Raw genomic sequence first — 72,089 nt, forward strand, 5'->3', positions numbered from 1 at the left:
TCCACGTCAAAAAAAAAAAAAATCTTTAAAAAAAAAAAAAAAAAAAGAAGAAGGAAGGCCAGGCTGTCTGACTCCCAGACAGGCTCTTGTATAGCCCTGCCTGCCTGTCCTAATGCAAGATTCAGGAAGCACACAGGGCTCTGAGAAACTGCATGGATAAAACAAGATCCCCAATTTATTCCCATAATTCAGTTCCAGTGGCCTCATTCATGGGTGAGCACAGTGGAGGCCATGCCAGTGGGTTTCTCTGACTTTTCATTTCCGAGTTGCTGCCATTGATATGCTGTTATGAAAAGGCTCCTTAATTTTCTAGGGTGTTGTTTTTTCTATTTTCTCTAGCTTACAATCATCAGGGAAAGGACACTTAGAGTCTCCCAAATTAGATCTGATATCTCTCTACTCCACAGAGCTTACGTGAAGCTTAAATGAGCTTACGTGCGTGAGGTATCGTTTCAATGTTGACATCACACAAATGGTAAAATAATATGATGTTGGTTACAGAGAGTGCATAGCATGTCAGCACTTCTTACGTTCCCCAAAGTGAATCAATAAGATAGTAATAATGATAGCTAACAGTCTCTGATAGCTAACCAGGTACACTGTGGACTCGGCTAAGTGCTTGACATGGATTCTTTCGAATATTTTCCAAACAACGCTGTGAGATCAGTAGGATAAAAATCTCCATGTCAGAAATGGAGAAACTGGGCTCTGAGTGCTTAAGAAATTGACACGATCATCTGGACGGGAACCCTGGAGGTCTGACTCAGGATGGTTTTTTAGGTTCTACCCATCTATTAGTCCTACACCTGGTGTGTTTTGCCTAATAAACAGAAACTAGAATTTGTAAATCAGATTTTCAGGATGGCATTTTCTAATGTGATAGTCCACGTTTCCAGCTTCATTCTAAGAGGATCAGTTTTTTTAGAGTAGTTCACATATACCTTTGCGCTAAGTCCTGGTGGATTTTTCTTCCTTTCTTCTTGTGAGCAGACATCCCTCAACCCAGCCCAGTCTGTTAAAGGCACAGACACATGACTGACAATAGTTATTAATACCTCCTGACAGGCCGAAAGTCGTCAGACACGTGTTGTCCTAGAGTGGAACGTATGTCTGAAATGTATCACTCTAAATGAGGAAGAAAGGTAACCGTTTGCAGAAATCTAGCTGCTATTGACTCAGGTTCTGGACAGATTAAATGCAATTAATACCATGTTCTTTAGACAACCATAGTCTTTGTATCAGAAATCTGCAGGTATGTGGGCAAAGTCATATTTTATGTGTAAATGTATACTCTGTTTTTGATATTTAAGGGTAATATAATTATTTCTTCATGTTTTAAACAGTCATCCGTACTGCATGTTTAAAAACTACAGAATAATATATATGAGGGTGAGTCAAAAATTATCCACACTCTGGCTATAGAATTTATTTTCATTAACTTTTAGAAAAGACAAATACATCATTTTTTGACATAATCTCCTTGCTTCTCAATACACTTTGTCCATCTGTCAGCAAGCTTTCGTATCCCCTCTTTAAAAAATGTTTTAGGCTGAACTGCGAGCCATGAATGAACTGCTGTCTTCACTTCTTCATCAGAAGTGAATCTTGGTCCTCATAGGGCTGCTTTCAGGGAACCAAACAGGTGAAATTCTGATGGAGTAAGATCAGGGCTATAGGGTCTAATGCCTCAAAATGAAGTTTTTGCAGAGTGTTGACAGTGTGGGCAAAAGTGTGCGGACGTGCACACCCTCAGACCACAAAAAAAGGAATCACTGCACACTGCTGTTCTTTCGTGCAAATCACAAGTGGGGCATCCAGTTTTGCTTGCACCACAGTTACAAATGAGCTGATGTAACATGTTCACACCTGCACAGCAGTGACTGGAGAGACAGTAGCCTTGAACGGAAAGTGCTGATAAGGCAGTGCGGCCAACAGAAGTTTTAATATAACCAGAGTGCGGATAATTTTTGACTCACCCTCATATTTAACAAATCTCTAGGGTCAGAAGATGTATTTCGTACCCATTCAAAGCTTTATAACTAAGATCTTGGGACCTGTGTCTAGAGATACAATGAAAGCCAATTGTTGTATTCCGAGCTTCTGAAGCAGGTGTTCTCTGGGCAAACTCATCAGAAGAGTACAGCTTTTGTGTCTTCTGAAGTCTATCTCAGATTATACTTCATGTTCAATAGTCGCTACACAAACCAAGAAGATCTACATGATGGTTTTAATCTCAACCTCGTAATAATCGGCCTTCCGGAAGTTTCCTGAGAGAAGGTCCTGGCAGGGGGCCCGTATACATGAGCATGTAGTGGAGGAGAGGGCTTGGTGGAACATGGCTGGCACAGGTGTTCAAACAGCGTGTACTGTTATACACTCAGGACTGGTGATGTCCGACGTCTACACATCTTCCACCAAGATTTCCAAGCCACCTCACAACTCCAATTGTCATGATGTCTTGGTGTTTAAAATGACACCCAACTAAATTTCTCATCTTAGCAGGTCTTAGCGGTGAATTACATTCTCTATGAATCTACATTTTAGTCTCGAATCAGAAAGTACTGGACTTTTGGAGGGAGGGGCATTTATGTTTAATAACGAGGCGAACGAGTTACCTGTGTAACTGCGGGGGCCCCGGGTGTCATCCTGTTCCATTCTGCTGACCCACCAGTGATCTTGGGCGCTTTCATGCTCAGATAGCCGTCCTACCTGAAACCAGGGATCGCCGCACAAGTGCAAGGAGGTGGGCTGAGGACAAGGAGCTTGTGGCCATTAAGGACCAGTTATAAACATCAGGTGTTATGCTGCGTGGCACATGACCTAGATTAGTCCCCAGCAATTTGGGTACAGTCTGCTACATTTTCGACTGAGAGAAACACGTTAATATACAAAGGGAACAGTTAACAGAAAGCAGCAAAGCTGAGGGGCAAGCTTCTATCAGCGAGATTGTCCATGTCCTCCTGCTTCTCTGCCTTTATTCTTCTGCTCGTGTTTCTATTACCCCATCCCTGCTAAGTGTGTAGATACTGCTTGGGAATCTCTTGCTGCCCAGTGTCCGACTCTGCTTCCTGACCCTCCATTCGTTGGTCAAGCCTCTGTCATGACTGGCTTCCTGGGCCTGGGGTGCCCACCAAACTTCCTCCAGATTTCCTTGAATTCTTGGGATGTTATGTCTGGCCTCCCACGTGGAGGCTTGGCCCACCTAGTTTGAGATCAAATGGTATTCTCCTAAGAAAGTGTGCATGTGTGTGTGTGTGTGTGTGTGCGTGCGTGTGTGTGTCTGAAAGAGAAAGAGGAGGAAGAGTAAACATCACACAGGAACAAACTCTTTATAGGTGAACTTTTCTTTGAACCTGAACGTGGCCTCAATCATCCTCCTGAGCATCCACGTGAACCCTGGGCTCTAATATACACCCTCCGTGGCACACGTATCTGATGGCCTCCTGCCCAGGTCTTGTGGTTGCTCTCATGAGCCTGATTCGGCCAACATCGCCTTTGGGGCTGGGCAAGGCTGAACCTGCAGGTAGAAGGTAAGTCTTGCTGGCAGTGGAGGAGCTGAGTTTGGCAGAGCCTGGCCTAACACTCAGGCCTCCAAACATGTCCCAGACCTGGACGCTCCCAGCCTTCCTTCTTCAACTGCTGCTCAAACCTCAGCAGGACAGGGTAACTAAAAGCTCATCAGTTTTCTGATAAACCCTTCACTTTTGCTCCAATTATTGGCAGTGTTTATCAAAGGCTATGTCTGGGTCAAGTTAGAGTTTAAAAAGAATCTCATATCGCTATTTCCACACCGATGCGTACAGGAGCATCTTGAACTGCTACAGGCGTTCTCCAGTCATTAGTGCTAACAGATGCTGTGCAATAATTCTTGAAACTATTGCTTGAGGAGTGCTCCTTTGAATGATCTCATTCCTAATGATGAAGGCCATAAATTCTGAGGAATGTGAGACAATCAAATTCCTGACCTGTCTGTGACTATGGGAACTAACTGCTGCGTTCAGGTAGGGCCTGAAGTTCAAAGAAAATCAGCCCTGCAGCTTTTGGTTTTTTATTTGCATGACTTAAAGCTGAACCACCCCCCTGTGCTTAGTGAGGTTCAAAATAAGGTCTAAACAATCATTTCCATCTCAGGCTTCCTGCTTTCCCAGTGACACCTTGTTCATTCCAGTTTGGGTCAATACCAGAAGCAGAATTGTCATAAAGCCTGAGGGAAAGTTTCTGGTTCTTGGGGCCCAGAGAAGGACACAGGGATGGGAGGGGATTCCAGAAGGGATCATGATACAAGTCAGTTTTCCAGAAAGATAAAGAGACTGATGAACAAAGGAGACCGAAGGAAAAAGAAACACAAACAGATAAAAACCCTGATTTATGCAATCTCTCCAGCCATCTATGCTCATGCACGAAGTTCCTATCTCCCTGGAGCTGCGGGTATCTCATACAAACACTGAATGTCAAGTCCACGCTCCTGCTTTCACCTGTTTGTCCTCTTCTAATCTCCAAATCAATTCCTCATTGCTTTACATTCAGGAACCATGGAAAAATATATTCTCTCCCTGTGGTTCAAAAATCCTTAAGACTTAACCTAAGTCGTTTATGTATAATAGTAAATTTTATAACAAATTATTCAGAAAAGCAACCTTCTGTGTCAACACAAAGGGAAGGAAAATAAGTTAATTTCCTTAAGTAATAAATAAAAGCTGCCTCGGGACATCCATTGACCTTCCCTTTTTTCTCAGGCCTTGTTAGAGCCTGATAACACTGGCAAATTACCCAAGGCCCTACGTGAAATGAACAGATCTTTAGCTCTATTTTTGCTAAAATCTGCTATAGTTTTTGGGCATTATATTTTGAAACCCTAGGGTCAGATACTGATAGTTTATAATGCAACTATCCACAGTTTTGCTGGCGTGCTCCAAAGGTTTCCATTTTCACCAGAACAAAAATCATTCTGAATGATGGGGAGAAACTTATGTTTAAATCCAACTCAGTAGAATCATTTCACACGATTCTGTTATCGAAAGCAATGCTAAAAAGCCTGTGATTCCATACAACAGAAGTTGATTTAGCACATATTATGAGAGGTCATTGATTACAGTAGCCAATTCTGCAGGAATAGGAAAATGCTGAAGATGTAGTGTGGACCTCAGAGACCAGAGCTCATCAAAGAACACGGTGAAGAAGGGGTTAATTATAGATCAAGGCAGGCTTGACCAGGTGCCAGGAGAAAGGTTTCAAGTTCAGAGGAGGAAGCATCTTTGTGTCTCACTGACTGCAAACCACAGACTTTCAAACGTTTTCAATGTGTAGCATGTTTACTAAGGATGTGCTGGGGCCAGGCTCCTTCCTGGATATTGTCTCATTTACATCTCTACGCAATTCCTTTCCATGTCTATCCTCATCTTACAGATGAGAAAACTGAGGCTCAGAGAGTTTTCTTGATTTTCTGAAAGGTGGCCAGCGTAGCAACCAGCTGGTCCACACCTCGGCCACCAGCAGTTAAAGGTGAGTATGTGACGAGATGGCCTGGGTGATAAGTTCTTGAGAAGTTACATATTTATCCTCTGGTTTTCATTATAACTTTGTTTATGATATTTTTTGGATAGTGTCTGGTTGTTCCAAATAGCTTATCAAAGAGATAGTCAGTGATTGGTTATAGGAAGTCCACCTCATTTATCTGCGTCAGTTTAGATCACCTGAATGTCTAATCATCCCATTTATTTCACGGTTTCTCTTTGCTGATTTTCATTTTTGTTTAATACAGAATTTTGAGAATTGAGGTAATTTTCCAATAACAATACAGACCAAAGAAATAGTATTATAGTATTTAGGTAATTTAAATGTTATTCAAATATCTACTATTTGAAATGTTATGAAACTATCTGGACAACTTAAATTTTATTAAAAATATCTAGATAATCAAGAAAACATTTCTTTATGGGACTAAAGTATATTTTACTTAACAAGGGAAGTGAATGTTATCTGTGCACTGTTTCCTCAAACAGTCTGGAAAGTCTAGGGTATCAGAGTCAGAAGATCACGTACTAGTCTGAGCTCTGGTCCTATCTGAGGGTGATGCCAAAAACTCGGCATCTATGCACGGGTGCTGAGTCGAATCTCAGAGACAGAGTCTTGGGTGAAGTAGAAAAGAATAGCTTTATTGTTTTGCCAGGCAAAGGGGGCCACAGAGGGCTAATGCCCTCAACACTGTGTGTCCCAACCTGGGAGGATTTGGTGAGAAGTTTCTATAGCAATGGTCCAAGGGCAGGGATGCTGTTCAAATTAGGATGTGTGCAGTGCCTGCCCCAAGGCTGCACTATTGTTTCCTGACTGTTCCTCCCTTGTCTCCGCATCCCCTCCCTTCCCTGATTCGCTGTTCAAATCTGCCCTTTGGGACTCAGAGAATGTCACAGAGTCTGGAGTCTTTCCCCTACAAGAAACGGGGGACAGAAAGGCTTCTGTGCCCAGAAGCCCCACAGCGTCCCGCGCAGTTTCAACCGCACACACTTTGGTAATCCTGGTGGAAGCACATGTGAGATGCACTCTGAGGGTTGTGATGAAGGGCAGGTGAGAAGATGTGTAATAAAGGGCTTGAGGATAGCTGAGCTCTTTCTAAATGTGAATGTCCCTAATCCACCTCGCTGAACAGCCATCTCTCATGTGCTTTCATTCTGTCCCCTCCTCCATCACGACGGATGCCCGTCTTGCTTCCTGACCGTGCTGATGGCCCTGGACGTCTAACGAACCAGGTACTTGAGTCTGCCAGCCCTTTTGTGCACATTGCATTCAGCATCTGGATTTCTGGTAATGTGTCAATCTTAATGAAGTTGTCTTGTTGTTGGCTAAACACCTTTGGACACCGAAGGGCATCATGACAGAGCTGGGGTGTCTGATAACGACAGAATGTGGCACAGGCTGGATGGGCTGTAGCTTGAGTCGAGTTTGACGTGACATGATGAGATTTCTTGACATATAATCTGCTCCTTTTAGAAAAGAGCCTTTTGGCATTGACTCACAAGAATTATAGTCTACGAGACAACATTGATTTGTATGGCATGACTCACGTTGGATGAAAACAAGTTTGTATTCAAGAATCATGCATTCCCGGTTAATTAATCGCCCTTGCAAATGTTGGGGTGGATTATTGGTTAGTCACACACATTTTTTTGTTCCCAAGATGAAGACAGGTGTGCTACTCTGGTTCACTCTATAATTTTTCATGCCTGAATCGGCCTTGTCTGCTTCTGCCGTTTTCACACCCTCTTCATTAAGCTCTGTCTAAATACTTAACTGTCCAAGTGTGTTATTATAAAGCAAGACTATCCACAAATATTTCAAAACTCATTTAGTTAGCATCTCTGCATTTCATGGCTTGAAAAGGACCCAATCCAATTCCCTTTAGTTCACAAACATGGAAGGAGAGACACTGAGAGACTAAAAAAGCTGCACAAGGTCAAAGCTTGTGGTGTCTGATGAGATTGGCCGCTTAGTGAGGGAAGCTTGGGGCACTGGGGACCAAAAGAAAATAACAGATTTATGTTAAATGCAAACTTATAAGGAGAAAAGTTTCAATTCTTGAGGAAAGCTGTTTTTGTGATATTTTGTTGAATAATTAATATATGCATAAATGGAAACCTTACCAAATATTATTCAAATTCATGTTCAAAATGATTTAAAAACTGAACTCAAAATTTTAGAATTCATTCAAAAATTCCCTTCTATTTTTCTTTAAAAATAATAGTATGTTAAAATTACTTAAAGGGTTTAAGGCCACCTTTAGTAATAAAATAATTTATCATTATGCCATTTTGAACAGGGAATTCTGCTCTACACACATTATAAAATAGACAACCGAAGCAAAAGGAGAAATAAATTATAGCATTTATCAAGAAAAAATAGCAAATCTGGATCTTGTAATGTATAATATATACTCAGATGTTTATCCCTACAGAAAGCTATTTTTGGTACCAATGATTCTGAGCTGTAGATTTGGTAGCTTAGAAAAGGCATCACCAGAATAATTTTTTAAATGAAATTCAGTTTAATTCTATTTTACACCCCAAAAGAGTACATAGCACATGGTCCTCTGAGTTCACAGAGGGAACAGCTGTCAGTGGCATCTCCTCCAAACCAGCAGAGCCCAGAGGGACTCTCAGGTCCAAACAGTCCAGGAGTTTTTTCTTATTCTATAAAAAAGTTGTTTTTAACATACATTTTGAAAATACCTGATTGAGGCCAAAAACATCGATCAAAATGCCAAGTGATCAGCTCTCAAGCAATCCACGTTAATTTTCTTTAGTGTAAATTTTATTTTAATTATTTTAATTTATTATTTATTTATTTTAAATTTATTTATTTATTTATTTTTGCCTGCGTTGGGTCTTTGTGTCTGCATGCAGGCTTTCTCTAGTTGCTTCGAGCGGGGGCTACTCTTTGTTGTGGTACACGGACTTCTCATTGCAGTGGTTTCTCTCATTGCAGAGCATGGGTTTTAGGCTCACAGCCTTCAATAATTGTGGCACGTGGGTTCAGTAGTTGTGGCACTTGGGCTCTAGAGGGCAAGCTTAGTAGTTGTGGCACACGGGCTTACTTGCTCCTCAGCATGTGGGATCTTCCCGGAGCAGGGCTTGAACCCCCGTGTCCCCCGCATTGGTAGGTGGATTCTTAACCACTGCACTGCCAGGCAAGTCCCAATCCACATTAATTTTATATTACATAGATAAAGTGGACAACAGGTACAAGCTACAACTCAGAGGGCAGGCTGCTACAGGTTGAATTGTGTCCCCCAAAGGGATATGTTGATGTCCCAGCCCCCAGGACCTGTGAATATGGTCTTCGCAGATACAATCAAGTTACGATTAGGGTGGACCCTAAACCAATATGATTGGTGTCCTTATAAGAAGAGAAGAGACGCAGACACACAGCAAAAAACCTTGTGATGACAGAGGCGGGGATTGGAGTGATGGAGTTCAAGCCAAGGGACACTGTGGACTGAGGGCCCCACAGAAGTTAGGAGGAGGAAGAGGGAGGTTCTACCCAGAGTCTCAGAGGAGGCATGGTGCTTCTGACACCTTGATTTCCAATATCTATCCCCCAGAATTGTAGGAGAATATATTTCTGTTGTTTTAAGCCACCCAATTTGTGGTAGTTTCTTACAGCAGCCCTAGGAAACCAATACAGATTTTGATTTTTTAAAAAATATATACACAAAATACGGTAAGCATCTCAGAATGCATAGAGAAATATGACATAAACGTCTAACAATAGCAACATAAATGAGGATCCACTTATAGTTCTTCTATCTCACTAGAATTCTTAGTGCTATCTTCAATTTATTGTGTTTGTCTCTTTGAAATTATTGGCTTATTTCTCTAGCCTTCAGCTTAATTTTAAATTTCAACATTTCAAAATTTCAGATTTAAATTTTTGCCATTCGCCATGACACACCTAAAGTGGATCCTCTGTCAATACTCAGTATTTTATGCATTAAAGGCCCCGTATTGTCCAGTTTACAGAATGGTTGTTTCTTCTGACATCTCTTGCTATAATGTTGTTGTCCTATTTTCTCAGTGAACCAGTTTAAAGAGAGCAATGACATCAGCATTACACATTGTTATGGATTCAATTTGTTCCCCAAAGAGGTATATGGAAGCAGTAACCCCCCAGGATTTCAGAATGTGATTGTATTTGACAATGGTCTTTGTACCTGCAATCAAGATAAAATGAGATCATTAAGGTGGACCGTAATCCAATATGACCTATGTCCTTATACGAAGAGACACAGGAAGAGCGCCATGTGACAATGGAGGTGGAAAGAGAGTAGAGTCCTCCAGCTGCACGTCAAGGAATGGCAAGTGTTGCTGGAAACCAGCAGGAGCTAGGAGACAGGCATGGGACAGATTCTCCCCTAGAGCCTTGCAGAGAACACTGCCCTGCCAACACTTCTGGCCTTCACAGCTGTGAGAGAATACCCTTCTAGTATCTTAAGACACCCGGTTTATGGTACTTGGAATGGCAAGCTTAGAAAACTAATAGGCATATGAAGTATAACTATATGTCATAATAGACATATGAAGTGTAACATATGAAGTCTTTACTATGTTTTTCATAAAAAAATATGAGAAGTAAATTACGAAAGTCTTTGACCTTTCTATTTCAAAAACATAATCTTAAATACTAATTTTCTAAGAGATACAGAAGATGCCATTTTCAATTGGTTAATTCATAGAAAGTTGAACAATAATCATTGACTTATCTGTGCCGTCACACTGTGAAGAGTGTGGGGTTTTAGAATTTTAGGGGTCACAGGTGATCAGCAAGGATGCATAAGTCACTGGTCCTGCATGTGCGTGCAAAGAAAGGAACCAAATGTTCACCGTGCTCTGTTCATTGTCTCAACAAGATACTTTGAACTGTATCATTTAGATGAAACAGTCATGAATGTGGAAAGCAAAATTATTCTTTCTGAAACAATTCAATATTATTTTTAGAGAGAAACATAAATTTAAGTGACTTGTGCCATTCACCATGTTTCCATATTGCTGAATTGTCTGGCTATAGCACATGTCTTACCAACAGAGTCAACTTTTCCTCCTAGAGGGCTCTGTCCCGTCATGTGGCTCACATCTCCTTGACATGCCTTCCTACCCTCTAGCGTCTGCCTTTTTAGTTCAAGGCATACATTACTTATTTGAATAGTCTTATTTGAAGAGTCCCAAAGGAGTCTGAATTTAGGATTTCTTCTGAGTAACTAGAGTCTTCCCATGCATTAGAAAATGGTGACTGTAGGGACTTACCTGGGGGTCTGATTGTTAAGACTCAGAGCTTCCACTGCAAGGGGCTCGGGTTCGATCCCTGGTTGGGGAAGTAGGATCCCGCATGCTGTACAGCACAGCCAAAAATAAATAAATAAGTAAATAAATAAATAAATAAATGTGACTGTAGCTAGTGCTCCCTTTAGGTCGTGAGTTCCCTTAAGGGGAATGAATGGAGCATTTGTTTTTTATCTCCAACAGTCGGGAGTGCGTTGGGCACATGGTTGACAGTGAGATCAAAGTTAGGTTCAGTAGGAAGGGATATGGGGATTTATGTATACATATAGCTGATTCACTTTGTTGTACAGCAGAAACTAACACAACATGGTAAAGCAATTATACTCCAGTAAAGATTTATATATAAAAAGTTAGGTCCAATGAAAGCACCCATTCTAATAACTAAGGGTAAGTGAAGGGATGCTGGAAGGTTTTAAAAAGGCTACTTTTTCTTCCTTTATTTCTGCTTCCCTTCCTTCCTTCCCTACTTTCTTGATCAATCCGTTGCCACAATACTTGCTGAATCCTAAGAATTGGGATTATTGATTGAATTTTGGTCTATTGACATATAAATAGGCAAACAAATAAACAAACAACTAAATAAAACAATAAAACTTGGTTAAGGGTACTTTCTCAATTCTGCACAGAATATTTGATCATAATGTATATGTTAAAAAGTAGCAGAGACTTGTGTCAACAAGTTTGGAAAGACTCGTTAAGCATTCCTAAACTTGTCATTTGCATGGATTATAGCAAAATGAGGCCACTATGTCTATTTTATAGAAGAAATCAGGAAGAGGCTGGGTAATACAAAACACTCAGTAATGATAGTTTAACATTGTTTTCTCAACTAAAAAAATACATTTTACTGTTAACTTGTTTTTATTGGAGTTTTGATTTTGTTTTTCTCTTTCCCTATGTGAAAGGGTGTGTTATCAAAAAAACTAAGCAAGTGAGAATGAAATTTAGGAAACAAAGTATAGATGCAAATTGGCCATTCTTTGTCAAAAGAGGTAATTTGATCTATTTCTAGTTTTTCAAAAGGCATTAATTTCTTGATTTTGCTACATCAAGTGTAAGGAGATTACCTAAAGAAGCTCTCTTAACAAGGGCAAAATAATACATCTTTGAAAGAGTTAAAAGCATACATCCTAAATCATAAAATGTAACCAGAGGACGATATTTCCTGAAGAATTAAATTACTCCATGCAGAAGATTAAAAGATGGGGGTAGAAGAAAATTCTTTCTCTATTTTTCACTTATATTTGTTTCTTTTTAAAGTGTTAGCATTTTAGATGGGTGATTCTCTCTCTCTCTCTGTCTCCCTCCCTCCCTCCTTCCCTCCCTTTCTCTTTCTCTCTATCTGATTTTTTGTTTTCATTCTGTGACCCTTTCAGGAATGCTATCTACAGCTGAGGCCCTGAGTGTGTCCAAAAAAAATCCCTAAAAAGGTATATAACTTGAGCTTAACCTTTGAGGGATCAAGTGTTTAAAAACGAATTGGTTTTTATGTACATTTATGTAATTGACCAATAGTTGAGATCAGCATGAAGACAAAGGCAGCAAGAAAGGCATGGCAGGTGATTTAGAAGCAATTTGGAAAACTAACAAATCAATAGGTCAAGGGAATGTTAGAAGTGAGCTGAAAAGAGTCTTTACCTGTTTGGAACTTTGATTGATTGATGGTGATCACTCATCCAGAGGAGGAGAACTGAGAGCTGAGTATGGGCTCAATGGGAGAAGGTTCATGGCTGGCCCAGGGTTATCTGCCATGGATGGGCATGTGCAGGAGTTTGATAGGCTTCCTCTATGTTTATAGACCTACATTACTGTAAAGACTGATGAACATGGTACAGAATGTGCTGAGAAATACAAAGGTGAAAGGCCCAGAGAGTTGGAACTCAGCTTGGGTGACTAACCTTGGGGAGGTCTTCTTCAAAGAAATTCAATGTGAGCTCAGGCAACTGCACTTAGTTTAGGTAAACTTGAAACCAAGATGAGAAAGTAGGATTCATACTTTAAGGAAAAGGAGAAGGAGAATGAAAGAAAATTACCTTTATTAAATGACTGTTTGTGTGTGTAGCAGATATTAGGCTAGGTACTCAAGATATGTGAGCTACTCACTCTTCAAACAAAGTTGATATTTTTTCTTTGCAGATGAAGGCATCGATGCTCCACAAGGCTGAGGAATTTCCTCAGTGGCATACAACCATCTAAGTTGATATAACTCTGAGCCATTTTTCTTCCCAAACTATTCTTAGTTTTTTGTTTTCACTTCTCTCCTGCCTCTCTGAGTGTGACCATCTCCTGGGAGTACCTATAGGATAGACTAAAATTCTACCTATAACCCCACCTCTTACTTATCCTCAAAAAAACATATTTGAACCCATGCAAATGAAATGATAACACCATTTTTAAAAGGTAATCTTGAATACATTCTAATAAAAATCTCGGCTATTGTTTGTTGGGTTCTTACTCAACAGGGCCACATAAGGAGCTAAATGTCTTGTAAGTATGATCTTTTTTAATCTTCACACCAGGACAATATGGTAGTAAAAAACTAGGCTTAGAATTTAGGAAGAGGGAACAGCAATGTTTAAATCAAATTTCTAATTCCCAAGTCCTCTGTGAACCACTGGTCAATACTACTGCATATAGGGAACACATTTAGTATACTGAAATATAGAGTGACTGTGCCCAGGTACTTCATATGTACTTAATAAATATGTGCTGTATACATGAATACATAAGTGAAAATATTTACAAAAAATGTAAGCCACTGTCAATCTTTGATATTGTAGTGTTCATGCTAATACAATATTTATAGTAGTTCTGATAACTAATGCTAACCCACAAATGTGTCCTAAAAATGTAGGTGAGAAAACGTCTTTTGGTCAGTTTGCCTTCTTTTTATGGCAAATGCCTGTAATTTACTCATGGATGAAAAGAAAACTGGAACCAGAGAAAGCAGGTGAAATGGCCAAAAGACATCATGGGCATTATGGGTCATGCTTACAAACTGGTAGAGTTCTGGCTATTGTCAATGAAATGACCCAAATGTAACATATTCTTTGCCTGAGAGAACTCATTTCCATATGAGGGGGGAGGAAAACTAAGCAAAAAGTTCCATTGTGTTTTGTCAAGTGTTCTAACAGAAGGGGTAGATAGCTCAGTATCCTCGGGACCCAGAAGGGTCTAAAGCCATCTCAGGATGCTTTAGAAGTATAATGACAAAAACAGCAATTAGAACAGGATCAAGGTGAAAACTGGACTTATGCAGGGGAGTGCCAGGTTTAGCAAAGAAAAATACACATAAACAACGTAACATTGTTTTTTTAGAGTTTTTTTTTTTTTTTTTTTTAGCATACGTATGCTCTAACATTGCATGAGACATACTTAACCTAAAAAATAACCCATAGTTTATCTGGGACTTAACTTTAACTGGCATTCTGTATTTTATCTCTGGGTAGACTAGAAGCCAGTTAAATTGACTAATAGACCTGATAGAGATTTTCATATCTAGTTTGTACTCTGAGGTCCTCATCCTTAATAATCTTTTAATTAAAAAAATATATTGTGTGTGTCCTTATAGCAGGTCTGCTACAAGTTTGTGAAAGTAGAGAATGAGAACTGTACAAACTATATTCTCAATTAAGAAGTAAGATATTTTTTAAAAATGCTAAAACTTATCCTGAGCCCAAAGCAAAAGATCTGATTTACCAAGGGAACGTTATATATCATCATTTAAATGAAGCACTGGGGAGAGTTACAACTGAGTGAATTTCAGATTCTTTTCCATCCCAGAGACAGAGGCAGTGACATTAAAAAGCGGTTGGAGGTACAATCTCTTACTCACTTTGAAGAATATTGCCCGAATGCCACTTGGAACAGACCTGGACTCATAATTTCCTCTCTGAAGTTTTATCTCGCCTTCTGTTTCACTAAGATTTCTTTTACAGATGGAATATTTACATAGTTAATAGTGGTTAGGTGACTTGCCTGAGATGACACCTTGAGTCACAACTTGAAAGCTGTCACCAGAGTCCACAGCTTTCAGTGTTCAGTCCCTGCCTGTCTCAGAGGCAGGCTTAACCCGGCTTTAAAACCCATGTCCCTGATGACTGAAGACAATAGCCATCATCAGTGATTGAAGAGACACAAAAGCCTAGACCTTGACCCCTAGAGGCAGAATGTAGATGCAGTCTGGAGTGTTAAGGCTCTGCTGTGCTGGAATGTTCCCTGGCAGCCTGGTTGAGGATTAAGTTGCCCTAGAAAGACACAAATTCACCTCTTCATGAGACAGCACACTCATCCTAATCTCCGTAAGCCAAATGAAAGAAAAATGACCTGGCGTTTTTAGAATCCTCTACTGGAAGATAAATGTTTACATGGAAAATTGACCTTTTTGATACCCACTTGCCTATCAACTCTACTTTCAAGAGGAACTCTGCATTGGATGGGCTAATGTGAATAAACTTTGAAAGTAAACACAGGCTTTTAGTAGTTTTCAGGGGTTTTTTTCTGGGTCAACTTGTTTCTCTCACTGCAGAGCTTGTGGAAGAAAAAATCCTCCTCCTTTTTTATGTGTGTGCCCTCATTTTCTCCTCCAGGAAATAAGTTGCACCATACTGCTGATCATTACTTTTAAATAATTTTAGAAGAACAATTCCTGGTATTTTATTCTATACAGGTACCTTCGACATATAATCTATGAGTTTCTCTGCTTTCTTTTTTTCTGTAGTAAAAAGGTTACCGTTGTTCTACCACATACTTGTCTCTGTCATAGCCTCCTGAAAGAACCCATCCCAGACCACGGGGATAGATCACCTGTCTATTTTCCGCATCTGTCAGTAGTAGGAACACTCTTGTTGGCAGAAAGTACGCAAATCACTATTTTAAAGGCCTCCCTCTGGCTTTGTCTCCTGAGATCACGCACAAGAATTTTATACCAGTCAGTCTGCAGTGCAAACGGTTATGCGTGCCAGTGTTAATTAGAAGGGGAAAAAAAAAGTACCGTATATTCCTTTTCCATATGTTACATGCGTTTTTCTCCATGATTATTGTTTATGTCCTGCGATGATCATTACTTGTGTTTAGTATTATGATATGTTGAGTAGCAATGGAATACTTGAGACATCATCTTCCAATTCAGATGGTACATTTTCTGTCAGTCTGGAGCTCTAAGTCTTTCTGCTTTATCATAATACAGAGGCTTATATATCAGAATTTTATAATCTCTACATTTTCAACTGCACTATGAGTGTTTATGGAAAAGAGTAATGTGGGCTTTCTTTTTTAATGCAGTGAATTAGATACTTTATTTTTCTCAATGGGAAACAAAAATAATAAGAAAACATAATAGGGACACAAAAATAATAGGAATATAGTAATAAGAAGATAAAGAGAGAATATGAAGAAAACAAAAATAATAGATGCCCAGTGAAATACTTTTATTTCTTTTTTCCCTCTTAAAAATGGGTTTCTCTCAGATTACATAACAGAATAAATTATATAACCAAGTCTTTCATTTCTCATATTTTAATAATTGAGACCCCATTAAACCAGGAAGAATACCCATAGGATCTATAAGATGCAAGAGCACTTAATAGTTCCTTGTGGTGAACTTTTCAAATTAATATTTAGAAGTGTGACGCTAAATTTTCTGTTTGTTATGTGAATATCTCAATGAGTCAAGAGTTTCTGGTTTTTGAAAGTTTCCTAGAGTGTCTTTTGATCCTAATGAAGTCAGCCACGTAATTCTCCATGCTTCCTTAAGGGCCAGTTCATATGTTGTGCTTTTATTCAAAAAGCCTTTATATTACAGTTAGGACTTTGGATCGATTTTGCCAAGAGCTATGTGTCAAAGATCAACTCTTTTATGAGTCTAATGTGAATAAAGGTTATAATTATAATCAAATGTGATTGATTTATGTGTGTCACTTTTCATTAATTTGTAATAGTCTTTGGATCTCGTGTAACATCTTCGGTATAATTTTGAAATATGAGAGGAGTCTGTTGAAAGATGAGAGAGAGAATTATATTCTTTTCTCAACAACATTTTTACCTATTGGAGTTCTGAAAAACAGTAAGTCTATCTTAGACAGTGATTAATATCCAGGTTCTCCAGAACCATGAAAGACCAGAATTCACTCAACCAAAGCACTGTGCAAAGATTACCCACTAAAATCTACTTTGGTTGCTTCTCTAGAAGTCTGGATCTATTTCAAGGTGAGAAAAATAAAATACATAAGTGATGAAACTAAAAATGTTCAAGTTAAATCAATGGCATTTCATTAACTTACACTGCATTAAAATGACAATAACAGAGTCAAGTAATAGAAAGTAAGAGAATAATCAGAACCGAAGATTTTAGGTTTGTAAAGCTACTACGATTAACTTGAGGCTTCAGTCAGAGCTTCCCAGTAGCCAGAGTAAATATAGAACGTCAGAGGTTTCATGGCTCTGCTTTTCTAGTAAGAGAAAGTATATTAATCAGTCTGTAGAGACAACTTTCTGCCTAATCTGAGTTTTCCCACGTCTTTTTTATAGAATATTGAATGCCATGGGGAAGGCTGTCTTCAAAAGAAGTTTTACCAAAAAAGAAAAAAAAAAAGTGGTTCCACCTATGGCTATATCTTATAGCCATCTTTTATAAAAGCTGCTAACAGACATTGTTTGGCTTCATGAAGGCGTGACGCTACATTATCTGCTAACCTGTCAGCACTGAAAAGAGTGATTGGCATCCTTAAGTACCTGTGAAGCGTAGTCTCTGTGCTGTAACCACTCATGAGAACACAGGCTCTGAATCAGACCACCTGCGTTGAACCCCAGCTCTGCTCCTCTGTGGCCGTCTGACCAAGGGCAAGGGCAGGGTACTAACCAACATCTTTATACAAGGAGTATATTGCTTAGAACCTGTCTGATGCATATTAAGTGCTTGAAGACAAGCTAGACATTATTATTTTTGTCCGCTAGTATTATTATCAACATGTCCTTTCAAAACCAGAGATATCCTGTGTCTTCAAAAGTAGTCTAATAAAGAAGCATCTGTGACCAAGTAGACAGCCCTCTTTCTTCTTTTCCTCCCACTTCTAGCAATCACAACATTTTGAACAATTGTGTCCTGTGGCTCAAAGATACTGTGAGAAAGGTTTTTTCACTGAGAAACCAACATTCATAATACTTGTCACATATTAAGCTGTTCTTCCAATGGAACGTAAAATATACATGAGAGGAAAAGAAGCCGTGTTTCAGTACACAATGGTGCACTTTTTAAGTGCAAAATAGAATATTCACGGTGGTAGGCAGTGCTGCAGAATAAAGAGCCCTTTGTAGCATAGTCCATTGTGTCACCAGCTAAGAGGCCGTATGACAGCCTTAGCGAAGTCTGGGAATATAACATGTCACTTCGCTCATTGCTATTTGCCCAGAGGTGTCCTTGGGTTTGGCTTATCACTTAGATCACGGAAATCCTGGGGCCAGAACAAAATTCCTCTGCCTGCTCTCACTCACATCAGTAAAATCAGCTCAGCATCCATTCTTACAACCATTTGCCCAGGATATGCAAAATGGTCTTAGGCAAAATGCTCAGGCTCTCTGGACATCACTTAGCTCACCTGCATTGGAGGTTAAAAGACCTGGTCTCTCTGACTCACAGGTGTGCTGTGTTAATCTAGTGAGACCCACGACAGTGACCGTGGTATTGACTGAACAATGGGATACAGTGGGGACATCTCTGCTCCCCCACTTAGTCCTGTTACTGGCTGGGTGAGGTTCCTCGTTTAAAGCCTCTGAGAATGAGCTTATTCTCTGTCACATGTTGGTACCCGTGTCCATCCCACAGAGTTATGCTGTCGTATTCACTGATTCTTTCAGCACCCATTTATTGAATACCTAGTGTGTGCAAGGTACTGATTTGTGTGCTGACATAACGATCTACTGCATCAGAAACTGAGATTGAAGAACATATCACCATCATTGCAGCAGCTACCCTTCTTTCTGCAGTTATAATACGCGTCTCACTGTGCCTCTGTTTTCACGTGGATTATCTCATTTCCTCCTCACAACACTTCTATCTACAGCACAGCGCTGATTTCGCCATTTCGCAGATGGAGAACTCAACGCTCCAAGAGCTTAAGGAACTTTCATGTTTTCACACTGAAATGGTTTGCCTCAGTTGCTATGACATTTGGTCTCGACTGTTAACAGATATTTTTCCTCATAGCCACAGTTTACTCTGAAGGGTTTGGGGGCTCCCAGATGCCAAGGGGTGGAAACAGGGCTGTCTAGGCACGTGGACCCCACTCCTGTTTTGTATAATTATGGGAACAGATGAGAGAGGCTAATGACTTTTAGTCCCAGTTGCGTTGAACAAGATTAAAGATGCCAACAAGGACTAAAGATCTGTGCTGAAGACCTCACATCTCATTACCCACATCCCACGTCGTCCTGTCTCTTAGTGTTGCCCTTAAGTCTTCCGGTCTGCACCGCAGACTGCGTGTTGTACGTGAAGGTGTGTGCGTTACTGTGGGGTTTGGCCAATGGTGTCTCAGGGCCCTGATGCCCCTGCTTCCCAAAAGTTTTGGTTTTCATAGTATAGAAGTCGACACTGACTGCAGGATTTGTGTTTGCAGCGTCATCGCTGTTTCAGGGTCTGCTACGTAATTCACTGTTGGTGGACCATCTGGGCTGTTCAGAGTTTCGCATGGTATTTTCTCTAACTCACCTTGAAATCTTACATTTAGACACATTGGTCTATTTATGAACGAGGTTCTTTGGTAAACAGCAAGATCTATGCATGAATAGATGAGTTTTAGTTTAGGATTGGGAAAGCTAAAAACGTACACGTTAGTCTAACCTGGAATTATTCTGTTTGTCGTGTAAGCTTTCTACACGAATTTTGGAGAACGGTACCGCCTTAAGCACCCCTCACCTCGCATTGCTTTGTGACTCAGCCTTCTTGCTTTAACTATGCTCAACGTCAAGTTCCGGAAATTGAACAAAATGAGATACGGGGGCATGTTGCAAATACGTTAACCACGTTTCCAATATTAGAAAAAAGATGTTCGTGGAAAACATATTGTTTGGTATATGTTTTCCTTTAATTGGTTGAATGATGTATTCCCTTTACACGCCAAGGGTTCTTTGTAACGTAAGGCATATCCAGAGTCTGCCTGCTGTTGGCATTGCTGTGTGGCGTGTATGCGTAATGCATTTCCTTATGAATAAGTCTTCAGTCTGCGAGCCTTGTGAGCTAGTGATGGAGATTTAACGGTCTCAAACAGGCACACATATAACACATTAAAAACAAATATATATGTGTGTACACACACACGCACACACTGACACACACACGCTCACACACATGCTCACACACACACACACAAATGTGCTCCAGATTACTTTAAGATATACTGGAGGGTCACGTCTGTTTGTATCTTGGGCTTAAGAAATTGTAAACAAGAAATAATATAAATCTTTATTTTTCCTGTGCAAATGCTCTTGGATATACTACTGTGTAAGCAATTTGTTTCTTAATTTCTTTGAGCCAGTAAGTTTAGGAAATTCTTTCTAATAAACATAGACCATGACATTTGTTTTTTTCTTTCGGAGAAGGAAATATAAACTCAATCTGTAAAATGTAAGCAGCTTAATTTAGAATGACACAAACATATTTGAATAGGCATTGAAAGATTTTTAAAGACAAACTAACAGAGCAGGATCATATATGTATAAAATTAATATTTGAAGTTCTTTATTATTTTTGTCATTTTTTTCAAAAAACAAGACTTCTATTCTTTGTCTTACTTTCTCTAGTCTTATATAAGACGAGAGAATATAATCATTGAGAATGATATATTCAATGAGAATATTCGTTGAGAATATATTCAGTGAAAATATTTATTGAATATTCATTGAATAATCATTGAGAACGATATAGTCAACGAATATGTCATTGCGACCCATTGAGAATATAAACATTGTTATTGTAACAATCCAAATGGTAATATATGTGAATATACTTAACTGTAATGCATCACTCCGAACAAGTTCTAGGTCAGCTGAACAGAAGGACAGTTGGAAAAAAGAACAACAGGATGGCAAAGATGGTGACGATGGTGATGTGATAAAACTAACAACAGAAATAATGAGGTTATCATTCTAAAGTAAATTCAGTCCTTAGGAAATTGCCATGTGACTCTGAAGAAAGATATTACTGGAAAGGGTTTCCTTTTTTTTTAAACGTGAAAGCAGTTTTGCTTTGTTTTTTTCTTTCCTAAGTCCCTTTAGCATGCTTCAACTCTCATCTGACAGGACTTCTAGGTTTTTAATAAGTACAGAGCCAATCAGCCACAATTCTGAAGTTTTCAGCCATGACAGAAGTTTTTGGGTTGTTGTTTTTTTTTCTGACTTTTTTTTTTGATATCGACCATTTTTACAGTCTTTATTGAATTTTTTACAATATTGTTTCTGTTTCATGTTTTGGGTTGTTTTTTTTTTTTTGGCCATGAGGCATATGGGATCTTAGCTCCCCGACCAGGGATGGAATCTGCACTCTCTACATTGGGAGGTGAAGTCTTAACAGCTGGACTGCCAGGGAAGTCCTGCCACAGCAGTGTTTGATCAATGTGACAAGGGCAACTTGCTTCCCTGGCTGCTCTGGGGAGCTTTTTGGTTCAAACTCCCTCCAACCTATACACATGTTTATGCTTCTAGTCCTTTTATGTATTATTGTCAGTGGTTTCTCCAAACAAATTTTCATTAATTTTCCCTAAACTGTCTCTAAGGTGCTTATAATCTTAAAAGTATACTTAAAAATAACCTTGGAATTCTAAACTTTATGTTACAGAAGAGACTTGTTATATTGTAATTCTAAGGGAGAAATATACTGACAAAACTATGTAATATCTTCTTATAGTGAACATGGGGGCGTTTCTTTAAGTAGTATCACCAAAGGCCAACATTTTTTAGTCTTTTTTTCTTACCAAATAGTTTTCAGGAAATAAATTTAAAATAATGGGAAATATTTAAACAGTTTGGAGGCTTGCTTTTCTTGGTTTTCCTTTCCCTTAATAAACCATCCCCTTTTTAAAATAAAGTCTGGTTTTTTTTATTTACTTAAGTTGTTGGGGAAAGAAGAATTGAAAGAATGTTAGATATTTTTGAAAAGGAAATTTCAGAGTTTACATTCTCTGAGATGGGCACTAAAGGGAAGGAAGACACAGGACAGTGGAGTCACCAAGGACTTTACTCTCAGGGTCAGTAAGACCGGATTTGAATTTTGGCTCTTTTGCTTATTCATTGGATGCCCTCGGGTCATCGGATTAACTTCTGAGTTTCTTGATCCTTAAATGACAGAAAATATAGTTACGTATTCCACAGAGATGTCATGAGATTCTTTGTTTTACCGGGTTTGCATGTTTTTTTATTATCTCTTCCACATCATGTATAACTCTCTACTGTTGGCAGCTCCACACCATGTCTTGACCAATAAATAGAGGATGATTTCTTTTTTTTTTTTTTTTAAATAGGTATTACTATCCTTTTTTTTCTATTTCTTTTTCTTTTCAAAAAAATGTATTTATTTATTTAGTGGCTGTGTTGAGTCTTCATTGCTGCACGAGGGCTTTCTCTAGTTGCAGCAAGCGGGGGCTGCTCTTTTTTGAGGAGCTTTAGGTGCAAGGGCTTCAGTAGTTGTGGTGCACGGGCTTAGTTGTTCCACGGCATGTGGGATCTTCCCAGACCAGGGATGGACCCGGTGTCCCCTGCATTGGCAGGCGGATTTTTAACCACTGTGCCACCAGGGAAGTCCGAGAATGATTTCTTGATAGAATGAACAATAGAGCTTTTGGCTAAAATTATTCAAGCAATGACCTGATCTAGTTCAGTAAGTTCTAGAGGTACCCCAAAGGAGAGGATCAGAAGACATTAAGGAACTGAGCTGATTTGTGGAAGAAGTGGCAAGGATGGAGAATTAATTTCTTAACGTTCCAGGTAGGACAGTTGCTATATTGTATAAATTTCCTTATTATCCAAAATAATATCTATGGTTCATTGTAAAGCTCCCTGTGTTAACAGAAGAAAACTCAAGATGTAGGGGAAAGATCGTGGCCAGAATCCAACCTCTAGGAGGAATGAGAGTCCAACTTAATCCCTAAGGAGAAGCATTTCAATGAGTCAAGGCTAAGAACACTGATGGCTGCAGAGCTAAAAAGTGAGAACTGAAAATGAATGAAGAGAAATCAAAAGCTTTTTTGTTCACATAGTAGGCCAGCTCTTTGTTCTTCACTCTGGACTTTTTCTTGTCCCCTTGGTTCCTTATTTTGAATTGCATTGTTATGCTCTTCTGTCCCTTGGAAATCCATATGGATGGTGAACTAAAACGATGACAATCTCCTCACTCTGAGAGTTGCTCCCTAATATTTTTCCCATCCCCCACCAGAAGGGCAAGTGGATCCCAAGGTAACAGGCAGAAGGATGGAGTTTTGAGGGTTACTCTTTTCGCTCACTCTTTTGACTTTAGTTCACGTGGGGCTGATATTTTGACATTACAGAAATGCTTCTCCAGTTGAGCTCGCAATATGTGACATAGTGGCCCGTGTCCTCAAAGCCACGTCATCAACGTGCTATATCTTCCTGGAACATTGGAAGATCGGAAAAACCATTTATAGGAAAATGAACATGGGCACATTATAGTGGAATATTTGAAATTCACATACATTTCTAGGATGAAAACAAGGCTTCAGGAAAATGTTTTATGTTCAGTGTGATGCATTAGGACCTGATTGTGGCTGGTGGTGGTGGTGATGGCGTGGGGGTGGTGGTGATGGCGTGGGGGCCGTCGTGGAGGGGAGACGAAGAAAATGCTTGAAAGTCAATGTCACGTATTAATAAATAGTGTGTGTTTGTCTGTAGTATGTATGGCCTTCAAACTATTTCTGTTGGGCATCCAAGTCATTGACATTGCCAAGTCAGAAATGCTCATCCTGGGCACCGTCACCAGGACTAAAAATTATATGCACAGTGGCAGTTATACTTCGCAAGTCATAGAACAAATGGAAGGTTTTTTTGTTTTTGTTTATGTTCTTTAGATTTTTTTTTCACCCAGGGCCTTCTGGGAACCCAACACCCATCTAGTATTTGCTTGGGGTAGAAGGTGAAGTTCACAAAAGTTAACAAAATATCAGAAGTCAATAAGCAGAAAATATTCCTCACTTGTGTTAATAAAATTTTTTTGAGTTTCCTTTATTTATATTATTCATATTTTTTCCATGTCTTTAGGATGAACTGTTGAAGGTTGGTAGTGGTATTCAAATATTGCCTATTTTTGTGCAACATATTTAAAATATAATTATATAAATTATGCATATAATTGTGTACAAATATAATGCAAAGGAAAACCTCTCAAAAAGGCTATTTTCATAGCTATTTTACTTACATCCCCATGAAAGTTTGGCCTCTGCTTGCTTCAGTCTTCAGAATAAAAGGTTTCTTTTTTTTTAAATGATTCTTTTGATGCTTAATTTTAAGATTTTAAAAAATATTCTGGGTTGGTTGCTTTATCTTGGCTAGAGAACACCTTTCAATCAAATATTTCTTTGAGAAGACCTGTAAAGGAACTTGCAAACATATGTGTGTTTGTATAACTGGAAGCTTTTTCTAAGAAAATTAGTTCTTTCTCTTGTGTAGTGCATTCTCTCATGGAGTTATAGCACAATAATGGCTACCTAGGACTAATAAATAACGGAATTACAGTGTTTATAACAATTTACTCTTCACATAGAAGATACGCAATTGTTTGAACTTTTTTGTTTGTTTTCATCTACTGATACTTCTCCATGAAAACTTTAATGAAACTTGTGGAAATGGAAAGTTAGGAGAACGTCATTTGACAAACAGTTGCCTGAATTGCATTTCTCTACTCTTGCAATTTTTATAATGCCATAAATGTTTACACATGCATAAGGTACAGGAAATTCTCCAAAGGTTAAGAATTTGTTTAGGCTGATCTAATTGGTTTATTGGCTTAGCTACAAAAGCTTTGGAAAAGCACATGTGGAACATCTTAATGATAACTTTTTTTTTTTTTTTTTGAAGTCTCAAGTAAAATGGAGGCAGTGGTAAGTGAATCTGACTAGTGTCTTCCTAAGCTAAACAACCACAAACGTACTAACGTTGTTATTAAGAATATCGTGTATGTGAAGAATTGATATGTGTCTCCCATGACTGAATATCTCCTTTTAGGCTCTTTTCACCTCTTTCATCACATTAATAGCCACCTAATGATTCCTGAGCCTCTTTCGCTCACCTGCTGTTCCCAAAGCACCATTTTCATCACGTCACGACTTAGCCCTAGAACCTAGATGAGCCTCTGTGCCCCACAACTTCAAGAGCAAACAGCTCTGCCAGTATTTTCAACTTGTAAAATGTTCATTGTCTTTATATATTTATTACTTATGTTCGTATGTGTAATTCTAGGGATGAAAACAGTGTTTTCATTTTTGTTTTACTTTATCTAAGACCCCAGGCATTGTTTAAAATCGTTAAGGCATGTAAAATTGACAGATGTGGAATCTTCCCTAATACATGTGAGATCTGTGAATTTACATAGAATTGTACAGGTCAATCATGGATTTCCTTTTTAAAATTTATTTAATTGAGGTATAGTTGATTTACAATGTTGTGTTAATTTCTGCTGTAGAGCAAAGTGATTCAGTTATACATATACATGCATTCTTTTTCATATTCTTTTCTATTATGGTTATCATAGGATGTTGAATATAGTTCCCTGTGCTATATGGTAGGACCTTGTTTTTCATCCATTCTATGTATAATAGTTTGCATCTGCTAGTCCCAAACTCCCACTCCTTCCCTCCCAACACACAACTCCCCTCCCCCTTGGCAACCATGAGTCTGTTCTCCATGTCTGTGAGTCTGTTTCTGTTCTGCAGATAAGCTCACTTCTGTCATATTTTAGATTGCATATATACATGATATCATATGGTATTTCTCTTTCTCTTTCTGACTTACTTCACTTAGAATGATAACCTCTAGGTCCATCCATGTTGCTGCAGATGGCATTATTTTATTCTTGATGGCTGAGTAGTATTCCTTTGTATATAAATGTACCACATCTTCTTTAAATCATGGATTTCTTGTAACTGACAAACCATAATGAACTAAATGAGTGTGACTTCAAACAAAGCAATAAGCATCACTCCTAATGAAAGTATAACCCGAGCCCAGTAAGTGCACTTGCCAAAAGTTCTCATCTGATAATCAGTGTGGTCTTTAGCTTTCTACATATTCATTACAATCCTTCATTTTATTGATATGTATGTACAATACCTATTAGAAACAGTTGCTAAAATATCTGACCTCTTGGAGGCTATAGGATATTTTAAGTTGTTAATATTTGCAATGTAAATTAGAGAAGCATGAAATTAGAACACAGAAATGTTTTTAGTTCTCTAAAATTTAAAAAAATACAATTTTTTTAGTTTTTGAGGTTGGTTTCCTAGGATTAATACCATTTTTAACCTTTTATTCCAGTGAACATAAGAGATGGAATGAATATAAAGGAGTTATTCAGATCAGTAGAAATGCTGACTTAAAACTGTTGATTTCTCATTCGTATAGTAGTAGTCTATCATGAATGTTATATACTAAGTTTTTTCAAATAACCCAAATACAGTAAAAATTAGAAAGTGCGAATTGGAGATGGGACTGGCATCTTCATAGCTCCTGTTATTTAAGAAAAGATACATCTAAGTTGGAAACTAATTATAGTTTGATGCATTCAATTATCACCATCATAACAGATGTAGACATATATTCGGTCATTTGCAACTGTGAGATGAAAGATTTATTCAATAACTTTAAAAATACCTTTCAAATCCGTTAGTGACTCAGCTAAGATGTCTACAAATGCACGTACTTAAACAGGTTTCAGCTTGTATCAGGCTCTGTGTTATTCAACGCTTGCAAATTCAATGTTCATGCTAAGCTCTGTAGGTGTGAAAGGTTTAGTTGATATTTTTAGTTCAATTGGCCAGTGTGTATCCTTTTCATGGTTCTTCTGCAGAGGAATTTTTCAAAATTTAAACATAAGTACATTTTAGTTGTTTACCATTGGAGGGGTACATATATATATATATATTCAAATGTGTATCCATCTCTTATAGTCACTGGAGAGTATCCAGTGTGGTACATTTTTGTCCATATTGGAAATATTTATAGACAGAGCAGAAAGCATAACAAATAAAACTAAAGGCACACCCACTGTTATATACACTTGGTAAGAATAAGGACTTTTCAGTTTTGTTTACAACTGTATTCCCAGGAAGTAGAAAAAGGGTTTGGCACATAGTAGGTACTTAATAGATATTTGTTGAATCAAACAAAAAAAGGCATAGCATCCTCCCCTTTATAAAATGGTAAGGGCCTGATAGGCTGTTCTTAGTGCTGGCACCTGATTACTCCTTCCCCGGGGACCCCAATATGCCTAGGTTGAATTCTGGTGTCTACGCTTTTACTAGTTCTATGACTCTGGACAGGATACTTACACTTTTTAAGCCCAAGTTATCTCACGTATAAAATCAGGATGAAGCACTTACTCTTAGGATGTTGAATTAAATGAGTAACAGATGCAAATTGTTTATAAAAGTGCTTGGAATAAAACAGACACTCAGTAAGTCTTGTTATCACTCCTTTATTCCCAAAGGTATTTCCGTGGGTACCATGTGACGATGCCGTAACTAGGTCTGTTATCTTTGCTCCGATTTAAATATCTCTGATAGTTGGATACATTCTGCTCTGCTTTGATCTGGTCTGTGGATGACTCTGGAAAGTGATCTAATAAACTAACACCCAATTAAAGTACTAGTAACAGACAATAGATTAATACTTGAAGAGTGACGAGTTAGGTTTAAAGGGAATTCTTGAAGTTTTAAAAGTCTCACCGCACTAGAAGAGAGATATAATGATAAACTTTTAGATATAGTGTCAAGAAAATGAGGACAATCGTTTTAGCTAGGAGTGCGACCCTCCGATGACCTAAGATCATTTGATATAACTACCTGTGTCCAATATCAACCTGGTGATCAGAATGAACGTTCTCAGATTTTCTGGGATGAAGAGCTCATATGTTTTCTCCCTTAAGCCTTGAAAATGAGCTTGAGGCATGTAAGTGCACCAGTGGATTCGTGGTGCAGTGCAGGCAGGCTTCTCTCTCTTTGGGATTTCAGCACATCATGGAGAAATGGAACACGAGAGACACATATATGACTATGACACTCAGTTTTGGACAATTCTGGTTATGACTTTGAGAGTTTCTGGTCTAGCATAGCGAATAGTTGGGAAAACCTGGTAATATCAGAATGTGGCTTTTCCCTGGACCCACTCTCTTGTCCTTAAATACCAGATGCTCTGTGGAGCAGGTCAAGGATATCAAAAGGACGTTGAAAAGATGCCAGAATTCATTTGGAAGAGATAGAAAGTTGCTTTTCAAAGATAACAACGACATCAATTCATAAGTTGTTCCCGCACAGAGAATTTCAGAATCTGTACATTGTACATGTTGGCTAATGACTGACCATGACAACATAAAAGATATTTTAATAATGATGAGATATGAATAATAAGACCATCTATTTCACAGAGTTATTCTGCTTACCAATTAAGCTAATTAAATTAAATAACACTGACCACAGAGTCTCCACCCAGGTCTCTCTCAATCTTAAAAGCATTGTGTGATTCATTTCCAAGTTCTATGATGTAAGAAGGGATTTTTGTCAAGATCTTAACTTGCTGCATGCAGCTGGAGGAAGCCTTTTCTGGCGTCTTGTCACCTCAGTGAATCTCCTGTTTTTAGGGACTGTGAGATCTCGGGAGGAAGATAAAAGGAAACTATGTTAGTGGTTTAAAAATGATCAACAGCCCCCCAAAATCACCAACTGTTTGTTCCCACTCAGTACTTCAATGTATATTGACTGCCAACATTGAGATTCTCAGAGGGCCCTGAGGGCATAAAAATGAACAAGAAAAGTATCATTCTCTTCAAGACACTATACAGTTTTAGGGAAAAACAGCTACTTAAAAGTATGGTGAGAGCTATAGAAAAGGAATACATAAAATGCTTTTTGAGAACCCAGCAGAGAATATTGGCTTCTGCCCAGGAAGACAAATAGGGTCAGGAGATGCTTCTAGGTTTCAAAAAAGATGAGTAGGTATTTTTACAAAAAACTAAGAAATAATGAGTTTACAGGCATTTGATCTGTTCAGGAAGATTCATGTAAGGCAGTACCATTATCATTTGGATATATTAAGGGACAATGACAAAGAATAGGGCTGGAAAGATGGCCAAGGCTTAGACATTTGATCTTGTGTGCCAAGCTAAGGAGTTAGGCTTATAGTGTTCTGTAAGAACATTAACGAATTTCAAGCAGAAGAACATATGATAATATGATTGGATTTGGATTTAATAAAGATCACCCTCAGTGATAGGAAAAGCAATATGTAGTCCGGCAAGACAAGAGGCAGGAAAAACAGTCGAAGTGTGTTGCATCCATTTGGTCCAGAAGTGATGGGTTTTGAATCAAAGCAGGAGGGGATAATATGGAGGAGGGCCACCGGGAATTATAGTCTGTTGGGTAGAAAAGAGTGTGTCCAGCTAAAATGCAGGGTGTTGTTAAAGGAGGAAGGGGAAAAGGAACATTGGGACAGGCAAGTAGAGTTGTGTGCCATTGTCAACAAGAAGCAGTCAATGACATTGAACAATTTTCCGTCAACTTCTCCCCCAGTCCTGGCCTCTCCTAAGCTGATGGTCTGGCCCAACGAGACAACATTTACATTGGAGTGTTACATGATGGTAATTTCAATGTTTTTAAACTTGGGGTTTGAAAGTTTGTCTTGGCAGATTTCCCTGGGTTTCGGTTTGGTTTGTTTGGCTAGAAAGTGGCATATTCAGACAGGCTTAAATCCCAATCATGGCAAACACAATCTTAGGCTTTTCAGATTCTGTAGTTCAACACACCGGTGATCCTAGGGAGACAGCCCTGGATCACACGTGTGACGTTCTGGCACGATGAGGGGGTTAGGTCATGAGCACAGCTTCCTTGGCTGCCTGGGAGAAAAACAGGAAGAAAACTGTGTCTGGAGTCTGGAAACGTGGGGCAGCCCTGACTCTGACACATGCTCATTTTTATCTCCTCGGGGAGAATACATCAAATGTCAGGTTTTGGATAAACTGAAAAATAGTTTCATTTTAGACAAATTTTGTATAAACCATCACCTATCCATTTCTTTCTCAGCTTTATCTTTCTAGCTAGAAACCATTTACAAGCAAAGCATGTTTCTGTTTTGTGCCTTCATCCTCTGATTATCTTCTTGTCTTCAGCAAAGCAGCCTTGTTGATCATTTAAAATCTATTTTCTGGGTATTTATATGTATATGGAATTACTGGCTTGAATAAAATGATTACTGGCATTTGATAGTTTAATGAATCTTTATTTTTCCTGGAACTGAGCACATCGATGTTGTAAAGGAAATGATTATAAATGTTTCATTAAAAGAAAATCCGGTAATCAAATATAATCTAGAATTAAGAGAAGTGCATATGGCTTAGAGCACTGGAGGTACATCATGTCTTTTAGCAGAAAAAGATCTATCATAAAAGAAATAACCACCAGTTGTCACCTTGACAACTCTTTGGTCCAGGGATGTCTCCATCTGATATATGGACTCCTATTAGCTAAGATATGCTTGTTGCTGATCTTGTACAACTTGTTCAGAAGCTGGAAATAAGATTGGTCACCTTGTTTCACTGGGTAGTGAAGAGTAAATAAAACGATGTATATAAAAGTACACTGGATGTTTAAAGTAAAATACAAACGTTTATTCTTGTTCTTCTCATCACAGGAGACAGATTTTCCATTAGTTAGAAGGGCTCTAAAGAGACTTCAGGAAGCTGTTTCTTGAGACACAGTTGGTTGTATAGACATAGAGTTTGGGGGTTTTACTCTTAGATGATAAAAATGGTTAACCTTGCTTCAATTACCCAAGGAAAGACATCCATCTCACTAAGGGGACTGGGTAATGACACTATAAAACATCCTTGCAGATGGCTCTAGTGAGAAATATTAAACTTAGAATGGACATGGAAAATTACCTATTGCAGTATAAGATAGTTGCTTTAAAAATTGTCATGGAATGTATTGATCCAACCAAGAATGGCAAGAAAAATACATGGGAGCTGCACATATATATTTATGTATACATATATATTTATAAATATATATTTATATATAACCTCTTGTGGAAGAGAAAAAAAAAGAAAAAGATTAGCCTTTAATAATTAAAATAACCCTCAATTACAAATGATTTACACATAGAATGGTGTTTGTTTTGGGGTGATTTAATTATGCTTTTAATGCTAGAAGGTATAGTATTCATTGATAGATGATTTAATATTCATATACAAACTGTAACTGTTAGATTATTCTAATCAATCCTCTGCAAAAATACCAAGTTAATTTTTACCCAAAGTTTTTCACATATTCTGTAGGTGCAATTTGAGTGTAAGTTGAATTTTTCTCTAGCAGTAACAGTTTTTTTATGGAAAAATATCCCAGGAAATATGTTGATTTCTTTATAAACATTATCTCATTTTATCCTCCCAAAGGAACACTTAAAGTAGGTCTTATTTTCAGGGCCAACTGAGTCTCAGACAGTTAAATATCTATCTGTAGGTCACCAGGCCAGTAAATACAGGACCAGAACTTGCCAGTAGGTCTGTCTGATAGCAAAAACCCTTACTCTTAGGCAATTTACAGGACTGAGGCTAGTGGATTATTATCATCTTAAAGAAGGACTTTCAAACTATCCTTGGAGAAGTGCCAAGTATTGTTTTTGTTTTTTTTAAATTTTCAGCCCATGGAGGACCAATATTTTTGTAAAAAACAACATAATGTCACAGCAGTGTCCAATTGCTATAAAGTTCCTAAACACTTTCATTGTAATTCTATCAGAAAACTGTCCACAGACTGGTTTTAATCTCCTTTCAATAGCATGAACTTAAATTCCAATTTGGGACTTCTTAGCTCTCACTTTCTAGAAGTTTTTGATGTCATTGAATTCAAGTTGCAGAAAGTTTCCTCCAGGAATTTGATTATTTTCATCCTTTGCAAAAACCAATAGAAAATGTCTAATATAATCTGAGAGCACATGAAGTTTTATTATCAATTCTCCAAAAATAGCCCTGCGATATAAATTCTCACAGTTATATTAGCTTTATAGATTGCATATTATAAAATACGATAGTTTATAAAAAAATATCCATTTTTACTTAGATATGTTTTTCATCATTATCCAAAATGTTATGGGCTCGTTTTAGGGTTTATGGTATTATTTACAATGGGAGTAAGAATTCAGTATATTATGTTGTGCTTCTATTTCTTTCTTCAACCTTAAAATTCCCTTTTCCTTCAGATAATTTGATGAAAGCCTGAAGTGTGATAAGATTCCCTTTCACATGGCATGGAAAGTAAGAGTACTGGATAGTTCCTTAGATCTATCTACTAATATTTCTGGAAAGTCTCAACTTAAACGGGTCAAAACTACATTCTCTGGGTTGGATAAGTATTAAAAAAACACAGAAATTGTGCTGTGTTCTTTAACAAATATGTTGGCTAAGAGAAGGTTATTATTTATCTATCTGAATCAGAGATAGCAAACTTACATGACCACAGGAGGCATGTAGTAATTTAAATGAGTGCAGGCTTCTGGTTTAAAACAAAAGATCCTGGTGGGGCCGTCGCTGAATGGAAAACACTTACCCCATAGGAAGGCATTCACGTTCAACATTGTAAAGCCCTCTACGAAGCCAATAAAACAGGTGTCTGGGCAGATTTGGTTATTAGCATTTCTATTTTCATCCTTTGTATATATCAGCAGCATGAATTTTCACAGCTTTACAATAAATAAAAACGAATTCTAAACCATTCAGTCTCATCTAATATAAAAATGCTTTTAATTTTCTGATTTACTAGCCATTATAAGGGTTTCCCACACACAGATAAAATCTTCCCAGGTTTGAGGATCATACTGAAGAGAGAGGAGAAAATACAAAAATAAGAAGCAGAATGGGAAAGGCATTTGGGACTAAATCTCAGCCCCTGGTCCAGCGAGGCTGGGATGCTGGTTTTGTGGGGGGGTGAGGTGGGGTGGGGTAGCTGAGGAGGGGTTGGCAGGCGAGGGTGGAATCCAGTTGAAGAAGTGCTTTCACTTATGGTCAAAATTTAATGAATCGTTACTCTGTGCAGGGCACTTTCCATGAAGTGTATCATTTGCTACTTCGAATAACTCTATGAACGAGTTACTCTCAATTTCTCATGAGATGAACTATGTTCTCACTAGGGATGCTTAAGTATATTTAGATTCTTTTGTGTGTCTTTATTTACCATATTTACATACATAATTCATAACTGCTTGTAGCAAATATTGAGGATGGAAGAGAGTTTATACATTTTAAATATTCCTATTTACCCAGGTAATGACTTCTTTTGTGTTTGTCCCTCGAGTATCCTCCAGCTCAGGGTCATGTTTCCCTTCTGTTTGGAGCCCATGAGAACGTGAGCTTCATAAGGGCAGGAGGTTTCCTGTCCAGGCCACTGATGTATCCTCATGTCTAGGGTAGTATCTGCCTCGTGGTGAGATCTCAATATCATCTCCAAAGGGTAAATGAGTGCATGAATTATTCTCATTCCCAGGTGAGTAATGGAAAGATTTAGTAACCTGATTAGTGTCACATGGTCCAAACAGTCTGAATAAAAACCATTGGTCTTAACAATAATCCTGATCTTTGTGCAATGAAGACCCATGAATCAGAATAATTACTTGTGCGAATCTGACTCAGGTAGGTGATCCTGACAACAGTGAGGATAGAGGGTCCTACAGAGGATTCCAGGTGTGGAGGGCATGCAGCCCAGCACTGAGCATCTTTAATAAATGAAGTAGGTGAATTAGAGAGATGCCCTCCAGGGCAAATGGCTAGTGGGAAATAAGAGAAGGATAGTCACAGGTGACTGTAAATGATCTAGGACTGAAGACTTCACGAGTGTCCAGCCATTTCTTTCTTATCCTTGACCAAAGACCAGTTCCCTATTTGACTGTATTACCCTCTGTAACAGGGATGCCAGTAAGAAAGGAAAAGAAGAATGACATCATCCCGTGGCCAGCCCGTCCAGTTGAGTCAAGCCTGGGAATTCCAGAACTTGCAGAGCCCAATCCTCCTCATGTCCAGTTTGAAGTCCCGGCAAGAAAAGAGAACACAAGGGAAGAGTCCCTCTCAGGGCTGTGAAGAGCAGAGGCCCGAACTCACCATCCCCACGCAGCTTGGATAGCACTTCCAGGTCTGGCCCTGGGAAGTGTATGCCAACTACCCACATTTACTCTGCCTGCGGAGGTTAGTGGGTATGATCTTGGTCGTTGCCTTTTCAGCTTGTCTGTTCTATCGTATCCTCTTTCATTTCCTTAGAAACTGTTTTAGCACTCTTCTTCTGTAATGCATGTTGGATATATGTTTGAATTTTGAGTAGGTCATAAGCAATTAGAGAGAAAAGACCATATCTTTTATTTACATATGTATATATGTATGTGTACACATATATATATTGGATCTCTTATAATTTGTGGTATAGCCATTGTATGTTGTATGTGCTCAAATGTTGATAAAGAAATAACTTCTCAATTGAATACACCCCCCCCTTCAAGTCAGTGATGATAGATAGATATAGATAGATAGATAGATAGATAGATAGATAGATAGATAGATAGATATAGGTAGATAGGCAGATAGATTTATGGTACATAGATAGATGGACAAGTAGATGATATAGCCTGGCCTGACTTTTCCCAGGGAATAATTCATATCTGCTGGAAAATTACCTACCTTTGAGTAGGTGAATTTTCTATTTTTAAGGCACAAAGGTATCATTGACCAAAGAAGAAGGTTACCTTATTCTGTTTTCTTGGAAGGAAAGTGTCTTCTAAGTGTGGACAGTTTATTTCTAGGGACTAGTTTACTCCCTGGGAGTACTACACATGCAGTAAACATCTATTAGTTGATATAAGACCCTAGGCAAGATACAGTTTTAACTTTTTCAGAGCCTACATTCTGAAAGGTACTTGAACCTATTTGAAATTCACTGGAGAATCTAATACAAAATAATAAATATTCAGGAATCAAACTAATAGTGTCACAGGACTCTGGAAAATCTTCTCTCCCTCTGACAATTTGCCTTTGCTGAAGTACTGATTCAGTGTCATGGGGTCAGAGCTCTGTGTTTCATTGGAATACAACACGTAATGAAACTTCATGCCAGGTAAGCCTTTATCACCTTCTGGAGACTGCATTGCAGAAGAATTAATTTTAAAGATAATATAAGCTTGAAAGCATGGTTGTTTGCTAAAAACATTATAATGCTAAGCTCAGTGATTCTTTATGCCAATCAATGATTTCTGGAGTATTTATTAGGGCATCTCAAGTTCACAAGAAGTTTTCAAAGCACAGAAACTGTTGGCCATACTGTCATCTCAGAAGCAATAGAAAGTAAAGCAAAAAGGAAATGCTTCCGCCACCTTCATTAAGAAGTTTATTGAACTGCTCATTTCAACAGCAGGATCTAAACAGAGAAAACAGCCCTTAGAAATAAATATTAAAAGTGCATCCTCATAGACCTGTAGGAGAAAACAGAGAGCTAACAGCCTTTGATATAGCTTGGGAGACTCTTCCTCAGCTGGAAATGCACCAAAGGAAATCTTTCCAAGAAAAAAAATCTTTTTTTTTCTGAGAAAGAAAGGGAAATTTCCTGAAAGCCTATTAAAACACCCAGTGTGAAATAATAGAAAAAATTAACGGATGCATCATAAAATAATACAGCCTATGAAATCAGCGGGTTATAACAGAAAAGGAAAAATACCACCTCAGTCATGTTAATAAAATGAGAAGTGAAATTAAACACTATAAATAAGATTTCTCACAGCCTTTAAAAAGAAAATGGTTCAAAGGGAATCATTTTCTGAGGCTTAACTGTTTCAAATAATTCCTTTTCCAATGAATCTCTATCATTCTGAAGCTCCCTCTGGCTTAGGGTCTTGGCCCCTGGGTGTTGAACATGGTGGAAGGAACAGGGCTTTGCAAGCAAGTGAAGTCGAGTTCAACTCTCCATGCTGCTTCGTGCTATAGGACCTTGGACTGTTACTTACTCTCCATGGTCTCAGTTTAATCATCTGTAAACTAGGTGATTCTGTCTTGCTGGTGGTGGAGAGCATGGGTGGTAGAGCTGGACCAACCTGAGTTGGAATCCGCTGTTACAACCTATGGGCAAGCAAGTCACCTTCTAGAGAAGCCTGTGTTTCCTAATCTGTGAGAAAGGTGCTAAGATGCAGCTCTCACAACTGCCAGGGTTGAATAAGCCAACTGGAAGTGTTTGGTTTAGCACCTGGTACACAGTAAGTGCTCAATAAATCAGGTCAACGTGAGGTTGGTGATGGGAGTAAGAAGATTATGTGATGCACCCCACACAAAGCTCTTGAAACCTGGCAAGTTCTGAGTAAACAGGACTTCTCTTGTCCCACTATGTTTGTCCAAGACATGAGGTACTTAATGGCAAAGGCCAGTGGTTATTATGGTGCCCAGTACATATAGAAAATTAGTTACTATGTGCTCAGTTAATGACTGATTGAAACACACACACAGACACACACACACACACACACACACTGCCTAGGTGGGTATGAATCGTTCTTATGGAAAAATGAACCATTCTTCGGTCTGTCACCTCATCTGAGTCATCAGTGCCAAAGCACAGCCATCGTGTGAGGTGATACCACTAGCTTTCCTCATTTTCTAAAAATGGTTAGGATTCAGAAGAATTAACTTGTACTAAGGGAGTGTCATGGCTGGTTCATAGATCCAGTGCAGCTGTCACTTAATTACATGTACTTTCTATGACCACACACTGATCTCTGGGAAGTTCTAGAATTCTGTACAGAGGACTTGCTGCTCACGTGGAAGAAGCAAGCCTCTGGTTAGGAGCACACCAGAACTCCCCCAGAAAGAGAGTTCTGGGAAAATCTGTAACGTTGACAGCTCTGCCGTGCTCTTTTGAGGAGACCCCAGAATTTCACTGGCCCCAGTCAGATTCCTCAGAATATCTTCTCCAGAGACAGAACTAAGTATAATTCTGCTCACTGCACACAAAAACTAAGTCTTTTGATACCAAAAGAGCACAAAACAGATGTTCCTTTAGTCAAAGTTCAGGACCAAGTTTGCACTCAGCTTCTAAAAGTCTGCAGATGTTATGGGGCCAAAAAATGGACTGGAAAAGAGTAGACAGAGAATGTGCAACAGGAACGCGTCTATTTACTGAGAAGGTAATGCCTCTACGCATCTATTTACTGAAATTGAACTCCAAAGAGCAGAGGACTCTGAGACAAGATGTCCCCCACCTCCCTCTGCCTCCTCGGCTTATCAACCTTGTTCTTTTCATGTGAAGTCAATTTAAAAATTCCTGGCTCCTGACGCCCCCTTCCCTTCCTGTCTTAAGCTCTGTGGATTAATGTAACTGACAGTCAGAGCTGGGCATCCAGGGACCACAGGTGGCTCTTGCTTGTAAACAGAAAGTTAAGGTGGTTTTATTGTTTATATGGAATGACTGAGCAGATCACTGGGTGGATTAAGTAGAAACCTCTTCTTCCTGGGAAAGGTCGGACTCATGCAAATAGGAAGGGTTATTTCAAGCCTGTTCCCACTGCCTGAAAAACACCACACCTGCCTGCCCTCCCTGTCCTAGGACACACGTTATCTCCCCATTTTATTAACAATAATTAATTAATTGTGCTATGGTGGCCACCTCTCTGATATTCTTAAAATGGAAACACTCAAGAGGGGGAACAGGGTAAAAAGAAATGGGATTTAGAGACATGGGTGAGGAAAAGCTTTAATTTGGAAAGAGGCAATTATTGCCCCAAAATAAATGGTACCATCTAAAGTCCTGGGAACATTTGCAGTTTCTTTGAGATACATTTCTTGAATCGGTAGTATAATTTACTCTGAATGTGTAGATAACAGAAATCTGATTAAGGAAACAGAAAAACTGAGAATACCTTTCCAGATACAAGCAGTAATTCAGCTGCCTTTGGAGTGGTTTGTGGCATCACAGAAAGAAGGTGGGCTTGACTGAGACTCGGGTCTTGTTTAAAATGAGTTTTCCTCTGATGATCAGCTCTGTGGCTTTGGAGAGTTTATTCAGCTTCTGTTGCTTCCCTGGTAGGGTTTTTTGTTTGTTTTTTGTTTTTTTGCAACACGTATGCCATAGCTAATGGTGAGCGTTCAGTAAATGCAAGCTCCCCTTCTTCTAAGACATCCTGTCTGATTAGTCATTCCTCCTACCAGCATCATCATTTTGCACAGCAGAGTGAGATGTATCCAGGGTGTTTGTTTCATCTGATTTTTTATATCTAGTTGTGTCGTCAGCAAGGGGCGCAAATATGCTAGAAACTTTTGTCACTCTGAGCCAATTAATTATGAACTGTGATGGCCAGTCCTCAAGGAATCATCTCAGTGTGCTTAGCTTTACTTCTGTCCTATAGGATCCTCTCTCTCCTGATCAGTGTAGACAAAGATAATTTAGGAAACTTGCTTAATCATTTTGTCAGTGTACCTTGATCCAATGAACTGGAGCGTTGCTTGGTGCAAACAGCGTTGCCAGTTATTCTAACGAAAGCCTGAAATACTGAGTTAACAATAGCCACGTCAGTGATGCAAAGTGTAAATAGCTAAGCATTAGTGTGTGAAGGTGAGTACAACGGCTAATGCAATCATTATAGAATAAAGCACACTTTTATGCCAATACATCAATGAGGAAGAGAAAGAAAAATTCACTTGGAAATGAACAAATGGTATGGATGAAAAACAGAGGATGTGAAAGTAGGTGCTCTCAGCTCTCAGCCATGACTTTGCGAGTTGGTGGAAGGCAGAATTCTGCGGGGCTACCCCAGACTGCCCGCCCGAGGATGGCAAGACACTGGTGAAGCAAACATGCTGAGATCAAAGGACACCCGGTGATCAAATAAGGGAGACTTTTGTTTGTGTCTGCCTTCCTGGGGCTGGGGATTGTAAACAAAGACAGTGGCCTTCACAAAAGCTGTCCTATCCACCAGGATTTTCAGGCCTTGAGTAAAAGCGTCCTCTGGAATCAAAACTTCTCAGGGGTATTACATCAAAAAACCGTCACTAAAATCCCTTGTCACTGTCTTTCTGTCCTAGCAGTCTCCTCTGAAAAGGAAATTATGAATTCTGTGTGTGAAAGAGCTGTCTGGGTGAGTGTAGAAGAAAATAAAAATCAGCAATTTTGAATCAGTGAGTCAGTACGTGTCTCCAGAACCTGCATTTTCATAAACATCTCAAGTGGCATGATGTTGGCTGTCTGCAGACACTCAAAGTCTGGCCTCTGTGAACTGGCAATTCCAGCCTTGCATTGTCTTCTGGAAGCTGGATTCTCAATTCTCTGCTTTCTGCCAGCCTTCTGCAACTCGCTTGTACTTTTGGTTCTGATCACACCTGGGAAACAAAGTTGTTACTCTAGAAAAACGTTCTGTGTTGCCTTCATGGTGCATAGATAAGACAAAGATAGGAAATTTAGAAAGTAATCAGGGGTCTTTGGTGGTGGTGGTGGTGCTGTTTACTTCTTGTCTTCCATTCTGTTCGGAGGCAGGAAAATGTCTATCAGAATACACGGAAGTAGTCCAGGAAGATGAGAGACATTCAGAGGATACGGGTGAGCTACGGAGGGCAGGGGCAGTGGGGAAATCATACATATTTGGAAATAGTGGATGGAAGCTGACTGGCTTGAATTGATTCCTTCATAAATTCACAAATAGATCGCTAAACTGGATTTCAGATTTCCCAACCTGTAACCAACTATAATTGACTTCTAACTATCCCTAAAGTTTTCTTGGGCAGTTATCAAATAGAGGAACATACATTTTATTACTTTTTTTTTTTTTTTTTTTAATTTTCTTTCTCTTCCTGCCTGCATGGGGAGGGGACTTCCATGTCACACTGGTAAGGATGGAAAGTCAGGCACTTACCCCACCTTTGACCATCATGAACCTGTTTGGGGTCTGAACCTCTATTTTTCATCAGATGGGGACTGTTTCAATATTAACTCATGCTTATTTGATTTATGTAGCCCAAACCTTTATATCTTTTTTTGATTGTGAAAACTGATAAATAATTGTGGGTAGTAATTTTATCATAAAAATTTGCTACATAGTTTTTAAATTTAGTAACATTCACAATCACTGAATGTTTAATGTAAGGTCAAGTTACTATACTGACTGAGTTTAAACTAATTATCCTTTCCACCAATACTAGTAGAAATTAGGATATTTAGGTTGTAAAGACCCTTACTGAGAATTCTTCTGTTTGCCCAAGTGGTTTCTTGCTGCCTTCTGGGCACTGAAGACTGACACCGGGTGAGATTACAAGGCGTTATCCTTTATCTAGTTCCTTATCCTTCCCACGCTCCAAATTAAGTCAATTCTTTGGTATTCCTAATCCATTGCCCAACTATTAACTAACTGCCAGTGAATGTACAACACGATAATTCTGAATGCTGCATGCTTATACAACGATAATAGAATGCCTGCTATTCCTCATAGGTCTGTTTTCATTTTGACAGAGAACCCATAAAGGTCAAGAATGCTTAAAACCAACATTGCTTTCTCTCAAACTATGAGATTTCAAAAATTATAAATAGCCAGGGTAGTGGTAAACCTCGTATCATACCATGAAGATATCCACGTTGCTTGCTGGTGTACAGAGTTCTGTACACAATTGCAAATATATTAGCCTATGTGTGAATCAATGTATCAAGTATCAATGTCAATTACATTTGTACTTGGAGTAGTTTTTGACTTAGGCATTACCTTCATTTTTCTTTGTGATGTTTCAAAAAAGAATATTTTCTGTTTCTATTTTATAACACTGACATTGATAAAGGGGTCTTGAATGCTCTGTGTGGGATTCAATTAGAGTTGAAGACATCATCAATATGAATTCACATTAGGTTAATGTAGATCACTTGGCTACACACAGAAATATTTGTTGATGTGTGTGTAAACACGGTAGTACACACGTATATTTCCTTGCTTTGTCAGCTATGAGGGACCCCAGTACAGTGAACACATCCAGAACCCAGATCTGGATCTATAATTCCATTCTCTAATGGAAGCAGCCAGGGCTCCTTGGAGCAACGGCTGCTTCCAGGACATGAACAGGAAAATACAAAATGATCCTGGATCATCTTGAAATATCAAAAGGTATGGAAATGCTCAGGTGGAAAAAAAAAATGTTACATTGATGGAGGTATGGCAAAGGGACATAGCAGCCAACTGGAAGAACCAAATGGCCAATCCTGGAATAATTTGAGCAACAAAATGAATAGTATTAGATTATAACACAAGGTACAAAATCAGTATCTAGGAGTCCACACCGATATAAATAAATGATAGAATAAATGAATACACGGGGAAAGAGAGACAAATTGCCAGTGCAAAATAATTCCAAAGAATGTGTGTAGACGCCCTCCGCCCCCTCCAAAGTAGAGAAGAGCTTTCACTCCTATGCATAGGTTGCCCATAGTGGCTTCCTTGCAGAGAGTATATACAACAGAAAGGGTTATAAACGAGTAACTTTACAGTCAAGAAACCTGACAAACACTATCTCAGCCAGGCCATCAAGGTCAACATCAATGGTGGCGAGTGATACATCACATTAATAGGTCCCCTTGATATGATGTGATAAAAATCACATGCTAGCTCTGTCCTCTCCCACCCTAAAACACAGAACCCAAGTCTAATAAGGAAAAAAAAAATCAGCCAAATCCTAATTGTGGGACATTCTACAAAATATATGGTCTCTCCTCATCAAAATAGTTGAACTCATTAAAAAGAGAGAAAAGTCTGAGAAACTGCCACAGTGAAGAGAAGTCTAAAGAGATACGATGACTAAATGCAATGTGTTATCCTAGAAGGGATCCCAGAACAGAAAAAGGACAGTGAGTAAAAAAATAAGAACATCAGAACAAAATATGGCTTTTAGTTAAAAATGACATGGCAATGTTTGTTCATTAATTGTCATAAATGTATTAGATTAATAGAACACGTTAATAGCATGAGAACCTGGGTGTGGGGTATATGGGAATTCAGTCCTATCTTCTCAACTTCTCTGTAAATTTAAAAAATAAAATTTATTTTAAAGTGGAAAAGATATTCTTTAAAATTTTACAAGGGAAAGAAAGAATAACATTTTAGCCCATTCTGTCTAAACCATCAATAGGAAACGTACACTCTCATTCATCCATCATTTTTAACTTTTGAAAATTTCAAGAGAGCATTTTAAATGTGATATATTTTATTTTCTACTCTTTACTATTGGTGGTGTGTTCCAATGGGGAGGCATTAAACCACCATCACACTAGACAATTTACTTCCACAGGCTTTTTCCTCCAAATACATGTTTTGAAGGTTTTGTTTTTTTTTTTTTCCTATTTGACACTTCCCTGTATTTTTGCTCACTCAATTCTTTTATTATCAACTTTTAAAGCCAGAATTTGAATCCCTCAACAGTACGCATAATAATTTAAGCTTCACCAGTTAGATGTGGATTGAAATGTTATCTTCTGCTTACACAGAGATAATTTAAGTGACACAAATTATGCTAGCTCATTTAGGAGAAAAGACATGGTCCTTTCCATAAACCACAAGGTCTGAGATATATCGGTACAATGTAGAAGGTTACTCTTGCTATATGAGACTAGTTTACTAAAACTCACTCTGTGTAGGTAGTGGAGACATTGCTTTTAAGAGAAACAATAAAAATGCTTTTAATAAACCAAACTTATTGCACACATTTAATGATTCTACTCTCCAGTGTACATTTTTATATTATAAATGCTTTTCTATTAAAAAGCACAAGGCAAGATTGAATTGTTTTTAATGTAGAATTAAGGAAATGGCCAAATCTAGTTTTAGAAAAACGTACACTTTATTTTGCTATAAAATGTACATGTTATACATACAGAATTAAAGTGTTGTGCATCTTTTTTCTTTTTAATGTACTAAGAGCAAGAGAGGAGATTATGATTATTTGCTGATTAATCCCAGATTCCAATGTCTAGTCTTAAACTCTGACTCTATTGCCTGAAGTCACTTCGCTTCGGATATCTCATTATCACTTCCTACTCAGGGCTTTTGAAGGTTGCATCCAATCTAACTTGCTTTCTCATTTCTATTATGAGTACCATTCTACTTATCTTCTTATTCTTGATTCCTTTCTCTCATTTTGAAGGCTACACATTCATCACTGATGCATTGACACCTGAGTCTGTAGAGACCTCTTCTATTCTTCTTGAATTGCGTTGTTCTTTAAAGTCTCAGTCTTCAATATCCTAGAATCAAAACTGATTTGGGGGTGGGGGGTTGCTTTTAAAGTACATTTTGGATCTAGATAAGTTGTCACTATAGATCTTCTGTCTTTAACTTCTAAGATGCCAGTGGTTGTGCTGTCCAAATAGCTAGTGAAGAAAGAAGGTGAATGACAAGACTGGAAGGTATTTATAGTTTAGGGAGTCAGGCTTGAGGATGTCACACATGGCTTTTGCTGGCAATCCTTTGGCTGCAACTCAATCCCTTGGCCACAACTGTACAAGGGACCCTGAAACAGAAAGACTTACTGTGTGTCCAGTAGCAGAAAGAACCTTGGATTTGAATGAGCAAACAATGGTCTCTGTCACAGTAAGTAAGTCTTTATCCTCAAACGTTCACTAAATTAAATAAAAATTTGGTTAACACATAGCATTTTTATTTTTCCTGTCTCGACATTTAAAAATATCCAGATGTTTAAGGGTTAATATCCAGATGACTCAAAATTTTCTGTCTTCACCAACTTGAGGGTGCTGCATGGCTCTATCCTGAATTTGCATGTTTCTGTTATTCTCTCCAACTGGAAATCGGATGCTCAACTCCATTTGACTAAAATAACTTCCTATAAAAAGATCTAGGAATTCCCATAAGTACAGCTCAGTCAGAAACTTTATTTAGTCTCTTTAAAATGGAAAACCATTTGGAAAATAAAAATTTTAGGATGAAACACTATGCATAGAAATCGTAATTAAAATACACGTATGAAAAACAAGCAGAAAAAAAAAGCATTATCCTTGGAAAATCTTGGAGGAGAAATACGCACAATACAATGTAATTGTCATCACTGTTAACTGCTCTTAAGACATTTACAAGCTTCTATATTACCCATATAGGTCTAAGATCCAGCAATGCTGTTTTGAGTCACATTAGTTCTCAACAGCCGTGAGAGATGATTTGGTAGAATTTCTCAGCATCTTCACATTCTGCTGACCCCCCACCTCTTTTTCCCATCTCTGCTTTTTCTTCTCTCTCTTCTTGCTCCTTACCCATAAAGTTTCTCTTCATACAGTCTTCCCTTCAGCAATCCTATCACCTTCCTTATCTTCAACTATTAGATGTTTCCCCTATTGATCTACTTCTGATCACCGTAGATGTCCTTCTGTGACCTAAAAATATCAATGCTCAACATCACACATGTTCCTAACGGTCTCTTCTTGTACCCCTACCTTTTGAATCTGAACTGTTTTTGACAACTTTCTTTCCCCATAGTTAGTCACCAGTCAAATGCATTGCTATTAATTCCATCTTTGTGATAGCTATCTCTCATATTTTACTTTTACTGCCTTATCATTTCTTGCATGGACAAGTGGTACAACCTCTCAATTCACTTTCCAATCTCTAAATCTCACTCACATCCATAGTTCACTTTTTTTTTTTCAAAATTAACTTAAATCATAGGTCTAATATGTCATTCCTATATTCAACAACCTACAGTAGCTTCTCATTATTCTAATGGCATAAAAGTCCAATGATTTTAATATAGCACACAAACTCCCTTAAAATTTTGGTCCAAACTTTCTCTCTTAAAGTAAATCTTTACTTTTACTTAATTCTTTTTCTTGTGCTTTTTTCTTGAACTGTTATTAAACTTTGACAACTACTGTTAAGGAACACGATTATGTACTACCTTATATGACTATTTAGAGTGGATATATATAGAACAGATGTATTATTTTCAGGGCAAATATCTGGTATTCAACTTTCTATAAGCTCATTTTTTCAAACTCATCTTTACTTTGAGCTTATTTCCCTCATGGAATAAATTTTATATAGTTAATTAGGGACTGTCTAAATCTAATCCCATATCTTCCCAGGGAATGATCTGCAATTCTAGAGAATTTTTGGTTTGCAGATTTTTGTTTGTTTTTCTTTCTCCCTTCCTTCCTTCCTTCCTTCCTTCCTTCCTTCCTTCCTTCCTTCCTTCCTTTCTTTCTATAATAACAGTATAAGGGTGTGGATGTCTGATCTTGGTTGTCTGGTCCACACTGGCATCCTCATAAATGGCATTGTCCTGTCTGACCCTCATGAGCAGACATTAAGATCATGTTGATCTCATAAGCGATCTGGCCTATGTCCCGCCGTCATTTGCAAGCATGTTCCCTCATCCCGATCCTGTGGCTTATACAAGTGTGCTGCCCACTCTCTGCTCATTTCCTCCCTTCCTGAGAATAAGGGAGACACTGCTGCTTCCCAGGTGTCCACTGGGATCCAGTGCATTTTGTGAGGCCATCACAGGCCCTAGTACTTGACATCGTTCTCAGCACCTGTGGCTTCCAGCCTGCGGTGTTTTGCAGAGCCCTGCAAGGTGACTGCTTCTCTTCTGCCATCTGCAAGTAGGGAGTGAAACATGACTACTGTGTACTTTCATATCCCTAAACGTACCTAGGTTTTGATATCGCTCCCCTTGACACAATTCTTGGTGATGGGGGAAGGGTGTCAGGAAGAGAAGAGCTCAACTCAAAGACTCAAAGACCCCATCCCAGCCTCTCCTCCACTCCCCAGCCCAGAGAAGGGAAACTGGCTCCTATGCATCAAACTTTTAATCTCTCTCTGTAGCAAACTGCATACACATTATGCTGGGAGCCCTTTCCTATCAACAGGCCATGCTTTCAAAAACTTTCTCTCCCGTGGTACTTGACATTGACTCTTTTTCTTGCTCTATGATTCCTTTCCTGAGCTAGTAGCCTAGTCAAGCCTAAGGTATTAGCTCAAATGGGTTGGAGGAGCAGAGGAGAGGCCAAAAAAATATTGTAAGTTTAAACACCCGGGGTAACAGTTCCAAATAACCTTCTCGGAGAGAAGGGTATAAGAGATATAGAGCCAGATAATGTAGATACAAACATAGAGTCTCTCTGGTACTAAGAGATCCTTGCACTAGACCTTATAGGTTTCAGACATGGGTTGAATGAATGAAAAATATAAAACATATCTTTCTATATATAATGGAACTTTTAACCATGTTGTTCAAAGAATCGTAAAACTGAGTTAATTGAGTAGTAGCTCAGGTATTCCATTTTTATTTGATGAGTAAAGTGGCCTTAAAATATTATGTTTCAAACATTGGTAGGAGTTTGTCATTTAATTTGTTTCATTCACTTGTAAATGTTCACAACCTATCAGTAGGTGATAAAATTTCTATAACATAGGTATAAAATGAAAGCTTTCAAAGTACTATTTTTCTCAGTGCCAGATATTAAAGTCTTAAATGGTCAATTCTAAGGATACTTGAACATTGCATATTGTTTTACAAATACTTTATATAACATGTAAAAAGAGGCATTTATTAGCTCCCTGGTTATTTTTCTTTGTAATTGTGAACAATGCATCCCAGGAAGGGAAGAAAGGGAATGCATTTGAAAGCTGAAAAGGCTACAAATAATTAACTGGAAAAAAAAAGTGGCCAGAGGGAAGAATGAGAGAAACAAAAGAATGAAATTAGACATTGATAGAGTGAGAGGTGTAAAGCGCATTCAGAAAATGAAAGATTCACATTTCCTCTGTTATTGGATATTTTATCTCAGAAGTCTAAAAATACCATTTTTAAATTAATAAAAAAATCAAGAGTTGTGACTATAATCTTAGAAGAGACTAAAATTTATGATAAGGATTTTTGATTTCGTTGTGGTCAGAATGAGAAATAAAAGTTTTGTAAAAATAAGTGACATGATATGTTATTTTTTAATCTATTGTATCCACTCACTGGGCAGATAACTACTGAGCATCCAGTATGATCTTGATTCAATGATGTGTTGAACCAATCTTAAAATTATGTAGTAGAAAAAGCATAGCATTCAGGTAAAATTAATAAATCATTTGAATCTTCTGTTTTATCCTTTGTAAAAGGGAATGATGAAGAGAAAGATTATAAATGTCTCACTCAGATAAACCATAAAGGAAAAGAATATGAAAAAGAATGTTTATACATATATATACATGTTAATCTGAATCACTTTGCTGTACAGCAGAAATTAACACAACATTGTAAATCAGCTATATTTCAATAAAATGTTTTTAGCAGTCTCACTCATATACTTGATGCATAAAACTCCAAGCTAATGCATATAAAAGTGCTTTGTAAACTGCTGATAAAAATAAAGTATATTTCACATTTCAGTCTAAGACTCTTTTCCCTTCCATTTCAAATTTTGCAAGTGTTGAAAGTACCTAGAGCTAGAGGGAAATGTGTAGGATGTGTTCATGAGAATTCTTATTTGATTCAGGTCTTACCATTTTCACCCACCAAGTTCATTGAAGTCATTTTCATTTCCTTTATTTCTGAAGTCTCTGATGCTATCTGATACCTATCTGCATTGAGTTGAATTGAACTTGGAAAATTATTTCTCCGTGCAACTCCAAGGGAGCCTGCGATCACGTGAGTCAGGTATTACTGTAAGGCATTGTGACTCAAAAGAGAGAGCTGCTCATTATGTCAATTACATTTATGGGAAGCAAGGGAACCCAGTTTCCCATCCCTCCTGTGAATTCTTTCAGCAAATTAAATTATGGGCATGCAGACTTGTTTAATTAATGGAGTGCATTGCAACTTGGAATTGTAGCGTCTGTGCAAGGAGAAATCAGTCTATCGCAGTGTCAGAGATATTTTCTATTTGGCCTTTCATCATAGATGGCTATTCATAGCCCTCAATTTTCGAGAGAAGAGAACCTCCCTATGGTTGTGTTTATACAAAATGTCAACAACCTCTGAGTCTAGCATTGTGCATTGTGCTAATAAATATGTTTGCTTAGAATAAAACATAAAGATTGTAGAGCATGCTCATTGCACAAATTCTTTCCCCCGTAATTTTTGTTACATTTTAAATTTTATATTGGACGATAGTTGATTTACACTGCTGTGTTAGTTTCAGGTGTACAGCACAGTGATTCGGTTATACATATACACAGATCTATTCTTTTTTAGATTCTTTTCCCATATAGGTCATTACAGAGTATTGAGCAGAGTTCCCTGTGCTATACAGTAGGTCCTTGTTGGTTATCTATTTTTTTTCTTTAAAATATTTTTTTATTTTTCTAAAATTTATTTTATTGAGGAATAGTTGATCTACAATGTTGTGTTAATATCTGCTGTACAGCAAAGTGATTCAGTTATATGCGTGTATATATATATATTCTCTCCCAATTATTTTGACCAATAAGTAACTATGATACTTTTAATGTCACTGACGCTGGAATAGTTTGTAGATTCTTTACCCTGTGTTGTATGATCAAAGCTGATTGGATTAACACAAATAAAATGAACAACTCTGAAATATTTCTGTTGCTAAGTGTATAAAAGTTGAAATTAGAAAATGTTTACTGAGTTTGTGTTTTATGCAAAGCCCTTTCTTGGGCATCTTGGTTTACAACGTTGAGAAGACTTAACCTTGGCAACTAAGAGAGACTGAAATGTAAACGTAAATTCCTGCGTATCTACTTGATTATTACCTTAACAGGGACGTTTGCAACGCGTCACGGAAAATACAGATCCAAAAGCAATTATATCTGTCAGACGAGTGGTGGACTTGTGAAGATGAGAACCAGGAAAAATTCTGCGGTACAAGTGCTATTCTAGCTAAGAGAATAACTTAACCCGTGGAAGTGTGAAAAACGAATCCCATTTCTGAGAAAACTGAGCAGTCTAGTTTGGACTGTGGTTAGAAAAGGAGCCTCGAAGGGACACTGGAATAGCCTGAAGGCTATGCTTAGGGATTTGAATACTTGTGCCAAATATCCATTAAGATGCTTTAAAGGAGAGTGACAGAATCACACCTGTTTGAAAAATCCTAATTTGAAAAGACACATGCGCCCCAATGTTCATAGCAGTGCTATTCACAATAGCCAAGACATGGAAGCATCCTAAGTGTCCATTGACAGATGAATGGATAAAGAAGATGTGGTACAGATATACAATAGAATACCTACTCAGCCATAAAATAGAATGAAATAATGCCATTTGCAGCAACGTGGATGGATCTGGAGATTATCATACTAAGCTAAGTAAGTCAGAGAACGACAAATATCATGTGATATGACTTATATGTGGAATCTAAAAATATGATACAAATGAACTTATTTACAAAAAAGAAATTGACTCACAGACATGGGAAACAAATTTATAGTTACCAAAAGGGAAAGGTAGAGGGAAGGATAACTTGAGAATTTAGGATTAACAGATACACACTATTATATATAAAATAGATAAACAACAAGGTCCTACTGTATAGCACAGGGAACTATATTCCATATCTTGTAATAAGCTATGGCAGAAAAGAATACGAAAGAGTTATATACATATATATACACACACACATTTAACTGAATCACATTGTTGCACACTTGAAACTGACACAATATTATAAATCAACTATATTTCAGTACAAATTTGAAAAAATATTTTAAAAGATTATACCTGCTTTTATAAAATCAGTGATCCCACCTGAATGGAGAATATTGGAGAGAGAGGAGGAAGAATATTCTCTTCAGGGTAGTAGATGAGCATGAGAGTTACGTGAAGTCTCCTGGAGAAGGATGTAGAAGACTGGACAGTGGCAGTGGGTGTGGAGAGAACAGAGCAGCACATCTGCATCCATTGTCCATCCTTCTAGGTAACAGGACCTGTCTTTGGACAGATCACCTCTTCCTCCGCAGTCACCTGTGTGGTTTGAGGAAGTTGGCTTTGTCTCTTCTCCAACTTCAGGAGCTAGTGATGAACAACAAGCCAGCTTACATGTTTTCATTGTCAGGGTGCTATCGAGGGGTCAGGGGTAGAAATATGCAATCAGAATGAATCTCAGGACATACTAAGAACTGACACAAAGAGTATATCTTAAAAATTTTTTACATCTTCACGTTTCTTCAACGTTATTTCCATGTACTCACGTGAATTTCATTATATCACCATTCATTTAACCCATCCCCTGATTGTGGCCATTCAGGGATTTCTCCTCATATCTTTTTTTTCTGTTATAAACAATGAACATCCTTATAGAAAGTGTATAATTATGTCCTTAGGATAAATTGTTAGACTGGGTTTATTACAGGATCAAAGTGGGATATCTAATTGCCTTTTATATGAAAGCAAAAGTTCCAGATTATCCAACTCTGACAGAGCTCACATCCTGTAGTTAACAGCAGCTGACTTATAATTGGATCCATCCAAGTAATGTTTTTATAAACCTTAAACTTACAAGACTAGAGTCTGAAGTGCCTTCTCTCTACACTGACAAAGATAATGCTCAAGCAGATGTGAGCCACCAGTGGCCACTCAGGAGACTTTCAGAACGGAGTCCAGTCATTAGAAAGCAAATTTAGGGCTGAAAAATTTTCTTTGTCTTCCCCTACCCCCATTTATTAATGTAAAAATCCTATTTATCTATCTTTCAAAAGACAACTAAAATCCTGCCATTCACAAAAACTTCTTTATCTAGGAGTAATCTCAGTAATCTCTCCTTTTTTCCACTTTCTTTATTTCACTTCCTTAACACATGTTTTTTCTTCCCTACAACCATCTCCTTACCCCCATCCTTAAACTTGTCCTTGCAAAGTGTGGTCACTTCACACACGTGTTCTCCATGCCCCCATCTCCCACATGTTCCTTGACCAAGACACTGCTTTTTCACCTACCACTTTTTCTCAACTGACCCTCTTGTCTGTGAAATAGCAGCAGTTGAGAGATGGCCTCTCCTTGCCATTGTGCTGGTACAATGGAGACAGGGTATCATTCATGTGTGTAATGAACATTTCAGTCCTTTGATGCCCAGGGGCTCCACTTTCTGAGTCTGCCTTACTAGAAAAGAGAGAAAGAGAGAGAGAGGAAGAAAGAAAGAGAGAGTGAGAGAAGGAGGGAGGGAGGGAAGGAAGGAAGGAAGAGAGGAAGGAGGAAGGAAGGAAGGAAGGAAGGAAGGAAGGAAGGAAGGAAGGAAGAGAAAGAGAAAGGAAGGAAGGGAAGGAGAGATAGAGAGAGAGAGAGGAAGGAAAGAAGAAAAAAGGAAGGAAGGAAGGGAGAGATAGGAAGGAAGGAAGGAAGAAAGAGAAAGGGAGAGAGGGAAAGAAAGAAAGAAAGAAAGAAAGAAAGAAAGAAAGAAAGAAAGAAAGAAAGAAAGAAAGAAAAAGAAAAAGAAAGAAAGAAAGGAAGGAAGGAAGGAAGGAAGGAAGGGAGAAAGAAAGGAAGAAAAAGAGAAAGAAAGAAAGAAAGAAAGAAAGAAAGAAAGAAAGAAAGAAAGAAAGAAAGAAAGAAAGAAAGAAAGAAAGAAAGAAAGAAAAGGAAGGAAAGAAGGAAAAGGGAAAAGAGAGGGAGGGAGGAAGGGAGAGACAGAGAGAGAGGAAGGAAGGAAGAAAGAAGGGAGTAGATACTTTCTTTCTAGAGCATCACTAGCTCCAACAGGCCTAGGAGACCCAGGTGTGTGCAGGGGAATGTCCTCAGTTAGGCATTGGCATGCGTGGCAGAAAGGGACTTAGTATTTGTTCTCCCGGAGCTGGCAGTGTATATCATCCAGAGACAGCAGTGGTTGGTCGTCCAGGGCTTACAGTGTCTGCATACAACTTCAGTTGTTTCTGTGAGTGACCTTAATATTTGTTTTAGCTCACCATCTTTCTGAACCTGGGTCTTGCAATTTGGTGGTCCAGGTTCCCTGTTGATTCTCTGAGTTACCTATACGCCTATGGTTCATTTCTTTTTGCCTCTGTTAGGTAAGTCCATTTCTTTCTTTCCAAAAAGTAGCCTTGATTGACAAAGGGTTGGCCCTGTGTGACAAGAATGTCAGGCTTATGCAATTTAGATTATTTGGGAATAACTAGACCTAAGTTCAGAGACTTGATAGAATAAGAAACTGGCGAGGAATTTTTGTGATACATCTCATAGACTGAAAATGAATGATGGCTAGATTTCTGAAAAATTGGAGCCTACAGAGTAACTTATTTATTATCATTTTGGATCTAATTGTGCCTGGGAACTCATCTGTTCTGACAAAATAATGTTACAATCTTAGACTAAACAAAGTACAGTTGTCGCATTATTTGTAACCCCATCTCATCTGAAATTGTTCGATGTGCATTTTTTAAATCATACATTTTTAAAACACTATCCCTTGCTTGAATTTATTTCCCATGAATTAAAAACTTTTTTTTAATTTAGTATCCTTATCATATTTCTTCAGAAATTTTACCATCTCAGAATCTCAATTACTTCACATGGACATCTGGATCAAGCCAATTATTGTATCTTTCTCATCCAATACACAAGCAAGCGTCCACAAAGAACAGCACCTGCTGTCTGGTTAATTGCACAAGTGTCTGGGAAAATATGAAATAATTTTATGTGTTGTAAGTAGTGTAACTCAAATAGGAATCTGGGGTCATCTTTCCCAGAATCCTCTTCTGATTGTCTATTTATAGTCCAAAGTGATTGAAGAACAAACTTTGGTATGATTGCTACTGATAGTACTTTTTATAAAAATAATCATCTCACTATTTCACTTTCTGTTTCCTTCCCTCGAAATGCCAACTATCACCACTTGGCAGACAGAATAGTCTCACTCAGAAGACAGATTTTCTCAACAGATTTTTCTGAGAGGAAAAAGAATAATAATGAGTTGGAATTTATGATAAGAGGGTAACAAAACATAAATATAAAGTGATTTTCTGAAGATAATTATTAAACTAGTTTCTCTCCATTGCTTTAGCTTCAGCCATAGTTGTGTGGGCTACAAACAAATACTTAAAAATTATAATAATTATTTTTTGATGAAAGACTGTTTCTTCCAAGCGGGAAGGTAAATAGGAGGAAAGGTTCTGAGTAGACCTCCGCTTTTACTCTCTCAGTGGAAATTCTACACGAAACAGTATCTATGCTGGTTTCAAATCATGCTAAATACTCTGTTACCGGAAAGTGATGAAATCACCATCGCATTGCTCAGACATCTTGGATTCTGCAGAGGTACTCAGAGCTACTAAAGTAGGTAAGGCAGAGGCAGAAGGAAAATGTTCATCTTTAAACTGGCAGGTATGTTGTACTGTTATAAAAGAGTTCATCTATTTGCTCCTTTTCAAATAAAATTTGAAAATTACTGCCTTAAAAGTTGGCATACAATTCTTAAAAAGAAAACTACATTTAATTAAATTTCATCTTAAAGAAGTGAAGTATTTGGTACGCCATATTTAGGAAGTTCGGTGACTTGGAATCAACCTAGAGGGTGACAGGGTCTTAGGGCAATAAAGTTGATCCACAAAACAAGGTTTCTGCGGATAGAGTTTCAGGTGAATATACCATTTAACCTGTTCAGTTCGCTCTAAATTAGAGCTCATTACTCTTCATGATACATGTGATTGCTCTCCAATTCTCAGGAAATGTACCACGAGAGGAGCAGTGCTATTACTTTTGATCAGCATCCAAAGCTTCTTTGGGAATAAGTCAGAGACGTCACTCATCTCTGGGCACTAGGAAGAGTCCAAACAGGAGAGCTCTTAGAAGCTGCTGACCTTGAAAGAGCTCAGAAAAAGTTCAGGAGAAGCAAATGATCAGAAGCAAACAAACGACAAACAATCTAATGCCAAGAGTCCTCACTCTTTGAAAGTTCAGTGCTTCAGCTGATAGGACCCGTTATTAACATCTCTCTCTTTCGCAAAGCTTCCTTCTTCTATGTTCACTAAAGTAGGGCACAGACCTCCTCCATCCCAAGAGTATGAATAATTGACTACAGAGATGTTTAATTATTTTCCATATTTAGGCTGCCCTGGCCGGAGAGCTCTGTTGGAACCCACTGTCTGTTGCCACAATTCAGGTTGAAGTTGGGGAGAGATATGGAAAGGAGTGTCATATATGCATGCTGATATTAATCTATCTCCAATAGACACTATATAATCAGTATACAAAAATCAATACATATACACAAATACAATCGGCATATAAAATATCAATATTATATGTATACATATGTAATCAGTATGTAAAATATCAATACAATATATACACATATATAATTAGTATACAAAATATCAATAGCATATATATACATATATAATCAATATATAAAATATCAATGTTACTTACACATAAATAATCAGCACATAAACTGTCAGTATTCTATATACACATGTATAATCAGTATATAAAACTTCAATATTATATGTACATACACACAGTCAAAATCCCTTCGGTCTTCCTTTAGTTTTTCCTCTTTGATGGCAATACTCTGCATCTTTTCAGGCTACCTGTGCTGCATTTCGTACAGAAGGTACGCAAAGGAATAACTAACATTTGCTTCTGTGAGAAAGTTTGGTGGAATAATAATATTCTCTTGCAAACGTAATTCCTGTGTGCCTACTACGGCCACGAGACAGGTTCCTGGTCTTATGAAATTGCAAACCATTACATTTCATGATAGACTGTTTTAAGGCTTAAACAGATATTCTCTGCTTTTACTTTTTTTTTCTTACTCCAGTTAACCAGTTACCCTCATACTCAGGAGAAGTTTTCTGAAAACCACAGAGATTCCTGCAGAAGTGTGCTGTCTCCCAGCTGCTTAGCTGCAGGGCAACACCCTGCCTCTCACACCATGTCAACTGCTGCCCCCGCCAGTGGCTCCAGATCCTTGTCTCTTACCAGACCCTGGGAATGCAGACCCCTCACTCATTTATTTCTTTGCCTGAAAAACTAAAGTCTAACCAGTATATTCTGGGTTTCTTCCTGTCGCTCTTAAACGTGCTCTGATTTTTCGTTGATCTCCACCACTGAATTTTACCTCCAAGTTTTTAGGATATGCTGTTTCATTGCTGAATCTACAAATTCACTCAATTTTTTAAAAAAAATATTGGAGTAGAGTTGATTAACAATGTTGTGCTAGGTTCAGGTGTACAGCAAAGTGATTCAGTTGTACATATATATCTATTCTTATTCATATTCTTCTCCATTGTAAGTTATTACAGAATTCTGAGCAGAGTTCCCTGTGCTATACAGTAGGTCCTTGTTGATTATCTATTTTTCATACAATAGTGTGTATCTGTTAATTCTAATATTTTCACAATTCTGCCATGCGGTCATCAAATCTCATCTCCTCATCACTGATTGTACATCTTTCCTTGGGACACAAGCACCTTAAAAGAAAGCTTTCAACCCTTCTTTTCCTAATTAAGGTTCATGATGCCTGATTTCTTCTCTGACTTTGGGGAAACACTATTTTTACCATATTCTCCACTCAGGAAGACATCCCTTTTGTTCACGGCAGTTTTGTTGTTATTGTTGCTCAGGCTATTAACTCAGAGCTGCAGGGAAATGCCTGCCTGAACCTATTTGATTAATTAAACAAATTAATTATACTCATTTTTCTATTCTCATTTTTCTCGGTTTCATTGTTTAGCTACTGCTTCCCACTATGATGTGACCTTGAAGTTGACCCTAGAGTCATGGAGATCAGTGTATTAATCAAAATGAAGAAAGCAAAATATCTCAGCCACGGTCAAGACTCTTCCCACGCCTGTTGTCTTTACAAAGCCATGAACAAGGCTACTTACAAAGTTGATGCATATGTTACCCTCTACTTGGCATCATCCATTAGTAAATCAAACATGTGTTTATTAAAACAGATTTAAGTGTCCCCATCGAGTCCCACAATGTACAACCAAACAAGTTTTTGAGTATAAGCAATGGGAAGACAAGAATTAGCAAATATAATAGATATTGTAGTGTTAAAGGCAATATAAATATGTATGAAAAAATTGCGAAAAAGCTAAAATTGCAATGAAGTTCAAGGGACAAAGAGGACTGAAGCATCCCAGAAGATCTTTACGGAAAGGTAAACACTGAAGCTGAGGCTTTTTAAAATACATTTTCTTGATTTTTTATAATATGGTAGAGAGATTGCTATGATAGGTGCAAACCTTTGCTTTGTGCTTTTCCTAGAGTTTCATCAATCTGTTCGCACAGCCTCACTAATGTTATCCCAAGGTAGATGTCCTGTGTGAGTCAGTGATACCCCACTTTACAAAAGCTCTGGAAAAGTAGGAACATCATGGACAAGTGGGCCCTGAATTTTCTCCCTTGAGAAATTTCTCCTGACCTGCCAAAGGCCTTGGATCTTTAGTAATAGGGTACAGTAAGTCCCCTACATGCGAACATTCAAGCTGTGAGCTTTCAAAATTGGGAATGTATGTTCGCATGTCCAATTGCGTAATTTAGTATATGTCTGGTGTACATTGTCACGTGTGTGCACCCTCTGCAAATGGTTATGCTTTTGTGTACTTGATTTCAAGCTCAGAATGTCCGGAAGGAAGCGTAAAGGCAGTGGTGATGTAGCTGGTACCGCTAAGAAGAGCTTCACGATGCTGGAAATGGCAAGGGGGTTTTCTTTATTTGGGGAGGCACTGTTAGTTTTTGAGGCACAAGACCCGAATGTAGAATTGTACACGAAGGTTGCCGCAGCCGTTCAGAATGCCATCCAGTACTACAGCGTCATCTATGACGAGAAAAAAAAGAGCTACTACTCAGACATCACTGTATCATTTTTTCAAGCGCTTAGACAGGATTGAATCCAACAAGGAAGCAGCACCTGTGTCGTCAACGTCAGGCGTGAGTGAAATTGCAGCCTGTCCTTCGTCTCCTGTTGCTGATGATCCTTCAGCTCCACCATCTGCCACCTCCTCTCCCTCCTCCAGTCAGTAACTCTTCTTGCCTGTTCACTCGATGCCAGCCCCTGTGTGCCAGCTGTTGTACTGCACTACTGTACTTTTGAAGGTACCGTACTGTAAGATTAAAAGTGTTTTATTTACTTTTTGTGTTTGTTTTTCATGTATTACTTGTGTGAACAGTATTATAAACCTACTACAGTACAGCACTATGTAGCCAATTGTGTTAGTTGGATACCTAGGGTGACTTTGTTGGACTTATGAACAAATTGGACCTATGAGCACACTCTCGGAACGGAACGCATTTGTATGTAGGAGACTCAGTGTATAAGAGGATTCTCTGAAAACCTGTTAAATTTCAGATGCATATCACCAATAGAAATACTCTGATTAATATGTCTTGGGTAGGTCTGGAAGTCAACACTTTTAACAAGTATCCAAGGTGATCCTGATACTGGAGGTCCGGGGCTGCTTGGAAAAATGCCACCTAGTGTAGCCCAAGTTCATACACCATTGGTCATGTGTTTTACGAGTATCCTGCACATTGGCGTCTGGCAAGTAATCTTGCCTTTGGTATCATGAACTGTGCATGGCCACCCTACTTAGGACAGTTCTCCCCACTCATCTAAATAGAGGGATGGAGCAATATTCTCTAAGGAATATCCCATACACGCTGGTGCCGGAGAGTGGAGAATGTTCTGAGAACAGCAGGAGTTTCGCCCTTAAGTACAACTGGCAAATAATAGGTTAAATAAAGCGAAACCAACTCCTTGCTTGTAGATGGCCTCAGAATATGAATAAAAACACAGTTACAGATGATTAGGAATCTCCAGTAGGACGTTATTATATGTAGTTCTTTCCAAATGTGTTTGGTCACAGAAATCTATATTTTTTGAAAGTCATCCTATAGAGAAAATAAGCTCGGAAATGCTGCCCAAAAATGAAGAAGCTCAGACAGGGAAGGCGCTGTTGATGTCTCTCCTTTTACCCCTTTCATGTTGCATCCGTTTATTATAGAGTCATCAGCTCTATCATAAAAAGGTTGCCATGGGCCCCGCAGGAGCACAGCTGACAGGGGGCGCATGTAAAGGACCAGAGGGTAAATAGCTTACTCTAAGGGAAGCCATAGACAGAGGTAAATGAGTGGGTGTGATTGCTTCCAATTAATCTTTATTTAGGAAACCAGACCACATATGGTCTGGCGGGACGTACTTAGCTGCCCCTGGGTCTAGAGCTGGATAGCCAACATTCTGAGAAAACTGCTTTCTTTTCACTTCTCCATAGTATTTGTTTCCTCCTTAGAAAATGAAAATAGGGAGTCAGCTCATTTTATCTCAGACTTTTATTGCAAACATGTTTGCAGACAAATCGTTTATTCATTCATCCCCACCAATTTGTTGAGCATCTACAATGCGCCAGGCATGCTGATATTTTCTCCCCATTTGATGTTGACTAATAGTTCTTATTAAACTGTGAGAACATTATGGCACTTTGCTTGATGCTTCACGTCTCTGTTTGGGATAATGACAGATCCTTTCAAGTGAGATTTGGATGAGGGATTTTAGCAGCTGCTGCACTGACTCCTCATCTTGCATTTACACCTAGCTCTCAGTTCTTTGTAACTTGAACATAGGAAACAGACAATTTTTAAACTCAGTGGAGAGATTTACATTTGTCAATCATTCCTTTCTTTTAATTTTGGGCCAATATTTTTGTGATTTTTTTCCCCCATAGTTACCTACATGCACTGCCTCACTCAGATTTTCAGAAGAAAATATCTGAAACTTTCTAACATCCTTTATAACACCTTACATAGGGTTAGTCCATAGTAGATCTTCAGTAAGTGTTTGTTGAATGAATTAGTGCTATATTATTTCAAATGATCTATAGGCTACTTTGATAAGTATAACAAGTTTTTGTTTCTAAAGTGGTGTATTTACTCCCATATTTCTTTTGATTTGGTTCATTTCACAAAGGATAGGGGGTGAAAAAAAGGCTGCGAAATGTTCTCTGGGAAGATCAAGAATAAACATAAAATAATACATTGATTTTTTTTCATCGAATCTCTACTAATGTGGATAAAAGTCATTTACTATCATTAACTACTCAGAGGGAAATGAGAACTGAAAAAGTAAAAATTGGGCATGTTAAGGTAAGAAAAGTAATGATTCGGAAGATACAGAAAAGTTAATTCCATTTCAGTGTAGAGAATTTCTATGCCTCTATCTTAAAATCCTTGCCATGGAAGTGTTCTTATATGATAAATGTTGAATTCAGTTTTCTGTAGAGTTTATCACTTGGACAAGAATTTTGTTTTCTGGAAATAAAGTCAAATCTATTTAAACCTTAATGAAGGTAAGGATCAATCTCTATATTTCACTTGAGGGAAACTGTGTGTACATATAGTTTAAAATGAATTGTTAAGAGGGATATATATAGAAGAACAGAAGTGATCTTTGTTGTTATAGAAAAGGACAGGTTGATGGTCACAGTCTATTGTAAGAATGTAGCCATCAGCACTTCTGCACTCAGGATCTCTCATTATTTTTCTCTTAGGAGCTGGATGTCAAGTCCATCTTTTACAAATCTCACCTGAGGTTGGGTTTAAACAGGATTTATTCTTTGTGAAGTGAGCATTTTTTCGTGGGTTTAAAAAAGCCTTAATTTCCTTTCTAGATTTCTACCCATAATTTGGCAGAAGTAACACATTCTTCTTATAATTATATTTATATCTCTGTATTTCCTAAGTGGTATTTATTATATTTCCTTCTCAGGAGGGAATTTTTTGTTCCCTTAAAATTATTCAAACAATAGGTCAAAAGCTAGGAACAGTTAAAAAGCCATACTCAGCATAATTTCGTACAACAATGCTTCACTTCTCACGAGCTCTTCATTGAATTTACCAAGGAGGATCTAAGCATGGGGGGCCGTTTCCTGTAGTTCTTTCATTACTATCTTGCTTTAGAGTTAGGGTGATTTTACCATAGTCTCCAATGACATCTTGAATAAAGTTCAATGTGGATCTAAATGTTTTAAAATCAATTTAAAAATAAAGTTTAGGATACTATATTTCTTTCATTGTTCTAACATGTATATATTCCCCCAAATGGTCCCAAATTTGAGTTTCTACTAAATGTGACTTGAGAGCACTGGGGAGTAGATGGTGCTCTGATGTGCTTTTATATGTACAAACTTTAGAAGGTTATTTGGCCAATTAATCCAAGGATAAGACATGCATACCTTCTTACATTTTGCATACACCTCTAGGAATGTATCTTACTGCAACTTAAACACAAGTGGCAACATATACCTATAAGAACAGTTATTAAAGCATTTCAATAACAAAAACTGGAAATGGGCTATCTTCATTAGCAGTACGGGGGTTCAATAAATGAAGGTGTATCAAGGGAGGATAAGGAAAGGTGGTCCCAATAGAACATTAAGTGGAAAAAGCAATCTCACACACAGAAAAGTATGGGTTGCAAAGTCAAAATGCTCCCAGAGGCCAGACAGGTAACATCAGGCCAGGTGTGACCTAGGACAGCTGACCCTGGACAGGTGAGAGAGTAGAGGGCAGTGTGAATGGAACACAGGATCCTCCCAGTGTCTGCTTATAATTGCCATGCGGGAACCAATATGCCACTCATCAGATATTTGGATTTGTCAAGAGATGGTGGACTAGACTTGAGTGCTAATGTATACTTTTACGTGTGTTTAATGTTTTCATTTCATTTAAATGCACTTAAAATACAGTGTCAGCCAAGTGTAATGCATGTGCAGGCAAACCTTGGTCCAGCCACAATGTAACCCCTGTTGTCTAGACATTGACACATTTAGAAAGCTGTACATTGAATCATGATACCGTGATAATACCTTCTGCACAGTAGGTTTGGCAATGATATGACTGAATGGTATTGTTCTTTATACATTTCTACATTGTTCAATCTTGTTTCACTGTGTGTAGAGAATATATTTTCCATGATCATACTGGGGGTGTGGTGTTGGGGGAGAGACATCCCTTAAAGTCCCATGGTTTTTTTTTGGGGGGGGGACTAATTTTGAGAACATGCACTGTCCCTATCTCTGTGACTGGGGCAACTTACTCAAATTTCTAGAGCTCAATTTCTTCATCTGTAAAAAGGGGATAAAAACTTGCCTTACGTGTTGGTAAGATTTATGTAAGAAGATATGTACAAATGCCCCGTACGCAGCCCTTGCTTTGTCAATGTTCATTCCTTCCCTGTCTGTTGTACAACAAAACTAAAATGAAGTCACTTACGTCAGGACAAATGGAGGCGGTCAATGCAGGAGGATAAAGGAAACCTAACCTCACTGTATAGGAACTGACAGCTCTTCTCAGAAACAGCAGGGGATACCAGCCATTTCCTAACGCCAAGTTTCTTCTCGCTATCCCTGGAGTTCCTTATTCACCTGACTTAGCTACCCTGACCAAAGAAAGAAAGAAGACGACCAGGCAACCATTCAGCTGAAAAAGCTGAATAATTTCCACATTTAGCTTCTAAAAATCCCTTACTCTGTGAGCAACTCAAAACGCATTGCTCCCACTCCCTTGAGTTTCCCAGCTTCGCAGGTCAAAATCTTGCAATAAACTCCTCTCTGCCTTGTTTTATTTAGTGCACAGAGCTTGGTTTTTGACATCATCAACTCCACCACCCTTTGCGGATACCAAGAAGCAAGTGAAATGGAAGACTATTATAAATCTAGTTTTTTAAAGTATGCTTCTTTATTCATCTGGCAACAAATTACCAAGACGTGGCTACTGTCAAGACAGGTTTGTCTACATTACAGATGAAGTAGTTCCATAATTGTTTTCTTAATATAACTAGGGATGGGGAGATATCACTCTTCATTTGCTCTGTCAGTAACCCATTTTGGTGATCATTTGCTCTTTTCAGACTTTAAGAGTTAACCCGTAGTTTTAATAGCGGGTAAAAAGCAATGGAGTGCATATCATTCTAAGTGTTTAAAACTTCATTCAGAGCATTTGTCATTTTTTTTTTTTCTTTCCTCGTTAGAGAATCTGGTTCCCTTAAACATTTTAGCATTTAAGTGAGTTATCAAAATGAGAACGAGAAAAGAGAAGATGGAAGTCTCCTGGTATAAAGGAGAAAAACTGACTTTGAATATAGACACTCAAATTAAGGACTGCATAGAATTCATTCCATTAACGAAAATAAGAGAACTTCTTACTGCTACCTTCCTAATACTGCTTTAACCCAGAAAAACCTCCCCGTGGATGTTACTTCCTAAAGCATCACCAATATTCAATTCAAGGGAAGAAAGCAGCATGAATATTGTTCTTTGCAAGAAACCCAGGACAAAGTTAGAGGAAGGAAAAACCAACCCCCTCCCCCCCGCCCGCCGCCACACACACACACACACACACACACACTCAGACTCAAAAACAGAAACAAACAAAAAGATTGAATACAGTTATCAAAAAGTTATTCTAAAAGGAGCCAGTGAAATTCTAACGAGATGTTAAATTCTTCCATATATTATATTACGAGATATATCAGTTTACTTGAACTAGACGACCTGTACTTTTCCACACATAAAATATCAGCTGTTCATTCACACTTAATCATGTTTTTGTGAAAGTTGCAAAATAGTGAAATTTTTCTCTGCCCCTTTAAGAAACACCTCAGCCCTCCAGGTAAGCCTCCTACAAACAAACAAACAAACAAAACAACAAAAACCACCACCAACAAAAATTACAGCGTGGCAGCTTGGGACCCTGCAGGTTTCTCTGCTCAGGGTCAGGCCGGCCTTTGGGAGTTAGTGCCACCACCTCGGAACTCACTCCTAGCTCCCCTGTAGGGGTGTACGTATGCTGAGTTATGTTCCCTCAAAGCCCCATCCTCAGGCATCAGGCTTCAGTCATAGTGAAAAGAGCAAGACTTTGAAAGCAGAGCATCCTGGGGTTCAATCCCAAACTCACCGCTTGGTGGGTATGTGGTCTAAAGGGGCAAGACCCTTCATTGCTCTGACACCCAGTGTCCTGATCTGAAAAACTGGTGTAATAGTTCCTGGGTGGCTTGCAAGATAATTGTCAGTGTTTAAAAAAATATACACATGAAAAGTGTATGTGTATCTCTGGCACAAGGCTTTCTCTATATAGAGTGGGTATTACTATGATTGCTGTTTTATTATTATTTAATTAGCTTCAACCACATTCAAGTTCCCTCTTGGAAAAATATTGTCATTTAAAACACTACACACATGTGTTTTAAAATGCCAGCTGCTAAGTATTTAGGGCCTGGTCGAGCTATTAACATGCACAGCATGGCAGAGGGTTGTCAGGCTTGGACACTAGTTTGAAGGAGTCCAAAGAGACTGAAGTTTAAGAGGAGGAAAAAGTCAGAGGGAGGGACCGTGAGCTCTTTACATCATCTTTTTTTTTTTAAGCTCTTTATTGGAATATAATTGCTTTACACTCTTGTGCCCATTTTTGAGGCACACCAAAGTGAATCAGCTGTATTTATACATATATCCCCATATCCCCTCCCTCCCGCGACTCCCTCCCACCCTCCCTGTCCCAGCCCTCTAAGGCATCACCCATCATCGAGTTTATTTTCCTGTGTTATGCAGCAACTTCCCACTAGCTGTCTATTTTACTTTTGGTAGTGTATATATGTCAATGCTACTCTCTCACTTCCTCCCAGCTTCCCCTTTGGCCCCTCCTCCACGCCGTGTCCTCAAGTCCATTTCCATTATCTTTAAAATAGCAAAAACAGTAACAACTAACCTGTAGTAGGGATTTTGCACCTGGTGTCACTCTAACTGCTTTGTGACATTATTTAACCACCCTAGAAATTCCATGTTGTGGTTTCTATTATTGTATCCTGGATGAGAAAACTGAGGCACAGTGAGGTTTATTTATTTATGTATGATGGTGAAAAAGAAAAGTTAAAGTCCTTAATCTCATGAGATTTATATCTAGACATAAAGGGAACAAACACCACCAACAACTGCGGAACAACAAAAATATATATATATTATATAAATATATATCATATATAATGTTTATATATATTTTATATATGTGTATATATACATATATATATAATGTTTGGAAATGGTAAGTAGAAAGAAGGAAAATAAAACAGAATAAGAACTCAGAGAGTGGAGATGGTTCTGCCAGTGGAAGGTTGGCCAGTGAACAGCAGCTCATCTACTAAGGTGACAGCTGAGTGAAAGGACAGCTGGTTCTGTATGACACAATGGACAGTCATTATACATTATACATTATCCAATGTATTTATCCAATGTCATTATACATTTATCCAAAGCTATCGACTGTACAGCACCAAGAGTTAACCTAAATGTAAACTGTGGACTCTAGGTGATAATGATGTATCAGTCTAGGTTCATCTGTTGTAACAAATGTACCATCTCTTGGGGCGTGTTGATAGTGGAGGATGTTGTATGAAATGGGGCAGGGAATATATGGGAAATTTCTGTATTGTCCACTCAATTTTGTTGTGAACCTAACACTGCTCTAAAAAAATAAAGTCTATTTTATTTTTAAAAAAGGGAAATAACTGGCAGCCTTGTGGATATTAATCTTAGGGGGAGAAGGCAAGAAGCAGAAAGACATGTACAATAATTGCCTAGGTGAGAAATCATGGTGCCTTTTATCAGATGGTAGGTGTGGAGGTTCTAATAAATATTAGATTCTGCACCTATTTTGAAGATAGAGTTGATGATACATTTTTTTTAATAGATTGAACAAGTTGTATAAGAGGAAGTGAGACATCTGAATGACTTCAAGGTATTTTGGCCTGAGCGCCCTGAAGAACTGAGATTCTCTATATAGAGAGGGGGAAGTTTGGGGGAGGATCCATTTTGGGGATGAAGGTGAAGAGTTTGGTTTTGTACATAAGTTTGAGATATGACACGTTTGAGAAGTTAAAGTAATTCCCCATGGCCACAAAGGTTGTAAGTAACAGAGTGAGGATTAAGACCTGATCAAGTGAAAACAGAGCATGGCTCTTTCTGTAAGGCCCATGTCTCTTCACCTTCCTGCAGTGCTCAGTGTACGTTTTCATGTCTAATAGGCTCACAATACATGCTTAGTGGGTGGAAGGAAAAGGCAGCTATTGTGCCGATTTCATTTACTAACATGTGCTCAAAGAAATGAAAAGGCCAGCGCCTAACATAATGTCTGGCATGTGTTCGAAGAAATAAAAAGATACTAAAGATGATTCTTTAATTCATAGGTATTTTTTCTTGTCCATTACGGTTTATTATAGGATCTTGAATATAGTTCCCTGTGCTATACAGTAGGACTTTATTTTATATATAGATGTTTGTATCTTCTCATATATCCCAAACTCCTGTTATCCCACCCCACCTCCTCTCCCCTTTAGTAATCATGTTTGTTTTCTGTATCTGTGAGTTTGTTTCTGTTTTGTAATGTTGCTGCAAATGGCATTATTTCATTCTTTTTTATGGCTGAGTAATAGCCCATTGTCTACATGTGCCACATTTTCTTTATCCATCATCTATCAATGGATATTTAGGTTGCTTCCATGTCTTGGCTATTGTAAATAGTTCTTAATTCATAGATTTTTTTAAACCCTGAAATAGAAATCTCTTAGACATAAATTTGCTGCAGACAGATATAAAAAGTTTCCATTAATACTGGAGAATCTAGACAGGTAACTCATGCTTTTTTTTTCTCTTTTTTTCTTTTTAATTAACTCAGCAATCAGAGAATACAATTCTTACTAAAAAAAATTAAAACCTTATTCAAGGAGCAAATGAATAAAAATTATGCATATTTTGACAAAAAGTTAAGGTGGAGACAGGAGAAATGGATGAATTGTTTTAGTTTTTGTGGGTTTTTTTAGTTTGAATTTAAAAAGAAGTTAAATTAGAGATAAACTGTAAAGATTTAATCATTTGCTAGAGAAAAGAGTTCAAAAGAAAAAAATCTAAGAAATAAATCTATGCAGCAAATTATATGATAAACAGTAGAACTGAGATGAGACTTTTCAACAAAGAGGATGAAAATTTACTCTTTTATTATAAAGAAAACAAACACAAGTAGATAAAAAAGTATTAGGTAAAACACAAAATGCCAATAAACAGGCTCAAAGCAGACATTCGCCTGATGCGCTGACCCTCCCGGGGCTGTGCAGGTGGGCCCAGCAGGGAGGGCTTTCACAGGTGCATCAGCTGCCTGGAGCAGGCCAGGCCCTCGGCGGCCCGGTCGCCGACTTCCCACATGCCAGCCAAAGGGATTCCGCAAAAGTGATTCCGGTCTCTCTGGACAAAGTCAGAACGGCCAAGACTCAGCTTCTGGAACAGGAGCCAGGAGATCTGAATCCAGGAAAGTAAGCACAGGAAGGTTAGCTCCACTGGGTACTAGAAGAGGCTTCTGGAAGATAACATGGGTGAGACATCACTGTCTGTACCTGGGCTTTGAAGACAGGGCATTGTGTTATGTGAATGGACTAGATTCCATCCATGGCTGAAAGCAGAAATAGGCATAACTCAGAAGAAGACAGGGTAGTTGATAAACTATTATTTTAAAAGTTTGATATTGCTATCAATCAGAGAAAAACAAAATAGCATATCCATGTGCTCATTCATGCACTCCCTCCTTAAAGACATATGTTTGAAAGTCGTCTAATTGCAGGCACTGGGAATATAGTAATAAACAAAACAGACAAAAATCTCTGCCTTCATCAAGCCTATGTTTTTGTGGGGTATAATCAAAAAAGTACAAAATAAGTCATGCATCATTCGATGTTAGTGTGAAGTGCAAGAGAGAAAACGAAGCAGGAGTTGTTCAGGGAAGGGTCGTTGAGGACGACGGGACGGCAGGGGTAGCAGGTCTAAGTCAGACACACAGAGAAGGCGAAGGCGACACACAAGCAAAGCCCTGTCATGGTATTTTATTGCATAACGTTGACTGTCCGTGTATGAGTCCATCCCCGCCCCGGATACTGTGTGGTAGTTTCCTCATTTGCAAGTTAGGTGTAGTGGTGATGCCGGCTCTTGGACTGTCGTGAGGATTAAGTGAGATAATAAAGAAAAACGATGCATGGTGACTCACACAACAAGCATGAGAGGTTAGCTTTTGCCTCATCTATTAGTCAATTACTGCAGAAAGAGTTTTTTGAATGCTAATGTTCAGTGCTGATGAGGATAGGACCATCTATCTTGGTGAGGATAGGGCTCAGTTGATACAATCAAGGCGGTAATGTACTTTAGTTAGGATGCTTTCAGGTTCATGCGACTTAAGTATATAGACCTTTATAAACATCTGACAGGGACTCTGGAGTTAGGGCAGAAGTGAGGGTTGGTTTAGTTGGGGGACTAAGGATGCTCCACCACGTGGGTTTCTCCCTTGCTCCTTTTTGCCATCCATGGTGTTTTCTTCTCTGCAGGCTTGTAACATGACAGTGACCCTGTATCCAGGCATGACACTGCCTGGAATGATGCTCTTCAATACAATAACCACTAGGCACATGCAACTATTTACATTTAATTTAATCAAATTAAACACAATTTCAAGTTCATTGCATATATTGCTGATAGGGAAATATATTTATAATGTCTTTTTTTTTTTTACTGTTTCATCTTTATTGGAGTATAATTGCTTTACAACATTGTGCTGGTTTCTGCTGTACAACAAAGTGAATCAGCTATATGTATACATATATCCCCACATCCCCTCTCTCTTGAGCCTCCTTCCCATCCTCCCTATCTCACCCCTTTAGGTCTTCACAAAGCATTGAGCTGATCTCCCTGTGCTCTGCAGCAGCTTCCCACTAGCCATCCATTTTCCATTTGATAGTATGTATATGTCAGTGCTACTCTCTTACTTCCTCCCAGCTTCCCCTCCCCTGCTGTGTCCTCAAGTATGTTCTCTACATCTGCATCTCTATTCCTGCCTTATTTTTTAAAGTTTCCTCTTTTTTGTTTTTCTTTTGTCTACTTTTTTCTGTTTTTTAAAATTTTTCTAATGCCATTTTTGCAGAGAAATAATCATTATGAAATACACACCCACACACATATGTATTTTATGTATGTATTAGATATAGCTAGCTAGGTATATATATGTATGAACTTACATATCCTATCAAAATGTCTTCTTGGCTAATATAATATAGAAAAAGTATTCTTCATATATGGAGAAGGAATATTGTATATTTAATATCATCACAACTGAAAAAAATAGAGGCATAGAATAAGATTGGAATGGAATATGTAGAAATTTTGACAGACGGTGATACATTGTTAGAAAAATTATAGGTGAAAATTTTTCCTACCTTTCTAGATTTTATCAATTATATGTTATTTTTATGCTGGAAGTTTAAAAAAGTACTTAAAAGTAAAGAAATGAGGAAGAAAGAAATGTATATTTTAGGACTACTGTGGTTTACAAATCTGGGCTCATATGCAACTATTTCACAAGAGACTCATGTCAATTCTTTTACTGTGAAAAGAAAAGCAAGGAAGAGCATTGCTCCCTTACATGTTGAACCTACCTTGTCAATTATTTAAAATTTTTTTTACGTTATAAAGCACTGGATAGACCATTTTATAGCTAAAGACTTAATACCTTACAAAACAATTATTTATATTTATCATTTTGCATTTTAGCAAGATACAGATTTACATACAGATTTGAGTTTTTCAAATTGAGGTCAGTCGAAGTCTGGAGCTAGCTAGGAAGTGCCTTTGACCTGCAAGTGGCCATTTCAGGGCATAGGAGAGAAAAAGATGGGCTTCGAGACTATGACCAGTGCCTTTATTCAGAGAAGCTGCACTTTGATCTGCTATCTTTTACACTGAATTGCTGTGTAAATTTTTATTTAGAAGAAAATCATGTCTCAGTAATGCCAGAAATCACTTCTTTACATAGCGGAAATGCTGTCCAAAGATCACATTTCTGTTCTGCAGGAGAACAGCTGAGAAAAATATTAGAAGGAACTACATTTCCCTATAATCAAAGCTGTACACAGCCTTCTGTTTGCATACCAGCTAGGCTTTCCACCTCCAGTCGCTGGATGTGCTAACTACTGTCACAGGGCAATCTGCCCCTTAGAACCCAGTGCTGAAGATGCTAGAAAGGACTGCACCTGCTCTGGCTCTTTTCAATGAACACACACAGTTTGGGTGTTCCCTACTGCAGGCATGTCAGATACACAAAGGAAGAATAAGGCATGACTCCTGCAGTGAAAGAGCTATACTTGAATCAGAGTAAGGATGGAGGATACAGGGTGATATAAAATTAGTTGGGATGTTTTAAATGCATGCAGTAGTAATCTAAATCTAAACAATAAAGAACTGTGTAAATATCTAATAAAGAATCAGAATTAAGGTAGCCATCGGGCTGTTTTATTTAGAAGCTCAATGATGCACTGACATGTGTTTTTTTTCCATTGCTCCTTTTTGCCATCCATAGTGTTGTCATTTTTGCAGGCTTGTGGTGTGTGTGCGACCTTACACCCAGGCATGACACTGTTCAGAACTAAGGTCTTCAATACGGCAGCCACTAGCAACATGCAACTATTTAAATTAAAATTAAATAAAGTTCAAAGTTCAGTTTCTCAGTGGTCACATTTCAAAGCTCAAGAGCCACATGTGGCTAGTAGCTGTCACATCAGACAGATAAGGAATGTCTACATCTTTCCAGGGAGTCCTATTGGATAGCACAGAATTTAGCAAAAACGTCAATGATCTTCCTCTGGGTCTTTCTTTAGAGACAGGACATTTTCCTGTAAGCATTCAAGTAATCCTACCCACATGGTTCTCTGACTAGAATTGATTCTCATATTCATTTGGATTAAAATCCTCACAAGGCAGTAGCTGGACCCATCAACCAACCACAGATGGAGGACGGAGACAGTATCCTCATTCCTGAGTCTATTCTTCAGGGGAAAGGCTCTAAAAATAGCAGCGATGGTCTCCTGGGATGAATTCTAGACACTCTGCGACTGATGGGAGGCACAACTGGCCCCGAGGATGTGCAATGAAATGATGTGTTTGGGTTGCTGTGGCCTGGGACATCAGTAGATGTGTACCTCAGCAGATGGGGACCTCGGGCAGATGTGGACCTCGTGCAAATGTGGACCTCAGCAGATATGGTCCTCTGTAGATGGGGACCTTGGGCAGAAGGGGACCTTGGGCAGATGGGGACCTCTGCAGATGTGGACCTGTGCAGATGGGGACCTCAGACAGATGTAGACCGCTGCAGATGGGGACCTCTGCAGATGGGTACCTTGGGCAGATGGGGACCTCTGCAATTTGGGACCTCGGGCAGATGGGGACCGCTGCAGATGGGGACCTCAGGCAGATGGGGACCTCGGGCAGAGCTGCCCAGAGCATTCAGCGCCCATAAAAGTAGATTTGCGGCCTGCGCAAGCGCAGTTCGCTCCCCGGTCTGCCCACAGCAGCTCCCCTTCCCCGGCTCCCCCCTCACGGCTCCCCTCCCCCGGCTCCCCTTCCCCAGCTCTGCCGCCCCCTGGCCGGCCCCCCAAGCAGCACCCCTGCGCTGGGACTCTGGGTGTGCTGTGGTGGGGTATCCACGAGGACTGAGGTTTGCCCGACGCCTTACGGACAAGTCTGGGACGAGGGGTCGCGGGCACTCGGAGGATCCGGACGTCTCTCATCCCAGGACTCGGCCTCAGCCTCGGGGAACTCCCGAGATCCCGCGAGACCTCGCGAGGTCTGGCGCTCCCTGGGACATCGGGGCCGCAGCCCCTCGGGCCCGATTCTGTCACCCCCAGGGCTGCCCCTGTCGGCCAGCCTATCCCGGCCCATCCGCCCCCTGCCCCTCCGTCAGGGCCCCCACTTACTCGCTGCGCATACCCGCTAAGCCACGGAAGTGCATCCTGTGGGCTTTTCCCGAGAAACCCCACGGCCAGCACCCTGGCCTTGGCCCCGAGCATCCCTCACGCTGTCGGGAAGGATGCGGTCTAGGGAACACTGGATGCGGGGAGAAGGTGGGGACCTGCCCCCGAGTGGATTCTGTGAAGAAGATGGGGCGCTGGGGGCCAAGCAGGAGTGGCTGAACAACGATGACTCGGTGCTGATTGAGCTCCAAGGAAGGCAGATCCCAGAAGTCTAGAACTGTCAGGTAAAATCTTAATCTGGAAAGTTTGATTTGAGCAGAATTTGCGGTTAAAAAAATTGGGCTTAGCTCTCTCGAGAGTGAGTGGAAGGATATTTCAAGCACGCTTTCTACTTTTTAAGATCTAATATATTTAGTTCTTTATTTTACATCGCCTCTGGTTTTCTAATTAGAATAAAAATTATGACTGAATTTGAAGAAGACAAGACATAAAGGGATTCTTAACGGACAAGAATGGGCTTTTAGAATGGCCGTTCTCTTGAAGAGGAGCTGGACTGGGCCCTGGAGTCGCTGCAAGGAAGGGCATAGATGTATTTTACCTCTGAGGCCGTTTGGAAACACTGATGATAAACGATAAACAGTAGACTCGTCCTTTTGCGGTATGCTTTTCAATCCACGTTTCCTATGAAAACCTCACTGTAGAGTTTTTTATTTACTTATTTATTTTTTAAATTATTGCTTATTTTATTTTTTTAAACTTTTTATTTTATATTGGAGTAGAGTTGATTAGCAATGTTGCATTAGTTTCAGGTGTACAGCAAAGTGAATCAGTTATACATATACATGTCTCTATTCTCTTTAAAATTCTTTTCCCATTTAGGTTGTTACATAATATTCCGTCTCCCAGAGTAATGCAAATGAAAACAAAAATAAACAAATAGAGCTTTTTAAAAATAAACATTCTTAGATGAATATAAAACAGGTCATGAATTTTTTTTTATCAGATTTTACAGAGAGTTCTATTGCCATGTCACTATGTCTCCAAATAGGCCTGTTGCTTAAGAGGGGAAAGAAAAAATCTTCCTTTGCTTCCCATCGCTTTCAGAGTCAAGGTGAAGTTCCTTGAGATTGCATCAAGGCCCTCCAGGATCTACCCCATCTACCTCTTCTGTCTTGTTTCTAGTTCCTTCTCTTTCTGCTCTCTGCAGTGAAACTGTATCACATGCAGCTTCTGGAATGGAAGTGCCCGCATCCTTCTTTGCCTAACTCATTGCTGTGCCTTTTTA

The sequence above is a fragment of the Hippopotamus amphibius genome, chromosome 14 (assembly GCF_030028045.1).
Source record: "Hippopotamus amphibius kiboko isolate mHipAmp2 chromosome 14, mHipAmp2.hap2, whole genome shotgun sequence".
NCBI classification, from domain to species: domain Eukaryota; kingdom Metazoa; phylum Chordata; class Mammalia; order Artiodactyla; family Hippopotamidae; genus Hippopotamus; species Hippopotamus amphibius.